The following is a 72,089-nucleotide window of genomic DNA, read 5'->3' on the forward strand; positions in this document are numbered from 1 at the left end:
TAACTTAATAACCCTAGTCTTCTTACTTTCGAACTTCGGAAGAGCGTATAACTCAATACTAAATAAGAAGCTCCCCCCTTCATAACTAAATAAGATTTGTTTGTAGCTTTCCCACTAAGATAGGTTGCTTTTTCCTTCTCAGTACGGGCCTTCTATGTCGAGACTCTCACTCTTCACTCTACTAAGTATGTTCGTTCCTAGGGTGGGATAAGACAGGAAGAAAAGAAGGAAAGATTCTTATTTCGTTCTATGTTTGCTCTTTAGAGGCCTTTGTTATGTTTTATGGCCTTATCTTCTCATCATGTAAGATGCAATATGATGCCACCAAAGCAAAGTAGGTTTTACACTAAAAGATCTCGCCGAAGCAGGACGGGCAGTGTGACATACTTTCTTTACATTGGTAATCAATTCCGGTATTTCTCATTCACAGGATTACTCACTAAAGGAAAGACTACTGATTTACACCTGCCTAAGCCTTGATATTTCTTTACTTCCCGATCTCTAAAGTAAGGCCTTTGAATACCTATACTACTAGCGTTTCCCTCCAACTTTCACTTTAGCCTAGAATTTATACCGCTTCAAGCTAAGCAGAAAGAAAGATTTTCGCCTTTCGTAACTCATGCACACTTCGGGGGGAAAGATAACTACACTAATTCAATCTCTTTACATCTCAGTCAATCGAACTGATAACTAAGTCCTGAAGCAACTAAGACGGAATCTCGGGCTTATCTAAAGAAGACTGGAAAGATCTCACTCTAAACTATGAGAAAGTACGGGGGAAGTTGGAAATCCTTCATTTATAGGGAAACCTGTAACAACTAATCCTACTATACATACTTGACTAGCTTTAGACTTTAGACTCTTTCTACGGGCGGGCTTCCTTCCAACTTCTATAGTTGTCTTAATCTCCGCAACATGCAAAAAGGATCCTAATACTTCTAGCCTTCTCTTTCCGTCAGTCTAGTTTAGTGCCAAATGGTTTTGGTGAGGAAGGCAACAATCTGACTTATGGGTGAAGATCAGGGATGTCGGGCTTTAGCCCTTAAATCTCAATCGAAAAGAGAAACAGATATTCTCACTTTACTTGCTGGGATTCTATCAATCAATATTCTCCTTGCTTATCTTTCTATGGACTCTAACTTCCCAATTGCTTCCTTTGAAGACGAAGTTGGACTTTACTATAGGGCGAGCGAAGTGGTAAGACCCGCAATCATCCTCCAAGAATGCTACCTCATCAATAACTCCCACTGGGATAATGGCTTTGGGAAGTGAATATCTATGGCTTCTATGTCTCAATCTCTTGCAGGGAACAAACAATATATATAGGTTGCTTGCTGCTGCTGACTTCGGAATGCTATGGTCTTCTAACACTACTCTTGTCGTAATGCTCTAGTTCCTTACACTGCTCTTATCACTCAGGCTATAATCTTCCTTTCGAACCTAACTAGCTCTCATGTAAGTCAATCGTAAGTACCTTAAGGCATAGTTTCAAAACTAGCCCATTTACCTGGGGCGGTATGGCTTGTAACAAAAGAATCTAACTTATCCCCACCTGCAAGCGCATCCTCTGGGAATCAAGTGATATCACTATCATTCTTGTTTCAGTCTCGGGTTACGTTTTATACCCCTGAACTTCAAGTAGAGGTCTTAGGGCGCTTTATCAATCTTAGAGCTCTCTATCTATCTTCTTTCGACTGATACAATTCCTTAGCTTATGAGATCCCCGGCTCTTATTGACTGAGAAGTTCACTACTATTTAGAATGACTTATTTCCTGCTCCTCTATATAAGGTCCTTGTGCTTTCCTTTTTTGCAACTCAGGTTCCTCTTAGCTTCCAGACGTGACTACAACCCCTTCTCAACTCTCGAGGAAGAGGATGCTTTCCAGGCTCTCGGGCTTCAGTTCTATGGCTGTTCTTTCCTCAGTAAGTTCCCTTCTGTGGTAACTGACTACTGATCTTGGTGTTGGATGAGATTCTATAGGATAAGGGTTAAGACACTAATTGATGTCTTATTTAAGAGTTCGCTCCATTCATGTTGTATGCATCCCCAATAGAATAGGAAGGAGGTATTTTGCAGTTATTCTCTTGGGTATTTGAAGTGATTAGGAGGGAGAAAGGCCAGATCCGTCTTTTATTCCCTAATGAAAGAGGAAGCTCGGTCAATGCTTTGCAAGCTCAATCTCTTTAGTAGTGCTCAGCCTAAATTCCAATTCCATAGTCACTGACGGAAGTCATTCACCGGAAACTGTCATTCTTAACTCAAAAGGATCTGATTAGATTCTTTCTTCTTTCCTTTCGCCTAGAAGATCTGCTTCAGTCAGGACTTTGAAAAAGCTATAAGACTCATCTGGCCTTCTACCTTTTATTATCAGTCTGAGAATGAGTGGTTTTCTCCAACTTGAGAACTTGCTTTCTACTTCCTTTACTCCTAGATAAGAGACGGGAAGCTCAATAGAAAGATTGATTGATCTTGGAGGCTATAGGCCCTGGGACGACTTTCTTACTGCCTTTCCTAAGTCATAGGATAGAGAAGGGACTAGGAGCAGAGACAGATGGGAAGAGAATCCCTAGCTTGACACTGACTTTCCAACTTCCTTGCTTTAGACTGATAAAGACGGGAATGCAATAGATCGATGATGACTTGCTTCCTTTGATTGAGGAGGAAGCTGGGGGAATAGCCCAGACCTGAAAGTGGTTGGTGAGTTAGGTTTACTTGGAGCTCCGTTGTAACTCGTTAACCTTACTAGACTAGAATGAACTTCCTAACAACCTAGCCTCAAGTATTATTATTAGAATGAGTTCTTCCGGATAATAGAATAGGCTTTCCGAGCAGCCTACTGAGATGTTAGCTTCTAGCTGATCTTCTTCTATATTCTATAGCAGGTTGTGTGTGGTAAATCTGTGCTTTAAGGCCTTTTCTTGTCCTCATGTGGCTTCTTCTTCTAGCTCTAATGCCTGAACCAGGAAAGAGAGCAAAATATAGGTATTGATTCGAACTTCCTCCCGTAAAAGACTTCCTTGCCCATTTCTTATTGATTCCAAGTACGGCCTCTACTAACACTAACTAGATCGAGGTTGCGAATGCCTGGTTCTTATTACAGGATGGGACATGACGATGTAAAGACCGAAAAAAGCTGCATCCTCCGTATGTTACCCAGCCAGATAATAGGGGAAATCCTTTAGCAGATAAGGAGATTTGGCTGGATATAGAAGATCTGGGAAGAAGAAGCTAGATAGGATCCTTAGCCTTTTACTGCTTATCCTTTAGCTAAGAAAGTGGCTTACCTTAGATGGCTTTTCTTTCCCACCGTGGGACTTATAAAGACTAGGTTTTCAACTAATAATCATACTTCCAGCTTCAAACTCTTTCATCAAAGTAAGGGCTTGCTTCACCACCAGGTTTAGTAATGGAATTCCAGGATAAGGGATTTGAAGGGCTTTTGCCTCAGTCTGATTAGTGGCTTTATTCCCGAGTTACCTTCTTGGTATTATGCCTTGCCTACACAGATTCAGCAGGGGCTTTGTATAAGAACACTGAAATACTCACTGAAATGGGAAGTCTGGGCTAACAGAAAGAAAGCTATAGGAATGACTGAAGTCAGGCTCTAACCTTCAGCCTTAAGGCGTCTAAGACAGCTAGCTCGGTCTGTCTTTCTTACTTAGTGATGTTCTTCTATCATACTTCGTAATGCTTTAGCCTTCTAACACTGCTTGCAACTACCAGATCAGATGAAGCAGGGGGAATAGCCGGGAATAGCCAGGAGGATAAGAGAGGAGATGAGCCGAAAGGAAATTCTAAATAAGAGAATAGGAGATGAGCCGAAAGGAAATTCTAAATAAGAGAATCTAAGGCTTTTGCCCCAACTATTTGATTTGAGAAGTTACACTTCTTCGATCTTCTCTTTTCTTTGATTTATGAGTCTTTGTTTACAATTCAAGAATAAATAGGAATCGGAAGAACACGAAGTGAAGGAGAAAGACTACTTACTATTTACCTCGTTCAAGAAGGAAAGGGGCTTCGCCCTGAGACCCGTAGGGCGAAGAGGTGAAGACGGGAGACAAATGAGAGGGTCGAAGACATGAAACCGAGAAAAGAAAAGGGAGGAGAGGGTGTCGGTGTCGAGTCGTCTTCTTCTTTAGGCTTTACAGTGAAGGGAAGGAGAGTCAAACGCGAGGAGTATTTCTTTCTTCTCTTTTACAGTTCAAGAATAAATTCAGGTAAAGAAGGATCAGATCAAGAATGAATAGTCTTTCACTCGTTCAAGAGTTCAATGACCCAAAAAATAGGGTAAAGCATCTCTTTCTTTATTTATGGTCTTTACAGGAGTGTTTGAAGGTTAATCAGTAATAGTCCTGTTCTGTTCTGTTCTGTCTAATTCTTCTTTAGTTTCTTCTTTCCTTTCGTCTTTCAAAGCAGCTAAGGAGTTCAATCAGTAATAGTCTAGCCAGCCAGGAGTTTACAGTTCAATCCCCGGTCAGGTAATATCTATCTCGGTTCAGGAGCTTGAGCTTCTCTTTCTTCTTCGTTTCTTACTGTTCCAGAAGGTGAAGGAATAAGGAGTTTCGGCTTTGTTTACAAGAGAGTGAAAGACTAAAATGAACGAAAAAATAGGGATTTGATCCCAAAAAATAGACAGAAGATAGCTTTTTTTCATTAATGATTCTAACGTCAGAGTGAAATTTGGTTCGTGAAGTAGCTCAGAGAATAGAGGTTCAGGTGTAGGAGAGAAGCTGGTAGTTTACGAGCGGAATGAATGGGTTGTTGCAACCGCTGTTCGTTCCTCCCCTCAAAGAAGCTGATAGTTTACGAGTTCAATCTGGCTGATTCATCTTTTGTATTGACCTTCCTCTTTTCTTACAGCTCCATCAGGGAAAATGGACTAAAATAGCCCAAAAAATAGGGAGAGGATAGACAAAATTCATTAATGGTACTAAAAGGATCATGAATCGGAGAATATCGGTTAAGGTTCAGGTTCAGGATTTCATTAATTTCCTCTCTTGTCAGCTAATTCATCTTTCGTTTCGTCTTTCCTTGATCTTCTCCCTTAAAACACTTTAAACTCGGAGTCGGAGAAGGTTCTTCAGGAGAATGCATCTTGTTGAGTGGAGTCTTTCCTTTCTCTTTTTCTTTCATTTTCTTCTTCTTTTCTTACTGTTCAATCTGTCTCATTAATCTTTCTTCCGTCTCATTCATCTCTCTTCTTACAGTTCAATCTGGTTCAGGAGCAGGTTCATTCATCTTTCTTGTCTTGCTTTCGGCTTTCTTTCTTCTTTCACTGTAAAGTTTCATTCTTCTTTCTTCTCCCTTCTTTCGTTCTCTGTAGAAGAGCACCACCACGGTTCAGGTCCCGACACATGGGGGATTAATTCAGCAGCAAGGATCGTGAATCAAGGGAAGGGAAGAATGTTACCAGAATTTGGAAGTCACCCACGACCGAGACCTAGATGGCAACCTCACCTAGTACCTCATAATTGAGAAAGGGAACACCCCCCTAGGAAAAAAGCGAAATAAGAAAACACAGGCAGAATGTATTGAGAGGCCCACTCTTTGCATTCGGCTTAAAATGGTCATAGTCTAGAATTCTGACTCGGGCTCGGGCTGTTACCATCAGCACCAAAGAAAGAAGCCTTATCCTACAGGGAGACTGCGAAGAACTCCAGGTGGAAGGGAGTTTTCTTAGCTCCCGATACGCCGAATGCCGAATCCCTAACAGCTGACGATGACCATTTCGGTAGACACAGAAGTCCAGTACAAGATGAATAAGGAATCTTAAGAGCCGAGGGGACATACCTTTCAACCAAATCTAGACATACCTGTATGAGATCATTAAATAGATCTTCAGGGACACAGGCCGTCCTCTGAACGAGAGAATCGTACCTTTCTTTCTAAGACTAAGAAGAATCCACTTTCTTAACGAAAACAAAGAGAGTGAACCAGTTGATCCTTTCGCCCCTCCTACTTATTTATTAGGATGAAAAGAAGGAATACACCAAGGAATGCCCGAGTGGTTAAGTGAGGCCGGAAAAGGTAAAGGGAGGTTCATTGTCCTTTCACTAAGAATACCTCTGAAGGACTACACCGCAAGACTGAATATACAAAGCGGTGCCGAGGTTCAGTTGCACCATCTCTGGTTCTTGGTAATGCCGTCTGTCCTTTTGCGCCTCATCCACCGGCTCCAAGAATGTCTTTGATAAAGACTATATACTGGCTGGGGCACGCCTTAAAGTAAAGTGCTCCTCCCCAGGTCCACCGTCGTCAACTATCGATGACCTGCCTTCAGTGTTCTTACAGCTTCATAGTCTTTATATAGTCTTTCTCGTACACCTGTAGAGCTGCTCATCAAAAAGGGTTTCCCAAGTCGTGTTTGTTAGGCTTATGGAGCCTGATACTTATTTATTATAGCTTGGTCAACGGTTATATCCGGTAAAGCTATATTTAGTAAAGCTATATATAGTAAAGCTATATATGGTAAAGCTATATCCGGTAAAGCTATATATGGTAAATAGCTATATATAGTAGATGGCTAAATCTGGTAAAGCTATATATAGTAAACTATACCATATATATATCTGGTCCGATAGAGCTTTGAAAATGTACTTTTCTATTCTCTGTACTCTCTCTTGTTGTACATACCTGAAGTCATCAATACAAAATCCTTTTAGCCAGAGTCCTCCTTGCAACTTTTCTCTATACTTTTCTTTGTGCTCATCTAGATCGAGCGTGTGCGTTGTTGTGCGATCCTAACAATTGGTATCAGAGCTAACGACTGATATCGATCCTAACAACTGGTATCAGAGCATTGTTAGGCTTATGGAGCCTGATACTTATTTATAGCTTCGTCAACGGTTATATCCGGTAAAGCTATATTTAGTAACGCTATATATAGTAAAGCTATATATGGTAAAGCTATATCCGCTAAAGCTATATATGGTAAATAGCTATATATAGTAGATGGCTAAATCTGGTAAAGCTATATATAGTAAACTATACCATATATATATCTGGTCCGGTAGAGCTTTGAAAATGTACTTTTCTATTCTCTGTACTCTCTCTCTTGTTGTACATACCTGAAGTCATCAATACAAAATTCTTTTAGCCAGAGTTCTCCTTGCAACTTTTCTCTATCCTTTTTCTTTGTGTTCATCTAGATCGAGCGTGTGCGTTGTTGTGCGATCCTAACAATTGGTATCGATCCTAACAACTGGTATCGATCCTAACAACTGGTATCAGAGCCAGGCGGAAGTCAGAGCCAGGCAAAATTCACCATGATCTGTGAAGATGTTAAGTTCAAAGATTTGAACTGAGAAGTTCGATGGATCCGATTTCGGTTTCTGGAAGATGCAGATTGAAGATTATCTGTACCAGAAAGATCTTCACGAACCTCTGTTGGGGGTGAAGCCGGATACCATGACCACGAAACAATGGAATCTCAAGGATCGATAAGCCTTGGGGATGATCCGGTTGACGCTATCCAGAAACGTGGTGTTCAACATTATCAAGGAGAAGACAACGTCAGGTCTATTGAAGACGCTGTCGAATATGTACGAAAAATCGTCGGCTATGAACAAGGTGTATTTGATGCGGAGATTGTTATGAGTCCTTGTGAGAACTTCGTTATGAGCAAACATAAACGAGTTAGCTTCACAAAGACTGTTAGAGAATTGAAGAAAAGTACCGGAAGAAGCGCGCTGAAACTCCAGAAGGGGGTTGCGTCGTCCGGAAGCGTCGCTGAAGCTCCAGAGGGGGTTGCGTCGCCCGGAAGCGTCGCTGAAGCTCTAGAGGGGGTTGCGTCGTCCAGAAGCGTCGCTGAAGCTCCAGAGGGGGTTGCGTCGTCCGGAAGCGTCGCTGAAGCTCCAGAGGGGGTTGCGTCGTCCGGAAGCGTCGCTGAAGCTCCAGAGAGGGTTGCGTCGTCCGGAAGCGTCGCTGAAGCTCCAGAGGGGGTTGCGTCGGCCGGAAGCGTCGCTGAAGCTCCAGAGGGGGTTGCGTCGTCCGGAAGTGTCGCTGAAGCTCCAGAGGGGGTTGCGTCGTCCGGAAGCGTCGCTGAAGCTCTAGAGGGGGTTGCATCGTCCGAAAGCATCGCTGAAGCTCCAGAGGGGGTTGCGTCGGCCGGAAGCGTCGCTGAAACTCCAGAGGGGGTTGCGTCGGCCGGAAGCGTCGCTGAAGCTCCAGAGGGGGTTGCGTCGTCCGAAAGTGTCGCTGAAACTCCGGAGGGGGTTGCGTCGCTGAAGCTCCAGAGGGGGTTGCGTCGGCCGGAAGCATCGCTGAAACTCCAGAGGAGGTTGCGTCGGCTGGAAGCGTCGCTGAAACTCCAGAGGAGGTTGCATGGGCCGGAAGACTCTTGCTGAGAAACCAGAGGTGAAGCAAGTGGGAGTTGATGTTGAGTTGCTCAAGGATTCACAGAGTGATGTTGTAGCGGATACTCAAGAAACTCCTGAGACTCTTGCTGAGAAACCAGAGGTGAAGCAAGTGGGAGTTGAGGTTGAGTTGCTCAAAGATTCACAGAGTGATGTTGTAGCGGATACTCATGAAACTCCTGAGACTCTTGCTGAGAAACCAGAGGTGAAGCAAGTGGGAGTTGAGGTTGAGTTGCTCAAAGATTCACAGAGTGATGTTGTAGCGGATACTCATGAAAATCCTGAGACTCTTGCTGAGAAACCAGAGGGAAGGAAGTGGGAGTTGAGGTTGAGTTGCTAAAAGATTCACATAGTGATGTTGTAGCAGATACTCAAGAAACTCCTGAGACTCATGCTGTTGGCGAGGTACTCGGTCTATCATTCAAAACACAGAAGGCGATACCATTTCACTCAGAGGTTAGTTGAAGATGGTGATGTGTTTTGAGAAGATAGAGGGTGCAAAGAATCCAGCAAACATGTTGACAAAATGTGTTGATGTTGGAATATTGAGGTTGTGCAAAACCTCAATTGGTATGGTGCAGTGAAGATGCTCATGGTCGTTTGAGAGTGAAATTCTTGGTTGACTAGATCAGTCTCCAAGTGGGAGAATTGTTAGGCTTATGGAGCCTGATACTTATTTATTATAGCTTGGTCAACGGTTATATCCGGTAAAGCTATATTTAGTAAAGCTATATATAGTAAAGCTATATATGGTAAAGCTATATCCGGTAAAGCTATATATGGTAAATAGCTATATATAGTAGATGGCTAAATCTGGTAAAGCTATATATAGTAAACTATACCATATATATATCTGGTCCGGTAGAGCTTTGAAAATGTACTTTTCTATTCTCTGTACTCTCTCTTGTTGTACATACCTGAAGTCATCAATACAAAATCCTTTTAGCCAGAGTTCTCCTTGCAACTTTTCTCTATACTTTTCTTTGTGCTCATCTAGATCGAGCGTGTGCGTTGTTGTGCGATCCTAACAATTGGTATTAGAGCTAACGACTGATATCGATCCTAACAGTGTTGCAACGACTCCATCTCTCTCTTGTATTGTGTCCTTCATCCTCAAAATCGGTGTCTGATGGTCTGAATCTCCACTGGAATTTGAACTTGGCATCTTGGCTTCCTCCTTCGATCCGTCTTGCAAGTGCAGGGTAACCCTGTCCCCAGATCTACTTTCTCGACTGTGTGCTTGCCGCCTACCTAATCCTTCCCAACTCTGGCCGCCTGTAGCTAATCTTTTCCGAGTAGCGTCTCGTAAGCATCTTCGTGCTGAGCCGTCAAAGCAAAAAAGTAGATGCTAAACTAAAGGTGCATCATCAATGGATACCTTCTGCCTCAAACACTTCTCCAGCGGCTTTACAGTAGGTTTGCCATTCTCAGTGTCTAGAACTAGAAACATCGGCTTACCAATCGCCTACCATGTCTCCTCTATTTTTGGATTTCACTTTCCCTTGCTTCGACACCGTGTTTTGGCTTGACTTCTTTAAAAGGAAAAGTTTCTTTTTCAATCTTTTTTGAATCCACCAATCGGACAGATATTGATTTTGATGAAGAGACAGAGGGAGTGGAGGATATATAGATTTGCGTGCAGAAGAACTCTACCTGAGAAGTTAGCCCGAGAAGCTTGAGCTTGAAAGGGGTATCGTACACATTTTCTATAAATAAGCACTTGGCTACGGGTGGCCATGAGATCGTTCACTCAATCCCGGGGAAAGAACTCCCTCAGCCTTATAGTTGGAAGCTAAACCAAAGCTAAGTAGGCTCGTAGAGAAAGCCATTTTGCAGGTATACCCACGGATCTATGTTCCTGAATAGTAAAGGAGAAGGCCACCAGCACCCGACTTACCAGAATGTCCCGTGGCAGCACCATGAAAGTCTTGGTTCCTCTTGGAAGCACCTAAAGTATTAAATTTTAACCGGAAGTCAATTCCCAAGCAAGAAACTTGCTTACCTTCATACTTGGCTTTTTAGCAGAGACAGCAATTTAAACATCGTTAGCAATCCTACGATTAGAATCATGAGGGGGAATAAATAAGTCTCCATTAAAAACAGCTCGACACCTTCACTCTAAACCAAAATCTTCCATGCTATCGCACATAAGGTCGTACGCCACTGGCAATCAAAACCAAACTGCAGATCCTTACAAGAAGCATTGCAACATAACCCATCCGTGAATGTCAAAGAGTAGAAGGTACTTGCAGCTAAGGCCAAAAGCGCACTTTATATATACTAACGCTTTAGAGTGTGAGGGGGAAGTAGAGGAAAAACCAACCCTTGCGAGTCTTTAGGTTGCACATTCATGCCCAGAATAGAATCCGCTGCTTGAGCGCTGCTGGGTGAATATCCCTTGCTATTGAATCTGCTGCAGTTATCTCATCTATAGAAGGGTATAGAAGAGTAGTAGGCTTTTTTTGATCTTCCTTTAGCCTTTCTTTTCGTGATAGCTTAAGTTGATTATAGAACGTTAGGAAGCCCTACTGGCACATCTCCAATCTTGCTCTTGGCTGCTCCTTGGCTTTATTACACTCGATAGCGGGGTTACGATCACTTTTAGAACTAGTAAGAAAACTAAACAGAACAGGGGTTTCTTTTCCCATAGGTTTCTATCTATCAATTACGAGGGTAGGTACGTCCAGTCAAGTAATCAAACACTTGGACAATACCGCATGCCAAGACTGAACAACAAAAAACTTCCTTCTGGGGGGTCTACCCGTCTCACTTGCTTAGTTGACTAAGGTAAGGTAGCTTAACCTTGAAGAAGGGGCATTTCCCTCTCGTCCTATTGTGGTAAGGTTGTAGTCAAGTCTTGGAAGCAAGCAAGTCTCTTAATGAGTATGGTAATCTGGTCTGTATAGGCAGTCTGGTTGTCTGATTGAGTAGCCCCGCAGTCCGTCCAGCCTAGTTTCCTAAGAGTGGTCGATGTTGACAAAGTTCCTTTTCTTTTGTTTCGGGCCAGCTTTCTCTTGTAAGCATAACTCCCCCTCCTTTCTTTCCCCTATACTGAATCCTACCCAGAAGTAGAGGAAGTAGTCTTTCTTTGACTGAGTCCCCTAGTCTTCCATTCGATTCGGTCCTAAGAGCGGTCAAAGTCGTATCAGGTCCAGTTGCTTCTTTTGTTTGAGTTCTTATCTATTCCTTCAGGAAGTAATTGATTTTGTTGTTGCTCCACCCAGTTAGCGATTTCTCTTTCCAAGCCAATTCTTCGATTGGTCTATTCCTCTAGTCGGCTTTAGATTAAGGTTCATATTTCCTTGAGAATGAAAAAGTCCTCATCCTCACCCGCAGCAAGAGGAAGGACCGAGTTTTCTTTCTTTTTGTTCCCTGAGTTTGAAACTGTATAAACAGCAGCCCTGGACAAATTCCTTATTGTGCAAATCGGAGAAAGGTACTCAGAGGTGTGTGTGATCGAGTCAATGTGCTTTCCTGGTGGATAACCATCTCTGATGCTTTCTTCTGTGTGTGATAGGTATGATTTATTGTGTATTATAGAACTTCTCTGTCTTTTTTGTGTAATGGAGAAAAGAAGCTTGACTTTAGGCCCAGCCCATCTTGGAAAACTCAAGAAGGAGTTCCTACTTGGAGATTAGCTGCTATTCTTTAGTCCTGTCAACTTTTCTTTTGCTGGATCAAAAGAGGTCTATACGCTTGGTTGACCGCTGATTCTATTTTGCATTCTATTTTTGCATCTTGATTCGTGATCAGGGCATTAGTTCTTCTTTGTTAGTTTTTCAAATCTCCAGAAAGATTCTTTCTCTGAGGGCGTCGTGCACCGGCCCGAACTGATCCGGTGAGGGTAACAAGACTGACTCCATCTGTCTCTAAGATCTGAGAATAACCTATGCCATATATATCTGAAAATGTTAATCGATTTACGGATTCCCCCCTCTGGGTTTCCAATGATTTAATCTTCCGGAAAGAGACTCCCCTGGCTATGCTTACGAGTTGACTAGCGGTTTCCGAGTCAAATAGCTGGACTGCCATAAAAGAACCTTGATTGATTCCCATTGTACTCGCCTACTATACTGAAACTCCTGGATCCGAAAACGGAGCCAATCATTCTAACGAATCTATAAGAATATGCTCAAGGGTCCCTCTTTTTGCTGATTGAAGGAGGTATTCCTTTCGCTTGGTAAGCAAGTTGGGTCTATATATATTCTTAGCCGAGCATCCCACACAGAGCCAGAACACAGGGGCCGACCTCCAAGCTTTTCATGAGCACCGACACAAGTGAATAAGAGAGGATCATGTCTCCGAAGGTGGTGGTATCACCGTCTACAGGTTGAGTCACGAAAGAGAAAGAGAAAATACTAGAGCCGTGAATCAAGAAATTCGGGTGATAGACGAAAAGCGTTGGTCCGTGCCTTAGGGGCAATCATCCGCGCCAGTGTATAAAAAGACATTTGAAATTCTTACACAAGAAGAGCTTATGGACAAAAAATGAGGATTCCGGCGGCTTTTGCCACTGATGATCAGTGTTCACAAAGAGCAAGACGGTTCAATGTCTTACAATGTTCAAGTAGCTAGCATTCTTGTTGGAAGGAGTTTTTAGCCCGGACACCTACTGAACCTGAAGGATGGAACAAGATGATGAAGAAGCCACAAAGAAAGAAGAGTCAAGGTATAGAGGAAAATCTGGGAAGAGAACAAGGAGATCTCTGAAAAGGGAAGGCAAGTAAGTAGTAGTCGAAATGTTGAAGAGGAGACAACCCTTCAGACTATGCGCGTCGCGTGCTCGATCTAGCAATCTTGGACAATTATTTTGATTCACTCTCACTAAACTCAAAAAGAAAGAAGAGAAAGAACTTGGAGTTGGGGCCTACATAACAGGTTGCTTGCTTACCAAGCCATCTTGGCTTCGCTCCTCCCCTCGTCAACTCGATAATGCAATTCCATTGCCTCCAGTTCTATTATTATTCTTGACTTGACTGTTTTTTATATATATAAACGACTCACTATCAAAATGAAAGACGATCGATTATCTACCCAAGAAGATAGAGAGTCCCACATACGAGAAAAGGTCACAAATAGAGTTAAACCAAGTAAGATTGCAAAGGCATAATGATAGTAGGGTCGGGATATCCCCGCCCTCCGAACCAGATGTGAAGGTCTCCCCTCATCCGGCTCTCTGCAGGAGAATCTCTACTCACGTCTTCCCCTAATATCCTCCCTTTATCACATCATGGGGGTTTACAGGAGATCCCAGAGGCTCGCTCGGAAAGGCTGCTATACCATACCTTTTGACTCAACCGACTCTAGTAGTCACTAGACTCACTATAGTAGTCCGTCCGGCTGCTCTTGCTGAAATCATTACTCTTCATTCTCCCGTGCTCTAGCAATTGCGCTCCCTAGACCACAACCATGTAGTTAGGTAGGGACAATCAATCCGTAGTGACGGGAATGATGGAATGAATGGGGATCCCTATCAATATCAAAATGAAGAATATTTAAAATTTTCTACCTTTCTCTCACTCAATAGATGTATCTGGTCTGATACGGCTTAGTAAAGCAATACGAGAGGAATGCAATGGGATGGATGGTAGAGGGCTGCCTGCGCCCAAAAGCGATGATTCACTTGTCCCCTTGTCCATAGGAACCTCGTGACATACAACCGAAACGACTCCCACTAGATAGCCGCCCCTTTCTCTCTTTTTACAGCCTCGTGTACGGACGAAAGAAGGTAAGTTACAGAAACCGGGGCTGTGAAGGCTCGCGAAGTAGACAGCAAACAATAGCGCCCCCTAACCTTGTATTGTATATTATTCTAGCGCTAGGCTAGCGCGCCCCTTTCTCTAATAATCAGGTCAGCTTTGAGCAGCTCTGCAATACTATACTAGTTGTAGGGCGGCGGGAGCTTTAAGAATTGAATATCAAATAAAGGGGACTCTATCATAATCTTACGAATCTAAAGATCTCAAAGAAGAACGAGCTTCTTCGCCCCTCTCCCTATCTCTAAAGGGGCGTAAGCACTGAACTTGATAGGGGATGGGATTCATTCACTTGCATTACTGCTAGAACTACAAAAAGCTCCGGTCTTAACGCCCTGACTACTACTGTGCACCCTTTCCTTGGGTTCGTAGAGTCGGGTTTCCCGTTTACCCACAACGGAGGAGCCACCACCACCAGGCAGGCAGCCACGGGTCATGACGCACTCTTCGCACAACAAATCCACTTTGAAGTTGACTGATTCGCTCGGCCAATCGTCAGAATGTGTACGAGATACCATAGGGGCCCAATATCTCAATAGCACCTTTGTCTAAAGCTTCGAATGAGACTGAATATCCGAAACGCAGGAACGATCTGACTAGAAAGTCATTCAAAACTTGATCAAAGAACCAGCGTTTATTGAAGAAGCTATAGAGTCGATTACAAAAAGTACTAGTTTGAAAGGCTCGTTGGAATTGATCCGCTACGAGATTGACATTATACGCAACAGAAGCACCTGAAGTACTAAACAGAATAGGTATTAGTTTGGTAATGGTTGGAGCAGCAAACTCAGATTCGGCAAGAATCTCATTTTTTGGTAGTACGAAGGGGGAATTGGCCCAAAAATTGGATAGGGGTCAAGACACAGTCGGGCACGGCTGACTCAAGTGCCCCCCGAACCGCGCAAAATGGTCGCCTATTACATGGCTCACTAACTCTGCCTGGGGTGGGGTACCTATTATTCGTCGGCGGTCCAGCACACCCCTACTTAAAGGATGCTGCTTAATTACGAAGGAAATTCTTTCTTCATCGTGAGAGTTCCCTTTCGTTAAGTGCATCGAGCCAGGAGTGGACATCATCATCATCTGCAGACAAATCCAGATCCTCTTTCATCATTAGCTTAGCTAAAATGGAATAAATAGTATGACAGGCTTTCCATCCAGAAAATGAAACGAAACCCGCTTGATCGATATGAAAAAGATGCGCTCAAAAAGACCTCCTACACATCGAGTTTAGTCAGAATTTGCTCTATCAGTTGCTCCCGCTCCGGACTGACTTCCTGGAAAGATAGGATTGGGCAATTCCGCCGGTTCTGGAGCTGACCTGATTATTAGAGAAAGGGGAAAGAAAGGGATTTTTATAGAGGTTGAGTAAGGGGGGCGAAGCTTGAGGCTTCTCAGCCACAGGAACAGGGAACAAATCCTACAAAAATGGAATGAGTTCGCAATGACTTCCACAATCAGCCCCCTCATCACCGACCGCTAGTATTTCTTGGTGGGAGTGAACAATGGTTTTTCTAGCGTTCCTTTCTATTGATGAAGAGGTGACCTCGTGCTCTTCAAGAAATTCAGGCAATGGCCCCCCCGAGCCCGAGTTTACTGGGGATCTTAGAGGGGCACCCAATCAAGGCCGCCACCCTCGCCCTATAGAGATAGGAGCGAAGCAGCGAGACCGAGTTTACAGTGAAAGAGGATTGAATGAATTTCCTAGGTTCAAGAAGGATTTCATATGCGAGTTAAGGAGAGAATGAGAAAACACTTTCTCAACCAGAATGCATCAACAAAACAGCCCTTACATATGGATCGTCGTGGCATGAACTTTGTCAAGAAATTACGGGACTTCCTATTGATCTTGATTAGTTCCAGCTTGTTGAGAGTTCTCTTTTCTTTCTAGACTGGACCCTTTTTTAGACGGTCTCCTGAAACACCTTATCTCACATGTGCTTTCGGAGCCCCCCACTCATTCAATGACTTGCTTGTGATTGCAGTCATTCCCCGAAAAGGGAGAGAGGAGGGAATCGCCTGCTCCCGTTTATGTGACGAACCGAACAACCTTAGGTCCCGAATTCATTCTCCATTATGTGGTAGATATATCTATCGATCCGAAGAACTGACTTTCAGTTGTAAGTCATCTATTCTGCTCCTATCTAAAGTGATGCTAGGTTGTTTCACCTCCACCCTGAACAAACAAAGACAGGTGCAGGTGCGCTTCGCTCGGCCACATGATGAACATGTTTTGAGCTAACTGCATGTCGAGTGGCGAAGCTTGTGGTCACTCCTCGCTTGTTCCAATCCTAGTAAAGAGCCTCAGATCCGATTCTACACAAAATATGATATTCAATTCCGACCCTTACTAGCTCTTTGCTGTGTTGTACAAAGAGCATGCCCGAGGGGGCTACTACGCTCACCGCGCACTTGCATCACCACCAGAGCTTGGCTACCGCTTCGCCCAGCTCCTACGCCTACCACGAACGTCGAATCATCACATGGCTGCTACAGCTAGCTAAGCTTCACACGGCGGACAAAAGACTCACGGCCCAAGGATCCGCAACAGGAGAGCTTTTAGACCCTAAAACGCCCATTCTCAACGAGTTACGAAGTTATACTAATTCTCACCGCTTCTTAAGCCGAAAGAAAGCCGGGCAAGAATCTCGGTAGTACGAAGGGTAAGCAGAATCGTATCTGGCAGTGGTTCTTCGGATCGATCACAGATTCTCGGCCCCGTCGTTTGGCTTCCACTATAGTTGAACTCTCTTGTTCTCCTACCCTTTACACAACCGAGGGGAGGACTCATGTAAACTTCTTCCTCTAGGTCCCCGTTCAGGAAGGCATTTGGAACATCTAATTGGAACAGAGGCCAATCTTGATTCGCTGCAATAGAGAGAAGGAGACGAACAGACTGAATCTTGGCTACTGGGGTGGGGTAAATAAATAAGGGCTTCCTCATAATCGAGACCATATGTTTGAGTCAAGCCTTTAGCTACTAGCTGTACCGACCTTTTCCTCCTTTCTCCCATAAAGCTTCCCTGAACCCAGCCAGTCCCATATCCAATTAGTAGAGAGAGAGATGGGGAGACTCAAAAGTCAGACAAATGCGCATTTCCTCTCTGAATCAAGAGGTATCAGATCGAAGTAACATCAGTCATGTATTCTAATTTCAGTGATTTACGGGAGAACAAAGTGGATTGTTGAGCCAATTCTAGCATGAGAGGACCCATGAGAGAGACAGAACACTGTTGGATGCATTCCTTCGATAGCAGGGCTTCCCCCCATCTCAATTGATCAGTCTTCAGGCAGTAATCTCGTACTCTCGATCGACTCGAACCACTACGTTATCCATGTTCCGGTGAAAGAGTGAAAGAAAGGAGAAAGAGAAGTTAAAGAAAGAATAAATAAATAGAGGAAAGAAGGAATCAGAGAATGAATCTTTCCTATTGATCTTTTACAGTGAAGGGGAAGGAAATGAAAGCGAAAACAAGTAGCTCTTTCCTGAACTGAATTATCTGACCGGAACCGAAACCCTTAACCTCGTAAACTCGGTAAAGCAATTCCATTTCCTGCCCCTATTCGAGTTTACAGTGAAAGAAGGAAATGGAATTGTGAGACCATAAAGAAGAGGTGAAGGGGCGAAGCCGTGAGACCGAGTTGTAGAGGTGAAGGGGAAGAGAAAGAATGAATAAGGAGTGTTTACAGGAGAGGAAAAGAGTGAAATCAGTAATAGTTCGTCCTGTTCAGTCTCTCTCTTCTCATCGGAATTACCTCTACTCTAAAATGGCCCTAAAAATAGGGTAAAGCATCGATTTGATCCCAAAAAAAAGGGAGAGGATAGGATGAATCTTGTTTTTTGAGTCTTTACAGTCGAGTTCCTGAGGGAAATCAGGGAAAATTGACTCTTTTATCCCCAAAAATAGGGTAAAGATAGACTTTTTAATCAAAAAAATAAGGGAGAGATAGAATGAATCTTGAGGATTGACTTTCAGTTCACTCTCATGTTGAGTTTCGTTTCGTCTTTCCTTAATAATGAATTAATTACCTTTACTCTCTTTTATCCCAAAAAATAGACAGGGGATAGAATTAGTGCATTAATGGTCCTAACACTCAAAAGGGTTCAATCAGTCCCATTTAGCCGATTTGGAACTCTTTGACCCCAAAAATACCGGGAAATCAGGGAAAATGGACGCTTTTATCCCTCAAAATAGGGGGGAGGATAGAATTTCTTTGATTTCAGCGGCAGCTATTCGGAAAAAACCTCTTTTAATGTTTCGGAGCTTGACCTTTCATCCAGCTTACCTGGTTCGTTCAGTAGTTCAGTCGAATGAATTGAATATGCTTTACCTAGTTCAATCTGGGGAAATTCACTCTTTGACCTCAAAAATACCCCAAAAAATAGACAGAAGATAGAAAAAAGAAGAAAAAGTCTTTAAAGGCGTTTACTGTTCAAGCAAGCAAGAAAGAGGAGCCCTAGGTTCAGGCGTCAAATGGATCGAAGAGGCCTTGAGCGGAATGCGAACTTGCTTCCGTGATTAGCATGAGATCGTTCATAGGTAGTAGAATCCGACCGCTGCTAGTCCTTACTTCAATGCAAGATCCAAGGTCGGGTATGAAGCCGCTTTCTTTGGCTCAGTAGGCTTTGACATTCTACTTTTGGAAATATAATAGTGACTTTGGCATGCCAGAAAGGAAGCATTTCGCTGTGGTTCAAGATCCTTGATTGAGTAGATCCAGAAGGGAGGGAGTTGAAGTGATCCGAGGGGAGAGGGAAAAAGCAGTTACGGGGTTTGAAAAGGAAACTGTACCGGCAGCGCGAACTCTAAGGTTTGGCTTTTTCTTTTATTTACTTTAGTCAATGTTGCATTTCGAGTGCTTGGTTAGATCTCCTAATGTATAAATCTTAATGCCCTAGGATTGGATTCAATAGTAGTCACTAGCTATCAATAAGAATTTTCAGTGTGAATAAGCTAAAGAGGTCCTGAGGACTTGGTAGCTCTGTATCATCCGTATCACAAGATGATTCAATTGCTACTTATAAATGAATCTCTGTCTAGAAAGTGCCCTATTCCTTTAATTCGTTATCCATACGACGCAAACAATAAACAAATTACCGCTTCATTATATTATGTCTTCCTGTAGCTGCCATTTAATTGACTTTACTAACCAGCCCTCGCAACCAACGGCTTCTTTCTTTTTCAGCTCTAGTTCTCACGCATCCTAGCTTAAACTTAAAGATATGACTTTCTCTTTGAGCGCGAAGCGGTTTGCTGAGATCAAATGAGATATCCCAACCTTTGATTGTCCAGCCAGTTCCCATGAACCAATTATTTGACTTTCAACTTGACTTTAAAGGATGCCATCCCGGACTGATAAAGGATCCACTAGGCAGAAAAAGGATTGATTCTTATCCGCAGTAGAATCAGGACATCTATCATATGATTGATTATTGCCATTTTCTTGACTTTATTACTTTACAGGGCATTGACTGAAACTAGACTAATAAAGCTCGAAAAGGATTGAATGGAAAAGAAACCCAAACGAAAGCGCGCGGATATATAAGTTCTATATAGAGAGCTTACGAGACGAAACCAGGCCTTTCTGACTTTCTTCTTTATTAAAGGCTGGAGTAGAAGGGATAGTAGACCCGAGAGCTGCTAGTATTAGAGCACACCAGCCCTCATCGAGACAAGAGACCATACATTAACTATGGCAAGAACATTCAATGGTCTGCCTCATCAAAGAAGCTATCGACCACTGTCTTCTAGAAAGAGTATAAATAACATCGCCAAAAAAAGTCAATCAACGAGAGTAAGAAACAGAATTGACAAAATTAACCAGTGAAAAAGGCAATGGAATTGTTTGTAAAGGAGAAAGAGCAATTCATCCCTTTGCTTTATATATTTCTTGAGTTAGCGCTAGGATTGCGTAGCGAAATGTAGTCGAAATACAGCATTGGACAGAAATCATGAGGCAATGACATGATCGATGAAATCAAGGAGTTTCCCGGTGGGTTTTTATCCCTCAACTGAATGCGCCTTACCAGACATATAAAATGGGGAAGAATGTCTTTTAATCGAAAAGTTTACCGAGTCAAAATGGGTAAAGGAAAGGCATTGGTTCGCTGTTGGACATAAGACTCCAATTCATTCTTTCATCTTTTCTATGATTTCTTACTGATCATGTAAATAGAGACCCTTCTAAAGTTCCAACTCTCTTATCCCACCAAGGTGTTCAGATCCATGTCATCTTACCTGGAGCCGTCGGTTGGTCTTATAGACACGAGACTGAGAGTGACTTTCCTCCCCTCGTGCTCTTTTCTGATTCTGATCAGGGATAGATTCCACCTTCCCGTCCAGATCTAGATGAGCCTGTAAGTTAACTTCCTTCTTTCCATAGAGCGAGAGAATGGATTGATTGGTATACGATCTTTCCCAGAGTGGGCAGTATCCCTAGCAGTAAGGTTTCCATAGGAGGTTTGGCTATTTTTGCTTTTGAGAAATTGTATTGTGGGGGTAGGATTCGTAAGTATAAGTACTAGCCTCTTTTCCAGTAAGTTGTGTTACATCCCCTTGAATTCCTACTATTCGCAGAAGAGTGGATATTGAGACTCTGTAAAGGAGAGGACTAGTGGATAGGGTCAGATTTGATAGGTTCCCCATCCAGACGAGATAAGATAATAGGGTGGAAAGACTTTCCCAAGTCTATAATTCTTTGTCGAATTCCGCCCAGTCTTTACTGCCGAGTTTTCCCTTTTCGCCCTTAAGCAAAGCCAGAGATTACCTTGGGTATGTTGGTGACAACAGAGAAATTTTGTATCATTCTTTGAGAGGAAAGAACTTAGAAAAAACTATGAAAGAATGCTTGTTTGATTTTCAATGCCTTCCACCAATGCCAACATACATATATATAAGTGATTTGGGACATTCCCCATTTCCATCCATTATCCAAGAATACATGTACAAGTGACCCTTCAACAGAAAAACATGCACCTATCTAATTAGGAACTAATGAATCTATTCATGTATCTACTAGTGTCCCTTCCCCCCTTAAACTGAATTCTGCGTAAATCTGTTTAGGACTGAACTTCATCTTCTTGATATACATCTTGGATTCTGCACATCCCCATCTTTCCTTTCTTCTAAGCTTCTCGAACAATGGTTGTTTCAAGGACTTTGTGAATAGGTCTTTCATCACTTCGGCTAAAATTGAGTGAAATAATGCCTTCTTTACACAAAGCAAGAAATGAAATCAAACATGTGCTTACTCCTTCCATGCAACACAGGATTTTTAGACAACTTAATAGTTGACATATTATCACAATATATAACCGTCATACCTGGTTGCTTCTGATTAAGAATTTCAAGCATTTTTCTTAACCAAATTGCTTGGCACGAGCATGCTACTGCTGCCCCAAATTCTGCTTCTGTAGTTGAGATACAATAGGTTGCTTCTTTGAAGACTAGCAAATAGCTCCTTCACTCATCATGAAAATACTTCCTTCAGTACTTTGACGATCATCTATATCACCTGCATAGTCGCTATCTGTATAGCCAACCATCTTCGGATCATCTCCTTTCTTGTAGAATACCCCCAAAGAAAAAGTTCCTCTCACATAACGAAGTATCCTTCTTGCTGCATTGAGATCTTTTTCCGTTGGATGCTCCATGTAAGGACTTATCATACTAACCGCATACATGATGTCTGGTCTTGTTGAAGTTAAGTACATCAAACTTCCCACAATTTGTTTGAAGTACCTATTATCAACCTCTCGCCCTTCAATATCCTTGTGCAACTTCAAACCCAATTCTGATGGAGTTCCAAATGTGCACTCATCCAATTTCAATCTTTCAAGTCATTCTTGAGCATATTTCTTCTGACAGATAAAGTGGCCTGCGGGAGTTTGAGTAACTTCTACTCCAAGAAAATATCTCATCAAACCAAGATCTGTCATTTCTAATTCCTTCATCATGCTCTTTCAAAGATTTCTTCATTATTGCCAGTAAATATTAAATCATCAACATATAAGCAAATAATGAGAATGTTACCTCCCTTTTCAGTTTTCACATACAACCTATGTATGTTCATATGGGCATTTAGTGAATCCCATCTTTTCAAAATGAGAATCAATGCGACTGTACCATGCTCTCAGAGCTTGCTTCAAACCGTACAAAGCTTTCTTCAACTTGTATACTTTTTCTTCCCTCTTTACCTTTTTGATTGAACAAAACCTTCTGTCCACATATACCTCTTCTTGAAGCTCTCCATGTAATCCGATTTCACATCAAGTTGATAAATAGCCCATGATTTCTGTGCTGCAATAGACAAAATTATAAGCCTGATAGTATCTTGACGTGCCACTGGTGCAAATACCTCCTTATAATCAACTCCATACTTTTGCTTGTATCCTTTTGCAATGAGTCGCGCCTTGTACTTATCCACCTCACCGTTTTCATTCAACTTGGTTTTGAAAACCCATTTGACTCCGATTGTTTTATGCCCTCTAGGAAGATCAGTGAGCTCCCAAGTCTTCTTCTTCTCTATGGATTTGATTTAACTGTCCATGGCTTCGTTCCATTTCTTCTCCTTTACCGCTTCTTCATAGACAATTGTTTGTATCACTATCCATAAAGAATGCAAAATAAGCACTATCACTTGAGTCATAGTCCATCTTATAATCAACCACCCAATTTTCTCTCTTTCTTGTTCTTGGATTTCTTTGATTATGATCATGATCTTCTTCTATTGGTTCTTCTTGTTGAGCTTGTGATGAGCTCTCTCTCTCTCTCCATGCTCATAGTGAGGCTGAATAGGGGCTGAAGCTTGTTCTCCTTCAAGATCTACAGGAATCTGCTGATTCACAGTGATCTTTTCTTCCCATGTCCAACCAAGTCTGATTTTCGTCAAAGATCACATCACGACTTACCACCACCTTCTTTGTCAAAGGATCATAGAGCTTGTACGCCTTAGAAGTCTCACTTACTCCAAGGAACACACACTTCAAACTCTTGTCCTCAAGTTTCTTCCTTTTCTCATCAGGAACGTGTGCATATGCTATGCACCCAAAGATTCTAAAGTGGTCTACTGCAGGTTTCCTTCCGCTCCATGCTTCTTGTGGAGTCATATATATATATATATATATATATATATATATATATCTCTAAGAGAAAAAGTAGGGCTCCGGTTGAGAATATGAACAAACCACACGACAGCTTCTGGCCAGAATTCCTTCGGGACTTCTCCTTTCTTTATTTAGTCAACTTCGAACCATGTTCAGAATGGTCCTGTTTTTCCTTTCAGCCACACCATTTTGTTGTGGTGTATATGCTGTTGTTAACTGCCTCCTTATGCCATTCTCTTCACAAAATTGAATAAACTTCTTCTAGCAGAACTCTCCACCTCTGTCAGTTCTTAAAGCCTTGACTCTTCTTCCAGATTCCGTCTTCATAGTAGCACAAAATTTCTTGAAGCAATCAAATCAGATTTGGCGTGCAAGAAATCAGTCCATGTTTTTCGACTAAATGAGGGTCATGAAATATTTCTTGTTACCATTTGATGCTGGAGAGATGGGACCACATATGTCTGAATGAATCAACTCCAAAATTGCTTTTTCTCTTCTTTCTTTTACGGCGGATGGAAAAGGATTTCTTTCATGCTTTGCTACTACACAGCTCTCGCTAATTTCTGTTGGAGGAGTAATGTAATAAATATCAGGCAACCCAGTTACCATCTTCTTTGAAGACAACGTCTTTCATCCTTTTCAATGTAGATGACCATACCTAAAATGCCAAAGCCAGTTGGTATCTTCTTTCTTCACCATCAAACTTTTGGCAACGATATTTAACGTCAACGGATATAGACGGTTGGTGGTCATCTTCATCTTAGCAATCGATCCTCTTTTGGAGTCATAAATCTCACATTCATCATTTTGGAATGTGATCACATACCCCTTTTCTTGTAACTAACCGATACTAAGTAAGTTGGCCTTCAGATCAGGAATGTAGAATACATTTGAAATAGACTCTACAAAGCCATTTCTAGTCTTGATAGGTTCCTTTCCCCATCACTTGGATAGTTGTTGAATTGTTGCCAAGAGAAACCGTAGTATGAAAATTAGCATCTAGAGTTTAGAAGAATTCCTTACAACCTGTCATATGGTTGCTGCATCCAGAGTCTACGACCCATACACCTTGATCTGCAACCTTCATAGCATGGAATGACATTAACAATCTTTCTTCTTCTCTTCTCTCCACAAAATTGGATTGATCTCTTCTCTTCTTTTGGAGCCAGCCTGGTATAGCATTCATTTTTATAATGTCCAAGGCGTCCACATCTGTAGCATTCCACCTTAGACTTGTAAAAGTCTCTCTTGCCTTTGTTGTCATAATCACCTCTGACTAGATCTGTTGACCTGCCAACATTTCCACTTCTTTCTCGACTGCCTCTCCCACGACCTCTGCCTCCTCTTCTTTGCCCTCTACCTCTAGAGCTTGAAGTTTCACCTAGTGTGGATATCGGTTGTCATCTCCTCTATTGCACTTGTACGATTGAGCCTATGCTCATATACTAACAGGGAGCTTTGGAGTTCATCTATTTGCATCTCTTCGATATTGTTTGCTTCTTCGATAGAACATACAATGTAATCTCACTTTGGAGTTAGATAGAGCTAAATCTTTTCTACGACCGCAACATCCGTGATTGAATCACCATGCATCCTCATTTGACTTGCAAGACTCATAACCTTGTCAATATAATCATTCACCATTTCTCCCTTTTGCATTTGGAGAATTTCAAAGTCTCTTCTAACCGCTTGAAGTTGAGCACGCTTTACTCTCGTTGAGCCTTGATACTTCCTCCTCATAGAATCTCAAATTTCCTTGGATGTCTTCTTCAGCATTGTTTCCAAGATAGTCCTATCACATGGACTGAAATAAATAGTTCTTGACCTTCATGTCCTTCAACTTCGATGCTGCCAACCGTTGCTGTTGACCAGCTGAGAGTACCTCGCCTTCATTTGGCTTTGAATAACCCGTCTCCACCATATCAAAAAACTCCTTTGATATGATCATAGTGACCATCGAACGGCGGGCTGAACGTAGCTCTCAACTTGTCTTTCTGCTCCCATTCTTGCTGCTGCAAGATTGCTCTGATACCTGTTGTTGGTGACAAGAAATTTTGTATCATTCTTTGAGAGGAAAGAACTGACTTTGAAAAAACTATGAAAGAAAGAATGCTTGTTTGATTTGAAACCGCAACACCAACTGGAACCACCCATTTCATTGCCTTTCATTCTTAAGCCATCCCGCCAGCTTCAAGTCATTCAGATTTGGGACCTGCACTTAGTGGTTTTCCCTGAAACTCGTCTATGTCATTGTGTGTGTGATCAGCCAGCTCAAGTTGACTAGAGCCTATAGTATTAGTATTTAGTAGAGTCGTGTAGTGACGGTAATCAAATAATTGATTGTTATAAATAGGGCTAGTAAGTTCAAGTTGAAAGTCATTGTGGTTGGTAATTGCTATCCTTTGGACCGGAAAAGCAAGTTCTCACGCTTTCGAGTGGGGCTCATGCTTCCACTTCTAATTCATATACTCTTTATTTCGGCCATTTAAATCAAACTAACTCTCAACTGTTCTAACTTACCGTTTAGGAGGAGCAAAAATGAGTTAGAATGCCGGAGATAGACGAGGGCCAACATATTGAAAGCTTTTTTAGAGTTGATAGATAAATCAAATAACGGGACAAAAAGATCTTTAGTTTGACTTTTCCGGGTTATGTTATTAGGTAACAAGCCAACAAGCAGAGGTTGAGAAAGATCAGTCTCAGTCCCCCCCTTGTGCCCTAGCCTCACCTTGTGCCGTCGAGTTCTTTCGATCCAATGGCGCTACAAAGGCCGAATAGTATGATTCACGCATCCAATCTCATTTCTCTTTTTACATCAATCAAAGCCTTCCTTCTCATCCCTTATCATCTTGGTTATTTCATTGAGGTTTTTAGCTCTTTTAGTTTCAGTGTACCCGTCTGATAAGATAAGGCCAGTAAACGTTCGCTCGTTTATAGATATATAAGTTTGAGCATATCAGGTTCAAGTCATATCAGGTTATAGTGTACCCCTCATCCTCTAGTAGAGCAGAAGTCCGATAGCCAGTTAAGCAATTCAGTAAAAAGCCTGGCCTGGTTGGATGTCATTTTTCTCTTTCAAAGCGTAAGTAGAAAGAAAGAAAGCAAATGTCCCGGCGGAAGACAGTGCGTGCAGACTTTCTATCATCAAAACCTCTTAGTCAATTATGGCTTTTCCCGAGATTCAAAATCAAGAGAAATCCTCTTTTTGAAAAGAAAAGAATGATGATATATATAAATAAGTAAGCTGAAGCTGACCTTCAAAGCAATTGAGCCTGTGCAGGCTTCTTTCTTGCTTACACGGAATCGTCAGTCTTGCTGCCATGCCAATTTGCTAGCATTAAGGCAAGGAAAAACATGCCAATTTGCTGCCATGACGATTACCGGGATCCGTCAGGCTATTGGGCCTGGCATGGCCTTTCCATTCCAATATATCTTGACATGGGGTACCGAAAAACCCTAGCTCCTGTAACAGGGCCACTAAAGGGTCATTATTCTTCCTTGTCCTTTCTTTCCGCTTTCCTTTCTAAAGCTGTTGAGTAATAAGCTAGCTGCTGCAAGAATTGGTTGTTTGCAAGGTTGGTGTCAAGGTCTTTACTATAACTATATAACGATGGTGGGATTTAGTTAGGCAAGCATCAGTCTCTTGGTTGATGAGTCGTAGCATGTGGCAAGGCTGTTAAAGTTAGTGAAATTCCATTATTCATTATTAATGCGGATAATAAGGGAGTGCTCCATCAACGTTCAAATTGTCATGATTGCGAACAAGTTGCCGCCTTGTATCCTGGGTGGCCCTTTCCAGGATTTCCTCAAGTCAGCTTCCCTTCCTGAGCTCGAGGAGGAGCGTATTATTTCGACATTTTGAGGCTCCATAGACGGAGAAGTAATAACGAACTGCAAAATGCTCTTCCCTTCTAACCCGAAAATCTCAAAAAAGGGGCGGGGGGACACCAATGTCTGCTATTTGAGGAGCTTAGAGGACAAGCGTTGGCTAAATACCAAAAACTCCGTATCACAACGGATAAGGAAATCGGCATCATTTCCCAATGGGAACTCAGAAGAGTAGGCACACAAAAAATCTTCTATTTTTTCGCGGGTAGATGAGGACTCCCTTCTAGCTCGTTTTGAAGACAGATAAGTCTGGACCTCTCTTTCTTGAATTACGCGACCCTCTTGCGAAAGGTAAGAGGCCTCTCTCTTGGCATTGGCATTTTCTTTCTTTCATGAGGGCTATAGCTTCGTCAACTTTGGTTGGCTTCAACAAAAGAAGCGGTTCTCCCCATGTTCTGGTTTATTTCTCTTGGCCAGCCAGTGCTGATGACAAAGTCCGCAGAGTCAAAAGTTATTGGAAGTGAGGCTTTATTAAAGGGCTTTGGTGGGTGAGGCTTTTTAGAGTGCAGTCTATGATTATGATGTGTTATTCAGTCTCAATGAAATTTGCCAAAAGAAGTCCAATTCGAGCCATCTTTTGTTGGATGGATTTGGCACCGAGGATCTTCAAAAAGTGGGAATTTATACTGGGCGGGACGGAAGGGCACTGAAAGAGAAAATCGAACATCTTTACGATTGCCTCCTTTAATTAATCTTAATAAAGCCCAAAGGGCCGTGAAAGAATAGAATAGAATAGAATAGGCTGTTAGGGAGATGGAAGCAAGTCAAGGAATGAATAGCTGTATCCGTATTAATGAATTAACTAACTGCGACAATAAAGCCACTTTTTAGACTCCTTGCATCGGGTAACAAGAGTAGAGTCATAGAAGAGGGCCCTATCAAGGGTAGCTGCTTACTGGAGGTTACGAGACGGCAAAGGAAAAAGGAAGCAGTGAAAGCGTAGAAACTAGAACGAAATAGGCAAAGAATCAAGTCTGCCCCCCGTCTAGTTAATGGGGCTGAATCCCGAACCTTACACAAGAAACTAGATTGAGAAAAAGACATTTCTTTCAATTGAAAAAAGAGTTAGTCGGATAAGATTTAGAATAGACGAAAGAAAATGACTATTATAGTATGAAGCCACTTCCTTTCTCGAGCTAGCTACGTCTCCTTACTGTAAGGTTTCGTTCCCCAGTTCATGAATCAGGCTAGTTCCCTAATCGAGTTATTTGATTGAGGAAAGCCCGTCTTTAGAGTCAGTATGAGCCTCTATCTATCTGTTCATCTCTTTTACAGAGTCAACCTAGTCCTTTCCTTCCCTTCCTTCTAGGAGTCATCATTCCCCATTCCTTAAAACTGAAAATGAGTGTCCGCTTGCACTTGTAAGAGTAGGGTAGGCTAAAAGTTGAATGCCCCAACTGTTCAGGTGATGAGTATAACCTTTTTCTAGAGAAGGCTTGAGTCCTTGTAGTCAATGTTCCGCTTGACCAACCAAACCTCACCCCCTCGGAATTTGAGTTTTCATTTTCTGCAAAAAAGAATCCACTTTGACCTCTTATCTTGACTGCTACTATCAGCAATTGCCCCGATTAGATTTGCCGATGTTACCAATCCTCTCTCTACCCTATAATGAATTTACCATGGTTTCCGGTTGTAACTCAACCACCCCTCTCCTTTCCTTTCCAGTCGAGCTTCTTCGCCCTCTCACCTCGTAACCTCGGTTTTCCAATTTCATTGCCTTAACCTCGTAAACTCGGTTTCATGTTTTCGACCCTCTCCTCCCTTTTCTTTTCTCGTCTAGCTTCTTCGCCCCTTGACATCCCCTCACCAGATAAAAGAGGTTGAACTGGATAGAAAGGATTAGATAGAAAGGCTAAAAAGAGAGTTATGAAAATAGCCTGTAAACTAGCAAGGGAACACCTGAGATGCCTGGTCAGAGACCTAAAATGCCTGTAGTGTAGTAGGAATGGCGAAGTCAAACTGGATAAACTGAGCGTCTCACTCAAACTAGAAGGCCAAGCCAGATAAATAATAGCATATCCTGATCCTGAGCTCCATTCTCTTGTCTATCCATATTCTATATTCTATTCCTAAAGACCGCTTGCTAGAAGAACAAAAGGTGGCCCTCAAAATCGCAAGAGAAGAATCAACACACCTAGATGGGATCCTCGTACCGGAGTGTGACATCAGCTTACATTAGTCTTTCTTCCTTAGGCTCCAATTGAAGATGAATCGTTGTCGAGAGTCAGAATCTCTCTTTCTTATTTAGTATCTACTCCGACCTCTTGAAGTTCAAGAATCAGAGGTAAGCCGGAGGAATCCCCTTTCCGAAGAGACTGAATGTCAGAACAAACAAGAGAAGGAGAATGCAGAGAGAGTGAAGACGAAACGAAGATCCTTTACAGTGAATAAATAAGGACAAGTGATTGAGTGAAGGAGAATGAATTCATGAATGAATAAGGAAAGAGTATTTCTCTTTTACAGTTAAAGAAGGTGAAGGAGAAAGATCAGTTAAAGAATGAAGAGAGAGTTTCGGAGAAGAGAAAGAGAAAGAAGGAATCTTTCGTCTTTCCTTATAGTTAAGTCGAATTGATTCTTCGATAGGATTGACTTCTTAATTACCTTTACTGGATTTGATCCCTAAAAATAAGGGAAGGGTAGACTTTGATCCCTAAAAATAGGGTAAAGATACACTTTTCTCCCTGAAAATAGGGAAAATGAACTCTTTTATCCCTCAAAATACGGGGGGGGGGGGGGGGGGGGGGGGGGGATAGTTCTTTTCTTTCAGCTGCTTTCCTTAGGGATAGAATTTATTTGATTGAAGCTTCAGCTGTTAGGGAAAAAGCTCTTTTAAGGTTTGACAGTTATATGGGGATAGAATTTTAGAATTCTTGGTCCTTAAGAGTTCCAGAAGTAGGATCAGAGACCGGCCGGCTTCGCTCATTCACTGATATGACCTTGCCTGACCCTATTTACCTTATTCATTCAATCCTTCAAACACAGTAAACAAAGCCGAAAGCAAGACAAGATTCATGAGACTTAACTCCTCTCCGTCTTAGCTTAGCCGAGCTAGCTTTCTTTTATTCCTTGATTTCACTCTTTGACTATATTCCCTTATTGTTCCTTATTCTTGAAGGAACTGTAAACAAAGACTCAAGATTCATTCTCCTTTAAAGACTATTTATTAATTAATTCTATCCTCTCCCTATTTTTTGGGATCAAATCCCTATTTTTGAGTGTAAAGGTAATGGCGTATTAAGTCAATCCTCTCCCTTACGGTCTCGCACTTCGTCCCTCTCCCTTCCGGTCTCGCACTTCGTCCCTCAACATTCTTGATCTTCTCCTTCTTTCACTCGGTAAACTCATTAGCTACTTCACCTTAGCAGCTTTTCAATCCTCAACTCTCGATTCAACCTCAAACCGTCACCTATTTATTTTTGAACTTCTCTTTCTCCTTCCCCTTATACGATATTACCTGACCTATACCTATTTCCTATTTCTTCTCTTTCTCCTTAATGAGAGTTGACTCCTACACCCATGGATTCTTTCACTCAGTAAATAGGTGTTTTGTTTGCATCTTCTCTTCTGTCCTTTACTTTACGGTCTCGCAGCTTCTCTCTCTCCTCGCTTTTGTTCAATTATAAATAAATAACTATTTTGATGGAGATTTGTAGCATCATTCAAGTAAATACAGATTGAGATCGTAGAAACATGAGCTTGTGATATAGCTACACCTAATTCCAAACCGGTTAATGCAAGAACTATAAATAAAGGACCAGGATCCCCTATGAAATAGAAAAGATTATTCATACATAGCATAGTCCAAGCGGACCCACTTAAAATCTTTACTGAACTATGACCGGCCAGCATATTAGCAAATAACCATATTCCTGAGTTTAATGCGTGAAAACAATGAGGGATTAGCTCAAGGAGTACTAAAAAAGGTGCTAATGGCAGTGGGACTCCAGCGGGTAATGAGAAACTTAAAAAATGAAGCCCATTTCTTTGAAATCCCACTATAGTAATACCAATAAAAAGAGAAAATGAGAGACCCAAAGTAATGAGAAAATGACTTGTAACTGTGAAGCTATAAGGTATCATACCCTGGGGATTACGAAATAACAAAAAGGTCAAAGTGACCGAGATGCGAGGGAAAAACTTTTGTTTCACATTTCCGGATTCGGAAAGACCGCCTATTTGTTCGTTTACCAGGTTCGACACGAAATCATAAATAAGCTCTACCAAGGATTGCCACGCATTTGGTACTGAGTTTCCTCCTCCGTTTTTAGTAACAAAATAAACCAGAAGTAGGACCAAACTGAGAGTTAGCAGCATAAAGAAAGAGGGATTTGTGAATGAGAAATAAAAGTTTCCTATATTCATAGGAATCAATGGGAGAATGGCAAATTGCTCAAGTGGGCTGTTGGGCGTAATCGTAAGAAACACTTTTCATTTCTTCCCTGTAGTTCCGCTTCTTGCTCGCAAAATGAAGAAAGACTTGTCGGAAATCGCCGGTTGGGTTGGTCCAACCAAGAAAGGCATGGGATGGGAGAGGCAAGCTAAGTGAAATCAAATAAGATACTAGTGCTACTATAGAATCTTATGAAGAAAGCACGGCACACTTTTATCTCCTCCGTCTACAAGGGGAACAACTTAGCTTACAGCACAGCGTGTTCGCCACCACACCGGCTGGCTGGTGCATTGGCCTTACCGTAATAGGGCCGAGAAGTATGACCCTTTGATTAGAACGCCCCATATCTCATGACACCCGGAGCGTGGCATTTCCTTTTAGTTAGTCCGTCTAACTTCTTCTAACCCCAAAATGCATTCTTTATCAATCAAGTCCCATTCAAATCTTTGAGTGCATTGCCTGTGAAGAAGAGAAGGGCTTTGTATAGACACCCTTGAACCATGTTCGTCGCCCTAGGCTCACAATTATTTCATTTCATTCTATTTATGGGTTCGAGCTCCAAAGAACATATACATGGTCGGCTTACGTACGTATCGTTGACCAAACGATAAGGTATACCCCGCTCCCTCCCCTCTTTCTATAGAGGAGAGATAAAGAAAAAAGAAAAGAGATATAGTGATCGTGCCATAAGACCGTGTTCGTTTCTACTTGAGGTTCGTGATTTTCCTTGGTTTTTTTTACATTACATAAGATTGCTTGCTTACTTAGCGCTTGCGCATCGGATCTAATTAGAGTCAACCTTGGATTAGAAAAACCCCTTTCCCTTATTATCCGGAGTACACTTGTACTCCTTGATCTTTAGTGCGGATTAAGCCCAACAGATTTCTTTTTTCAAAGTCTCAACGTCCTTGTTGAGAGTCGCTCTGCGAGACGTCTAGTAGTCTCTTTGTCTTCGAATCGTCAGTTTCAGCCGCAGCTTGCCTCGCTCTCAGGTTGGCCCTTCTACTTGACGAAGTAGTATTCTACTCGTGTAGTGGGTGTATGGTCCCGTCCCGCCCATGGTGGGGTCAGCTATGATATAGTAAACTGATTCTTGGGGAAGTTCATCTACAAGATCTGGCAGCTCGTGGGCCCGTTCCTCTCAGGGTCGGTCTGGTCTAATCGAAGTCAACTAACTCACATAGAATACGGGGTGAGTTTTCACCGAGCTGATCGCTTGAGTCTATAGGCTACCTCTCCTATCCGCTTCTCTACAAGGTCGACTTTCTTCTTCCTTCAAACTGGGCCAAGCCTTTAGGTTGTTTAAGTAGGTTGGGCTAGGTTAGGTTTCTCTCTCTTTTGGAGTGATCTTCAATCAGGGTCCTCGCTCCCTTCATACACCTTTCAACTTCATCTAAGTGGGTTTGGGCTAGGTCATTGCCCTCCTGCCCCACCTCTTGGCACACTAAGATCTCTTTTTCCTATCAATTAGACATTTGCTTTTTTTCTCTTTGGCGACGAAGTCCTAAGGCAAGTAGAGCTATTTAGCTACTTTATCAATTTCTAAATCCATATAGGATACTGACTCATTCGTAATTGATACTTGGAATCAATCCTGACTGAAAGAAAGAAATCCTCGTTCCCAGGTAATAAATAGTCAGAGAAGAAATTTGTATAGGAAGAGCTGACCTCCTTATGGTCTGCCCGTCAGCCGACTTCTTGTGGATCACTCCCTCCCCTTCTTTCTAGTAGTCATTTATTTTGAGACGAGATATAGAACCTATCACATAATCTACCATTGAATCGCAACCAATATGTGAAGCTTTGAAAATAATGGGTTTGGGCAGAGAGGGGAAGAAAGGCTTTCCTAGAAGAAAGTTAGAAAATCAAGTCCTGCTATATCTTCTATCACTCTATTCAGTAACATAGGCAGCTGCCTTTCTCTTGCCCGAGAATCTAATCTAGTCTGAGTTGACCGATAGAACGAAGCCCTTCAAACAAAGCAGGCATGGAAGGTCAAACTAAACCTGAAGGAACGAGATTTAGCCGATCTGATTCGATAGTCTCTTATTACAGCTGAGCTCTAAGAGAAGATGTTGTCTACATCCGGAGGAAAATAATATATAGGCTAGTCCCATTCCTTCTTTCATTTGACATCCTACACGTAACCTTTTTCGATTGAAGGGCAGCCGCTCGAATCACTTTCTGCTATACACAGAAAAAAGTCTTTTCTTGCACCAATTTCTGAGGGACAACCCGTGCATGGGGAAACTTGATTCAAGACAGACTTTCTTTCCAGCCCCTTAACCGAAGCCCTGACTCAGACACCTCATCTCATTCGTCTTTTATATTCCTTTACACTTCCTTACCAGGGTTAGACTATCATAGGCCTCTCTTTCCTCTTGTCAGAAAGAACCGCTTGGCTTTGTCTAACAAAGGGAGTCTTTTGGCATTGCATCAAATTCTTTTGATAACGTTTCCATCCATTGACTTCTGCCCTATTCCAACATTAAACTATGATTTTTGGCAAGCAGGTTTTAGGGCACTAAATAAGGTAAGGCAAATCTATGGAATACCAAACATCAGAGCTAACAGGCCTAGAAGAGAATATTATTAATGGCAGGCTAAGGCTAGGCTAATTCCCTTCGATGTTAGTACATAGTCCATTTCTGTCCATAGGAGCATTCCAGACTAAGAAAGAGGATCCAGGTAAGTTCCAGGACCATGTTGCTTCAGTTCTCTTGAATGTGATTTTCTTGCTCCCTCACCTACTTTGAGTTGTCTTTGTGCCCTTTGTTCTAGGACTGATGTTCTTGCCTCTTTTTAGCCACCCAGAAAAAACAATCAGTGATAAAGATAAAGATAAAGTGCTTTGGTGAATCTCTTATGTACACCAATCCTAATCTACTTCTTTTTTTCCAGCCAGCTAAAGCATTATTGAAAAAGTCAAAGGCGTACGTAGAAGCTCTCTTATCTCTTTTCTCGCAAGCTATTTTCTAATTCAAAAGCAGTAAATACCTCAGGTTTGAGGCCTATAATAGAGAAGGCTTAGCCTATTGAAGCGGGGTCGGGTTAACTGCAATAAAATGTTCCACTGTCTGTATGTAGGGGAACTCTCTTTACATTTTTATGACTTGAGTAGTGAGATAGCTAAGTGTAACAAAATTTGTATTGATCCCTAGTTCAAGTCCATGGCTTCATTTCTGACTTAGGTTAGCTAGTAAGTTTCAAAGGCTTGCACTTTTCATACCAGGTCAGTCTCCCAGTTAAGATGGAAGGATTTACTAAAACTTTAACTGAGAAAGAAGCTGCTGCTGCAGCCTGCCTTGATTGGTCGCTGTCTAACTTGATTCCGATAGTCATTCCTTTGTAACTTGAGGACTTCTGATTGATTGGTTTTTCAATGCCTAATTTCTTTAGCAATTCCTTTTTTTCTTGTAAGCTTAGCTAACAAATACGAAACCACCAGAACATAAAGAAAGTTACGGGGCATCTCCTGGCTCAATGCACCACATCTAAATAGAGTTAATATAGTCACAAGTGCTTCCTCCCCGAAAGAGAGGTTATCCCTATAAAATGGAAGAGCTACAAACAAAACCCTCATGGATATACCGACATTAAGGTAGATCGGGCTATATAGTTAGAAATTCCCGATCGCTTTTGATTATAGAAAAGATTAAGCAAGACGGTGGCAAGAAGCCCTACAGGTGCTACCCACCAATCTTAAGTCAGACCTATCTTATCCCCCACTTCATGGTCACACTGAAAACAGCCTTTTTGAGTTCCTTCAATTTACACGAAGCCGTTCCCCTCTCCTTTCCAGTCGAGCAGCTTCTCCCCTCTCATTTCCAGTCGAGTAGCTTCTCCCCTCTACTCTTCGAGCTACTTAACTTACTCCCTCTTCGAGTAACCCTGCATTGGACTTCATGTTGAGTTATGGAGTCTGCTCCCTGTATTTATAGCTTGGTCAACGGCTATATCCGGTAAAGCTATATTTGGTAAAGCCATATATGGTAAAGCTATATCCGGTAAAGCTATATATGGTAAATAGCTATATATAGTAGATGGTTAAATCTGGTAAAGCTATATTTAGTAGACTGAACCATATATATATCCCGTCCAGTAAAGCTTTGAAATGTACTTTCTATTCTCTATACTCTCTCTTGTTGTACATACCTGAAGTCATCAATACAAAAATCCTTTTAGCCAGAGTTCTCCTTGCAATTTTCTCTATCCTTTTCTTTGTGTTCATCTAGATCGAGCGTGTGTGTTGTTGTGCGATCCTAACAACTGGTATCAGAGCCAGGCGGTGTCAAAACAAGGCGGAAGTCAGAGCAAGGCAAAATTCACCACGATCTGTGAAGATGGAAAGTTCAAAGATTTGAATTGAGAAGTTCGATGGATCCGATTTTGGTTTCTTGAAGATACAGATTGAAGATTATCTGTACTAGAAAGATCTTCACGAACCTCTGTTGGGGGTGAAGCTGGATACCATGACCACGGAACAGTGGAAGCTCAAGGATCGACAAGCCTTAGGGATGATCCGGTTGACGCTATCCAGAAACGTGGCGTTTAACATCATTAAGGAGAAGACAACGTCAGATCTGATGAAGGCGCTGTCAAATATGTATGAAAAAACCGTCGGCTATGAACAAGGTGTATTTGATGCGTAGATTGTTCAATCTACAGATGTCTGAAGGTGGACGTGTTGCGGATCATATAAATGAATTCAATATGATCATAAGTCAACTGGGTTCGGTGGAAATTAATTTCGAAGATGAAATTAAAGTGTTGATTTTGATGTCATCCTTACTCGAGTGATGGGATACTGTTGTTGCCGCAATCAGCAGTTCCCGAGGATCTGATAAACTAAAGTTTGATGAAATTCGAGATGTAGTTCTCAGCGAAAGTATTTGCAAACGGGAAACTGGAGATTCATCAGGCAATGCTCTCAGTGTTGATCGAAGGGGAAGAAGCAAATCAAAGAGCTCAAACAAACATGGGCGTTCAAAATCAAAGAACCGGGGAAAATCTCCAAACAAACCCAACGTAACGTGTTGGAGCTGTGGGGGAAAAGAACACTTTCGGACAGATTGTACAAAGCTAAAGAAGAAGCAGAATCATAAATCTGAAGATGATGATGATTTTATATACACAACAGAAGATGCTGAGGATGTTTTAATCCTTAGTGTGGATAGCCCAGCTGAATCCTGGATTTTGGATTCAGGTGCATCGTTCCATTCGTCTCCAAGTAAGAAATTGTTTCAAAATTTCAAATCAGGAAATTTCGGGAAGGTGTATCTTGCCGACAACAAAACCTTGGAGATTGAAGGAAAGCGAGATGTCTCCATACAAACTCCAGCAGAAAATCAATAGACATTACAAGATGTCAGATACATTCCTGGTCTCAAGAAGAACCTGATCTCTATTGGTCAGTTGGATAGCACAGGCTATGCAGCAGAGTTTGGAAAGAGTTCTTGGAAGATTGTGAAGGGCGCCATGGTTGTTGCGCGTGGCACAAAATCTGGAACCTTATACACTACTGCAGAGTGTATAAACATGACTGCTGCTGCTGAGAGTGCTTCCAATTCAAGTCTATGGCACAATAGACTTGGACATAGGAGCGTCAAAGGAATGAAGATGCTGACTGCAAAAGGAGCTTTAGAAGGCTTAAAATCTGTTGATATGGGTCTTTGTGAGAGCTGCGTTATGGGCAAACAGAAACGAGTTAGTTTCACAAAGGCTGCCAGAGAACCGAAGAAAGTGCGGTTGGAAATGGTCCATACAGACGTCTGGGGACCATCTCCAATTTCATCACTTGGTGGATCAAGGTACTACGTCACCTTCATCGATGACTTCAGTAGGAAGGTATGGGTTTACTTTCTGAAACACAAGTCAGATGTGTTTACCACCTTCAAGAAGTGGAAAGCTGAAGTTGAAAATCAGACCGGCTTGAAGATCAAATGTCTGAGGTCTGACAATGGAGGAGAGTACAACAAATCAGAGTTTATAACATTTTGTGCAGCTGAGGGAATTAGATTAATAAGAACAATTCCCGGTAAGGCAAGATAAAATGGTATTGCAGAAAGGATGAACAGAACATTGAATGAGCGAGCAAGAAGCATGAGGATTCATTCTGGATTTCCAAAGACATTCTGGGCCGATGCTGTGAACACAGCAGCATATTTGATTAATAGAGGGCCGTCAGTACCCTTGAAGTTCAAATTGCCCGAAGAAGTATGGACAGTTAAAGAACTCAAGTACTCTCACTTGAGAACCTTTGGTTGTACTGCGTATGTTCATGTTGATCCAGAGAAGAGAGATAAGCTTGATGCTAAGGCTGTGACATGCTACTTCATAGGCTATGGCTCTGACATGTTCGGGTACAGGTTTTGGGATGAGAAAAATATGAAGATCCTAAGACACTGTGATGTGACCTTTGATGAAAATGTCATGTACAAGAACTGAGAGAAGATAAACTCTAAGACTACGAAGCAAGTGGGAGTTGAACTTGAGTGGCAAGAAAATTCACATAGTGATGGTACAACAGAAGCTCAAGAAACTCCTGATCCTATTGCTGAAGAACCAGACGTGGAGCAAGTTGCACCTGAGCAGGTGTTGAGAAGATCATCTAGAACTACCAGAGCACCAGATAGATATTCAACCTCATTACATTATCTGTTGCTGACTTACGAAGGAGAACCAGAGTCCTTTGATGAGGCCCTACAAGTGGAAGATTCAACCAAGTGGGAGCAAGCCATGGATGATGAGATGAGCTCACTTGAAAGGAATAATATGTGGGTGCTGACTGAGTTGCCTACAGGAAAGAGAGCTCTGTTGAACAAATGGGTGTTCAAAATCAAGGTTGAACCAGATGGCAGAAGGAGGTTTAAGGCTCGGTTAGTAGTTAAAGGATATTCACAAAGAAAAGGCATTGATTATGCTGAGATCTTTTCTTCAGTTGTGAAATTAACTACTATCCGAATTCTACTGAGTATTGTTGCATCGGAGAATTTTCACCTTGAGCAAATGGATGTAAAAACGGCATTTTTACATGGAGATCTAGATGAGGAGATCTATATGCAACAACCCGAAGGATTTGCAGCTCCAGGCAAGGAGCACATGGTGTGTAAGCTCAATAAGAGCTTGTATGGACTGAAAAAAGCACCGAGACAATGGTACAAGAAGTTGGACTCCTTCATGAGCAAGAGTGGTTTCCACAGAAGTGAAAAGGATCAGTGTTGCTACCTCAAGAAATACACTGATTCTTATGTGTTTCTACTCCTGTATGTGGATGATATACTAATTGCTGGATCAAGTATGAGGGAGATAAACCACCTGAAGGCAAGCTTGTCTTCAGTATTTGAGATGAATGATTTAGGTGCAGCGAAGCAGATCCTTGGGATGAGGATTTCTCGAGATAGATCTGCTGGCACATTAAATCTATCCCAAGAGCAGTACATTGAGAAGGTGTTGTCCAAATTCAAGATGAATAACGCTAAACCCAGGACTACCCCTTTGGCAAATCATATTAAATTGTCAAAGGGGCAATCTCCCAAGACAATTGAGGAACGTGAGCACATGGCATCAGTTCCGTACGCTTCTACAGTTGGGAGTTTGATGTATGCTATGGCCTGCACTAGACCTGACATAACACATGCAGTGGGAGTTGTTAGCAAGTACATGGCAAATCCAGGGAAGGAACATTGGGAAGCTGTGAAGTGGCTTCTGAGATATCTGAGAGGTACATCAAATACTACACTTTGTTATTGCAATGGCAAAGTAGTTCTGCAAGGTTTTGTGGATGCTGATCTGAGTGGAGATGTAGACTCCAGCAAGAGCTCATCTGCGTATATCTACACTATAGATGGAACAGCAGTGAGTTGGATGTCCAAGCTTCAGAAATGCGTTGCTCTTTCATCTACTGAAGCTGAGTACATGGCCATAGCTGAAGCTGGAAAGGAGATGATATGGATGACAGACTATCTAGAAGAATTAGGCCGGAAGCAGTGCAAGAAGATCCTTTATACAGATAGTCAGAGTGCCATACAGTTGGTGAAAAACCCAGTCTATCATTCAAGGACAAAACACATTAGAAGACGGTACCATTTCACTCGCAGGTTAGTGGAAGAAGGCGATATGTGTTTGGAGAAGATAGAGGGTGCAAAGAAACCAGCAGACATGTTGACAAAATGTGTTGATGTTGGAAAATTAAGGCTATGCAAAGCCCTAATTGGTATGGTGTAGAATCAGTCTCCAAGTGGGAGAATTGTTGAGTTATGGAGTCTGCTCCCTGTATTTATAGCTTGGTCAACGACTATATCCGGTAAAGCTATATTTGGTAAAGCCATATATGGTAAAGCTATATCCGGTAAAGCTATATATGGTAAATAGCTATATATAGTAGATGGTTAAATCTGGTAAAGCCATATTTAGTAGACTGAACCATATATATATCCCGTCCAGTAAAGCTTTGAAATGTACTTTCTATTCTCTATACTCTCTCTTGTTGTACATACCTGAAGTCATCAATACAAAAATCCTTTTAGCCAGAGTTCTCCTTGCAATTTTCTCTATCCTTTTCTTTGTGTTCATCTAGATCGAGCGTGTGTGTTGTTGTGCGATCCTAACACTTCAAACACTCACTCTCCCTGAACTGTAAAAGAGAAAGACTCCTTATGACTGAGACAGAACAGGACATATGGCCGGTCTCTCATCTGTTCTTTCCTGAACCTGACGAAAAGAGAGAGATGAATGAGAGTTTACGAACTGAACTACTTCCTTCACAAATCTTCTTTCACTCAATTGGTAATTGACGATATTCCCTTCGCTACTGAACGAACTCGGTAAATAGGCAGGATGATCAGCTAGCTCCTTTTCACCTATTTATGAAGGAACTGATCTTTCTCCTTGGTCCTATTCAATCTTTCACCTTTACAGTCGTAAAGCATAAACTCTCATTAATTGAACCTATTGAAAGAGCTAAAAAGCTCAAATGAAACTTTAACCGTCGTAAAGCATCCATTAAATAATCAATGGGCCTTACACGAAAAAAAAAGAAAGAAGGGAATCAAACTAAAAGCTAAAGCGAGCTCGGCAAGGCAAGGTAATAAATATTATATAAGGAGAGTGAAGGCGAAGGTTCAGGATTGAATTAAGTTACTCCACTCTATAAGGAATAGAATATCTGATTCTTCTTCTTTGACTCTATGTTATTACCTAACTAACTAACCAGATTCAACTGTAAAGGGGCGAAGCCACGAGAATGAGTTGGATAGGAAAAAGAGCTTTACCTTGTAGTTAAATAAATGAAATAATAAATAGGCATAAGAGTTTAATCGAATTAATATCCCTCTTATCTTATAGAGGAGGGAGAAAGAGTAAAAGAAAGGAGAAGATAGGACAGAGAGAGAGGAGGTAACCAACTAGCGAAGGATTTCATTCATTCTTTGAATAGGTTACGGGTCAGAAGGGAATACAGAGTAGTTCAGGAGTAAGTGGGCAGCAGAGAGAGGAGAAAGAACAGAAAGAAAAGAGACCGTAAGGCAGAGGAAGCAATGAGACAAGACATAGTTACGGTTCCGTAGAGAAGCTGATAGTTGGAGAGGAAAAGGAGTTCAAGAAGGTAAAGGGTAAAGGGGCTTCGCCCTGAGACCCATAGGGCGAAGAGGCGAAGACGCGAGACAAAGGAGAGGGTCGAAGACGCGAGACCAAAGGGAGAGGGGCGAAGACCTGAGACCCGTAGGGCGAAGAGGTTCAGACGCCCGACGAGAAAAGAAAAGGGCGAGACCGAAGGGAGAGGGTTGACCTTTCTTCTTTTACAGTTACATCATTGAGAGTACATTAGCGGCTTTATTACCGAGTGCAAGCAAGGTTCGGTTCGGTCAGTAAGGATAAATAATCTGGTGGAGTTTCGTCTGTGTTTACTGGTCAAGAATCAGAATCAAAGAAAAGAGACCGTAAGGGATAGGTTCCGGTTCCGCAGTGAAAGAAAGGAGAAGATCAACATTTATCTAGCATCCCTATGGGATTAAATGAAGCATTGACTTGATTTGCCACTGGCTGGGATGTTTCAAATCAAAGAAACGAAACGAAAGGAACAAGCATCTCCTCGGGCTATTCTAAAACATCCTCCCTTCTATAATTTACATTTGATGAGATTTGATCTCGTAATTGAATGAGCCTCGCCCAGATAAAACATCAGAAACTAAGAAAAGGAAGGGAGATGACCCTATACAGAACAAAGAACCTTTGACTCGACAGAAGGAAGAAGCGAAACTCTATTTGCATATTGCTCTCTATTTAGACGGTGCTCCTGAACTTATTTACTTACCGAGTGAAAGCTGAAATCTGTCTCATTCTTCTTTCGGCTTGACTTCTACATTACCTTGTGAAATCAGGGAGAATCTATTCATTAGCTACTGAACCACTTACAGTTCAATCAAGTTCAAGATCAAGAACCAATACAAACTGATAGTTGTAGAGGTGAAGTAGTTCTGTCGAATTCTGGCTGAGTCTTTCTTTCCTTCCTGGTCCGGAGAAGTAATCTTTCTTAAAGGAGAGTCTTTGAGTTAAATAGCCCTCAAAATAGGGAGAAGATAGAATTTCTTGATTAATGGTCTGTAAAGGAGAATGAATCTTCAGTCTTTGGTTACAGTTGTTAGGCTATGGAGCCTGATACTTATTTATAGCTTGGTCAACGGTTATATCCGGTAAAGCTATATTTGGTAAAGCTATATATAGTAAAGCTATATATGGTAAAGCTAAATCCGGTAAAGCTATATATGGTAAATAGCTATATATAGTAGATGGCTAAATCTGGTAAAGCTATATATAGTAAACTATACCATATATATATCTGGTCTGGTAGAGCTTTGAAAATGTACTTTTCTATTCTCTGTACTCTCTCTTGTTGTACATACCTGAAGTCATCAATACAAAATTCTTTTAGCCAGAGTTCTCCTTGCAACTTTTCTCTATCCTTTTTCTTTGTGATCATCTAGATCGAGCGTGTGCGTTGTTGTGCGATCCTAACAACTGGTATCGATCCTAACAACTGGTATCAGAGCTAGGCAGTCAGAGCCAGGCGGAAGTCAGAGCCAGGCGGCAGTTAGAGCTAGGCAGTCAGAGCCAGGCGGCAGTCAGAGCTAGGCAGTCAGAGCCAGGCGGAAGTCAGAGCAAGGCGGCAGTCAGAGCCAGGCGGAAGTCAGAGCCAGGCGGAAGGCAGAGCCAGGCGGAAGGCAGTGCTAGGCAAAATTCACCACGATCTGTGAAGATGTTAAGTTCAAAGATTGGAACTGAGAAGTTCGATGGATCCGATTTCGGTTTCTGGAAGATGCAAATTGAAGATTATCTGTACCAGAAAGATCTTCACGAACCTCCGTTGGGGGTGAAGCTGGATACCATGACCACAAAACAGTGGAAGCTCAAGGATCGATAAGCCTTGGGGCTGATCCGGTTCACGCTATCCAGAAACGTGGTGTTCAACATTATCAAGGAGAAGACAACGTCAGGTCTGTTGAAGACGCTGTCGAATATGTACGAAAAATCGTCGGCTATGAACAAGGTGTATTTGATGCGGAGATTGTTATGAGTCCTTCTGAGAAATTCGTTATGAGCAAACATAAACGAGTTAGCTTCACAAAGACTGCTAGAGAATTGAAGAAAAGTACCGGAAGAAGCGTCGCTGAAGCTCCAGAGGGGGTTGCGTCGCCCAGAAGCGTCGCTGAAGCACCAGAGGGGGTTGCGTCGTCCGGAAGCGTCGCTGAAGCTCTAGAGGGGGTTGCGTCGTCCGGAAGCGTCGCTGAAGCTCCAGAGGGGGTTGCATCGTCCGGAAGCGTCGCTGAAGCTCCAGAGGGGGTTGCGTCGTCTGGAAGCGTCGCTGAAGCTCCAGAGGGGGTTGCGTCGTCTGGAAGCGTCGTTGAAGCTCCAGAGGGGGTTGCGTCGCCCGGAAGCGTCGCTGAAGCTCCAGAGGGGGTTGCGTCGCCCGGAAGCATCGCTGAAGCTCTAGAGGGGGTTGCGTCGTCCGGAAGCGTCGCTGAAGCTCCAGAGGGGGTTGCGTCGTCCGGAAGCGTCGCTGAAGCTCCAGAGGGGGTTGCGTCGGCCGGAAGCATCGCTGAAGCTCCAGAGGGGATTGCATCGTCCAGAATCGTCGCTGTAGCTCCAGAGGGAGTTGCGTCGTCTGGAAGCATCGCTGAAGCTTTAGAGGGGGTTGCGTCGGCCAGAAGCGTCGCTGAAACTCCAGAGGAGGTTGCGTCGGCTGGAAGCGTCGCTGAAACTCTAGAGGAGGTGGCATGGGCCTGAGACTCTTGCTGAAACACCAGAGGTGAAGCAAGTGGGAGTTGAGGTTGAGTTGCTCAAAGATTCACAGAGTGATGTCGTAGCGGATACTCAAGAAACTCCTGAGACTCTTGCTGAGAAACCAGAGGTGAAGCAAGTGGGAGTTGAGGTTGAGTTGCTCAAAGATTCATAGAGTGATGTTGTAGCGGATACTCAAGAAACTCCTGAGACTCTTGCTGAGAAACCAGAGGTGAAGCAAGTAGGAGTTGAGGTTGAGTTGCTAAAAGATTCACATAGTGATGTTGTAGCGGATACTCAAGAAACTCCTGAGACTCTTGCTGAGAAACCAGAGGTGAAGCAAGTGGGAGTTGAGGTTGAGTTGCTAAAAGATTCACATAGTGATGTTGTAGCAGATACTCAAGAAACTCCTGAGACTCATGATGTTGGCGAGGAACCGGTCTATCATTCAAAACACAGAAGGCGATACCATTTCACTCGGAGGTTAGTTGAAGATGGTGATGTGTTTTGAGAAGATAGAGGGTGCAAAAAATCCAGCAAACATGTTGACAAAATGTGTTGATGTTGGAATATTGAGGTTGTGCAAAACCTCAATTGGTATGGTGCAGTGGATGCTCATGGTCATTTGAGAGTGAAATTCTTGGTTGACTAGATCAGTCTCCAAGTGGGAGAATTGTTAGGCTATGGAGCCTGATACTTATTTATAGCTTGGTCAACGGTTATATCCGGTAAAGCTATATTTGGTAAAGCTATATATAGTAAAGCTATATATGGTAAAGCTAAATCCGGTAAAGCTATATATGGTAAATAGCTATATATAGTAGATGGCTAAATCTGGTAAAGCTATATATAGTAAACTATACCATATATATATCTGGTCCGGTAGAGCTTTGAAAATGTACTTTTCTATTCTCTGTACTCTCTCTTGTTGTACATACCTGAAGTCATCAATACAAAATTCTTTTAGCCAGAGTTCTCCTTGCAACTTTTCTCTATCCTTTTTCTTTGTGATCATCTAGATCGAGCGTGTGCATTGTTGTGCGATCCTAACAACTGGTATCGATCCTAACAACAGTTCCATCATGGAAAGAAAAGAGAACCGACCGAGTGTTTGAGTTCAATCTGGTGGAGGAGAAAGAAGAAATCAATAGGTGAATGAGCTTTCCCTTGTAAAAGAGTGAAATGGCCTCAAAAATAGGGGGAGGCTCAGGGTTGAGGTTTCATCTTCAGTTCAGTCTCTTTCCTTTAACATTACCTAAAAAATAGCCAAAAAAAGAGACAGAGGGGCGGAGCTCTGAGACCCATAGGGCGAAGGGGCGGAGCCACTCGAACGCTAGGGAGAGGATAGACTTTGAAAAGAAATGGTCCTGTCAAGTCTCATTCATCTTTCTTCTCCCTTCTTTCAAACACTTACAAGTCGAATTAATCTTTCGTTTCGGCTTTCCGTCCTGTTCCGTCGAATGAATCGGGAGTCTTTCTCTTTGTCTTGTCTCCCTTTAAACAAACACAGTAAAGGAGAAGAGAATTCATCTTTCGGCTTTCCTTTAACATTACCTAAAAAACCAAAAAGGGAAAACGTCAATTTCTTAATCAATGGTCCTATAGAGTCAAAGAAAGAGAATGCATCTTTCTTGTCTAGCTTTTGTCTCCCTTCAAACAAAGACTGTCAAGTTTCATTCTTCGATAGTCTTTCCAAACTCTTTGACCTCAAAAATAGCCCTCAAAATAGACAGAAGATAGACAAAATTCATTCTAGGTCCTAACAGGTAAAATAGTGAAATCTAGTGTAGGAGCTTGACCTGATGATAGTTGTAGAGGGGCAGGGTCAGGAGCTTGACCTGATGATAGTTGTAGAGGTTCAATAGTGATTGAGTTCATGGACTCGACTCGTCAGGTTCGTTCCGGTTCAGGTTCAGTCTCATGAATCTTGAGGATTTACTGACAGTTCACTCTCATGAATAAAGAGTCTCCCTTCTCTTTCCCTTCTTTCTTTCTATCACTGTAAAGGAGAATGAATCTTGCATTTGAGAATCCATAGAATAGGAACAGGAGAAGGAATCTTTCTTACTTACAGGAGGGAGTGAAAGAAGGTTACCTTGTTTACTGTTCAAGAATAGAGGAAAAGGAGCGAAGCGACCTTGTTTATCGTTCAAGAATCAATAGGGACAATCAGGGAGAATGCATCGATAGTCTTGACTTACTCTTCTGGAGCTGTTAAGAAGGAATCGGAAAGAAGCCAGGAGTGAGACAAGGAACCGGGGACAGACAAGTGATTGAGTTCCGGAGCTGATCTTTCTTTCATTCATTTCCTCCCCTATAAAGGAATAGAATAACTGATTCTTCTTCTTTCTCGTCAGAAAGGGTTTCGGGTTTAGTAGCTAATGAATTGTCTCTTTCTTTCACTTGTCAGGATAGGAAAAGGTTTGTTTGTTTCTTGCTTGAGTCTAGAAAAGCAGTTAAGCTAATGAATTTCTTCTTGTTTCCTCTTTCCTTCAGACAATGAATAGGTGAATCAATAGGTGAGAAAGAATATGCTAGGTGGGTGAGAAAGAGTATGCTTTCCCGAGTTTACATCCGGTAATAAAGTAGAGGAAAAGGGAATACATATCGGTTCAGGATTGAATGACTAATACTAATGAATAAGATAAATAGGTATAAGGAGCGAAGCAACGAGAGCGTAGTTCCAGCTAATGAGCGAAGCAACGAGACTCGAAGAGGGTTGGTTTTCCGAGTTTACAGTGAAAGAAGGGAATGAGACCAATAGATAGAATAGGTTAGGTGAATGAGCTCAGACGCTCGAACATCCTTTCATTCATTTTCTTTTACCACCTCGTCTTTGAAGGAATAAATAGGAGCCCGAGGAGAAGGCAATGAAATTGTGAGCCCGAGGTTACGAGGTCAAGGCAAGGAGTCAAGCAACGAAGACTCGGAGAGGAGCGAAGCCATGAAACCGAGTTGTAGAGGTGAAGGAGCTAGGTGACGGGAAGTATAAGGGGAAGTCGCTTCTCTGCCTTTCCTTCCTATTCACAATCACTGACAGGAATATCGAAATCGGAGAATTCCTCGTTTCGTCTTGACCACAATGAATAGGTTTAGGACAGAAGATGCTTTCACCTATTTCCCTTGTGAAAGAAGAATAGTCAGTCCGGGTTTGAGGTTGAGTCTTGACTTCCCTTCCGGTTCAGTAGCTTAGGGCTAGAAAGGCAGGCAAGGTCAGGGAATATCATATAAGTAGCTCGACAGTAAAGGATTTCTCATTCATTTACTCGACAGGAATATCCTCTTCTTCTTCTTTCATTCTATACTCGTCAGGTGTCTGATTTAGATTCTTTCATTCTCGTCAGGTTCCGGTTCAGGTTCTTCAATTCAAATAGTTTTACCTCGGGAAATGACCTACCTCTTTAATAGGGAGAGGTTCAGTAGTGATTGAGCTGATCTTTCTTTCCTCTCTTTGTCTTTTACCTATTTCCCTTGTTCAAGAGTTCCGGAAGGGAAGTAGTTTAGTCAGGAGTTTACCAAGTTCAAGAATACTGACTGTAAATGAACAAGAACTGAAGTTCAGGTCATATCGGTTCAGCGGCAGGTTCTTATCATCCAGCCTATGTGAAAGAGTGAAAGAATTGTCTTCTTCTTTCATGAAATTACCGGAGCAAATCCTTGGGAAAGAAAGGACAAGCGAAGGAGAAAAAGAAGGTGTAGGTTCAGTAGTGCAGTCTCATTAATAAGTAGCTCGACAGTAAAAGTTCAGGTGATTATCATAGCTTTATCTCGTTCAAGAATAAATCAAATAGGTTACGGAGTGAGGGATCATTCTTCTTTCGTCTTGACTGACTGTTCCGGTTTCACTATCTCTTTTCTTTCACTCGCTAAATAAATAGGGTTTTGATTGAATGAATTTACGAGACTGTAAAGTGAAGGTAATAGCGTCTTTGGTTCCGGAGAAGGAATTGAAAGTCTTGATTGACTTCTACATTACCGAGTTCAATCAGTAGTTTAATTTAAGGTTGAGTCTTTCAAAGCTGCTAATGAATTTAATATCCCTTCCGGTCGAGCACTTCCACTTCGTTCCTCTCCCTTCTTTCTTTGTAAATAGGTTCCCGTTTCGGTCAGGTAATTGAGTATAAGGGGTTAGGATCATTCTTGTTTCATCTTGACTTTCCCTTCTTTCACTGTATAAGGATAGGTTCATGAGCTGCAAGGAATTTACTCTCATGTTTAGGTTCAGGCTTTTGGTTTCGTCGTGACTTCCAAAAAAGAAGAAGAATCAATAGGTGTAGGATTGAATGAATAAGGTCATATCGGCTCAGGTTCAGGAGATTGCTAAAGGAAGGTTCCGGTTGCGGTTTCACTATCTCTAAACACTGTAAACTCGTTCAAGAAGGTTCCTTCAGTAAGTAATTAAGGATCATGAATTGAATATGCTTTACCTTGTTCAATCAATCAGGGACAGGCAATGCAATTGTGAGACCAATAGGTTCATGGGAAGGAAGGGAGGTAATTGAGTATAAGGGTTTGGTTTCTTCTTCTTGCATTCTCTTCTGATTCTGATTCATTCTCTACTCGTCAGGTTACGGAGTTCAGGATAAGGTTCATGAGCAGCAAATCTTTCTTTCATTTGTTTTCCCTTCCTGTAATTCATCTTCTATTTCATTTTCTTGTTTACAAGATTGAATGAATAATCAGGTTCAGGTTCAGGCAATGGAATTGTGAAACCCATAGGGATCAGAGACCAATAAATAGGTTCAAGAAGAAGACGCTTTACCTTACTGTGAAAGAATAATAGTTCAACCCTACCTAGTTCAAGCAAGATGAATCGTACAGTATAGAAGATGCAGCCAATAGCCTGATTTTCTTACTATTACAATTCCTGTAACAGCTATATAAAATGCTGAACCTATACAGTGTTTGAAGGAGTGAAGGAGAAAGAAAGAACAAAGTAGTGAGACCGACCGACAGGTGAAGGAGCGAAGCAACCTTGTTTACTGTTCTTCAAGTGATTGAGTTCCAATTAATCTTTCGTCTTGACTGACTCACTCGAATAAGGAGAAAGAGAAGAGAAAGAGTTTACAGTTCTCGAATAAATAGGTGAGGTGATTGAGCCGTTAAGTTTGATTCTAAACACTATGAAGCAGTGACGAGAAGAGGATTTAATCATTTACTCGACTGAAAAGGTGAAGGAGCGAAGCAATGAAACCGACAGGGGAAGGATAACTCATAAGGAGTCTTGAAACACTTTCTCATCCAGCCAGCCTATTTACCGAGTTCGTTCAGTAGTTCTGTCTCATTCTTCTTTCTTCTCATCCAGCCTATCCTATTTACTTACCGAGTGGTTGAATAACGAACCATAACTGACAGGAATAGAGGTTCAGTAGTTCAGTCTAATTCTTCTTTCCTTAAATCTGACTTAAAGAAACAAACAAACACCTATTCTATCTATTTACCGAGGGAAAGAATACAGAAAGAGGAGCCCGAGGGGAAGGAGCGAGGTTCAGGAAAAAGAACATAGAGTCAAAGGTGTAGGATCAAGAACCAAGCAAGTTGTTTAGAGCTGAAGGAGAGAAATAGTTTACGAGTTCAATCAGTCAAAGGATCATGAATCTTGTTGAGTCGAATGAATGAATAAGGAGTTTAGTCTTTCAAAACAGCTCATTGATTCAAACACAGTAAAGGAGAATGGAATGAATCTTCAGTCTCCCTTCTTTCATTCTCTTTCTGTAAACTCTTTTTTTCTTGTCTTGCTTTCGGATTGACTTCCTGTTCTGGTTTTGTTTGGTTGATTCTTCTTTACCTCATTAACCTCGTTCTCTTCTCTTTTCTTTCCACTCTACTTTTCTAAGGAAATCTGCCTCTATACGGTTTCTATTCCTAAATCTGCTTCTTCATGTGGTAGAGCTAGATAAAAGGAGCTCACTCAACTCAACCTATACCACCCCCCTTTCTTTCCTTAGACTCTTTTACTGGTTTTATGGCTTGGGGGGAATTTCTAGCTTGGCAAAGGTGTATGCGCTTTCCTTGCTACCGGAGATCTGCTTGTCTTGTGTCTATGCCTCAGCTTTAGAAGATGGGCGTAGGGATCCGTTTTTATATCTCAAACAGCTGCGTAGTAAGATGAGAGAGAAATGGGTAGTGTGTGTGTGGGGGCTTTGATTCAGTACTCTTTTTTATGCTGAAAAGACCACCGGAGGCAAGGGTAGGCAGAAGACCAGGGGTTTGTAGGGAACTACTAAAGGAATGTGCATAAAAAGGTCCGTATTTTCCCTTTCCCGCGAAAACTCAACTTGCAAGTGCCGGAGGTAGCTGCATTAGAGACTCAGCGGGTGTCATTGTTTAGCATGATAAAGAAGTAGGTGTCCACGGTAGACTCTTCTTTCTTTAACCCCTTTATCAATAAGCGGCATAGTCAGGAGAAAATAGAGGCAGAGGCTAAACCCTGACTCCAAGGGATGGATTCTCTTAGCTAATCAGTTTGGCATTACAATGACTTAATTACATAGGGGCGAAGCAGTGAGACTGTAAGAGAGGAAAATAGCTGTGAGACCGTTCAGGTGAAGGAGAGGATTTCATTGACTCGATTGCAAAGGATTAGAAAGAAAAGAGACCTTTTAACCCTATGAAGTAAGAAGAAAGGTAATGTAATAGAGGTTCAGGAGTTGAGTCTGACAGTTAACTCTCTCTCATTCATCAATAGGTTCAATCAGGTTACCTCGTTCTCGAGTAGTTCAACCCTTCCTTCTTGTTGGAGAGGTTCAGTAGTTCAGTCGAATGAATCTTTCGGCTTTCCTCTCCCTTCTTTCTTTCTTGCACTGTAAAGGCTATTAGGATAGGTTCCCCGGAGTTCAGGATCATGAATTTCATATGCTTTGATAAAGGTTCCGGATCAAGAAGAAATAGGGACAAGTTCAGTAGTTCATGAGTTTACCTCGTTCTCGAATAGTGAAAGAATCATCCTCCCTGAATATGCTTTACCGACTGTAAAGGAAAAAGAGTGAAAGAAATAGGATTAGTAGCGACGAAGCCACGAGACCGAGTGGAGAGGAGAAGGGGGCAGCTTTACCGACAGGGGCAGGCAATGGGTGAAACCGACAGACAGGTGAGGGTTCAGTAGTTCAGTCGAATTCTTGCTTGAGTTCAGTGTTTACAGGTAAGGGAATCTCATATAAGTAGCTCGACAGTAAAGCAGCTAATGTTGAGTCTTTCCTCTCCTGTTCCGGAGTAAGTAAGTAGCTCGACCGATAGGGACAGTCAAAGGCAAAGGTTCATAAGTAGGGAGAGGTTAATCAGTTTACAGTTCAAGCAAAGAGAAGAGACCGACAAACACCTATTCCATTTACCTCGTAAAAGAGTGAAAATAATCATCCTCCTGTTTACCTCAATAAATAAGGGAAGGGAATCGAGTCAAAGGCTCTAGAGGGAGCGAAGCGAACATTCTTTCATTTTCTTTGACCTTGTCTTTGAAGGAATAAATAGGAAGAGGTTAATGAGTTTACAGTGAAAGAACAGAGAAGAGACCGTACCGTAAGGGATAGGTTCAGGTTCCGGGAAGGGTTTCATTCAGTAGTTCCGCTTCCGGTCATATCAGGGCAGGGTGAAATAGCTAATTAATGAATTTACTCGACTATAAAGGTTCAGTAGTTCAATCATTAGGTTCACTCTCAGTCATAAGGAGTTGATTGAGTGTTTACAGTTCATGAATAACGGAACAATAAGTCTCATGAGTGAAATCAGTAGGAGAAGGAGGTTTAGTCTGAACTCTCATTCATCTTTCTTACGGGGACTATCGGAAAAGGCGAATGCATAGGAGTAAGTAGCTCTCCTGTCCTGTTCCGGATTGAACTGTAAATAAAGGATAGTCTTTGGGTCGAAGATGCTCGACGAGAAAAGAAAAGGGAGGAGAGGGTTGAGGTTGATTCTCTCTCCTGTAAAGGTTCAGTGATTGAGCGAAGTAGCTTTACCGAGTGGGACAGGTTACGGAGCGAAGCAATGAGTTGAATAGGTGTAGGAGCAGTTAAGAAGGAATCGGAGTTTACCTCGTGAGTGAAAGAAGGAAATGGGTGTCGGTTGCTTTCGGCTTGACTTCCTGTTTTGGATCATAATATAATTGCTTTAGAGTTCCATCAGTCTAATTCCTCTTGAGTATTGATCTTTTACAGTTCAGGGAGAATGAGTAAATTCATTAGTATAGTGAATGGGGGGTAGTCAATGAATTGAATATGCTTTCCCGAGTTTATTGTGATGTGAAAGAAGGAATCGGAGAAAGAGCTGGTCAAGAAGGTTCTCATCCAGCTGCTTTACCTTGTTCAAGAAGTAGAAAGAATCTTGAGTTTCGGCTTTCTTTCCCAAGTTCGAGAAAAGAGAACAGACTATAAGTTAAGTAAAGGACAGGACAGGACGGAAGATGAATGAACCTATTTACCTCCTTCAAGAATAAATAGGGAGAGTCCATCTTCTCATCCAGCTTACCTAGTTCAACCCAAGTTCAAGAATCATCCTTCTGTTTACCTTGTTCAAGAAGTAATAGTCCAGGACTTTACTGTGCCAAAATCCATAGGTTCCAGAGTGAAGGAGCGAAGCAATGAAATCGATAGGTGAAGGAGCTGGGGACATAGTGATTGAGCTTGACCTTCTTCTTTCCTTCCGTCATTCATAAGGGAAATAGGTTCCAGGGAAGGTTCCTTCTTTCTTTTCTTTGAGAAAGGTAAACTCTAACTCTAAGCTGCTTTCTTTCCTTTGATTCAAGAACTGTAAGGAAAAGGGTTGGTTTCGGTTGATTCTTCTTTTCTTTACTTGACTGGAAAGTGAAGGGAAAGGGTTTCGGGTCTCATTCATCTCTTTTCTTTGATTTGACTCCCCCGTAAAGCTGCTAAGCTAATTCATTGATTCTAAAACTCGTCAGGTTCAGTAGCGAAGGGCATATCATATCGGTTCCGGAGTTCCATCAGTAGGAGAAGGAGGATCAGGAGTCTTTGTCTTGTCTCCCTTCTTTCTTTGTTCCTTTTCCGGAGTGCAAGGATCATTCTTGTTGAGTCTTGCCTTCCTGTTCAGTCTCATTAAAGGTGAAGGTAGAGTCCATTCATTTCATATGCTTAGTTTACAGTGAAGGGACAGGTGTAGGAGTTCAGGAAGTAGCTCAGGGCGGCATATATAGAGTATAAGGAGCGAAGCGAATTGTTCATTCGCAGCTCTTTCTTCTCTTCGTTTACTGTTCCGGAAGGGAAGGGAATGCAAAGGAAATGGAATTGCAAGATGAGAGGAGGCGCGAAGCGGCAGAAGCCTGTAAAGGAGAGGATCAGTTCAGGTTTCTTGCTTTCGGCTTGACTGACTTCCTGTTCCAGATTGAACTGTAAGGGATAGGTTCCGAAGAAAGAAGAAATAGGTAGGTGTAGGAGTGAAGGAGCCAGGAGAGAAGTTCGTTCATTCGCTTCTCTTTCTTTCGTTCCGGGGAGGGTTTTCTCTTTTCGGATTTCATTCCTGTTCCGGAGCTCGACTGTAAAGCAGCTAATGTTGAGTCTTTCCTGTCCCTGAATTTATTCAATGTAAAGGGGTTACAGTTCAGGATTGAATTCATTGTTTGAATAGGGTCCGATTCAGTCAGTAGCTCTCGGGGAAGGAAATGGAATTGTGAGACTGTAATAAAGGATCATCAATGGAATGCTTTACCTCCTTTCGGTAATACTGTATAAGGTTCTGGTTCTGGTTCAGGGGAAGTAGCTCGACGAGACTGTAAAGGAGAAGATCGGAAAAGGGTCTCAGACATGAAACCGAGTTTACGAGGTGAGAGGTCTCAGACGCGAGACGAGAAAAGAAAAGGGAGGAGAGGGTTTCTCTTGCTTTCTTCTTTCCTTCCGGTGAACAACTCTCATTCATCAGGAGTAGAGTCAAAGGTGTAGGAGTAAGTAGCTCGACAGTAAAGCGGCTAGGCTAATTCATAAGGAGTTGATTGAGTGTTTACTGTTCCAGAATAAATAGGTTACGGAGCTCAGCCGCTCGACCAATAGTTGTAGAAGTTCTGGAGCCGGAGTTCAGCCTAGTTCAATCAATCAGTAGGATCAGTCTAATTCAGAAAGAGTCTTTGTCTTGACTCCCTTCTTTCTATCTCTTATCTTTGATTTACTCCCCAGCAGCTAATTCATTGATTCTGTTTCTGTAAAGGTGATTTGATTGAGCTCAGGGCGGCGGGCATATCGGTTCCAGAGCTCAGGGAATGGAATTGTGTGAAGCTTTGATTCGTTTGCAGTCTTTTCAGGTTCAGGCAATGGAATTGTTAAACCGACAGGTGAAGGGGAAGTAGTTCAACCCTTGTTTACAGTTTGGGAAAGAAAAGCAAAGAGACCAGCCATATGCCCTATTCCGGAGAGAAGCCGAGGAATCGGATCAAGAACAAAAGAAAGACCTATTCATTCTATTTACCTTGTTCAATAAGGGAAGGGAAAGAAAAGAGACCGTAACGGATAGGAAAAGGTGTAGGAGTGAACTTGAATGACTCTTTTGTCTCGTCTTTCAAAGCAGTTAAGGAGCGAAGCGAACATCCTTTCATTGATTCTCGAACTGTGCTTTAGTCTTTCCTTGAAACACTTTCAGGTTCAGTAGCTAGCTCTTTTTCAGTTTCGTCTTGAGTTCTACATTACCGAGTTCAAGAAGGTTCAGGAGAAGAGAATGAATCGAGAGTATTGATCTTTGACAGTGAAGGAATAGGAAAAGGAGTTACATTTGGTTCCCTTGTTTACTGTTCAAGAATCAACCAAGCAATGAGACTCTCAGGAAGAGGATTTCATTGACTCAACTGTAAAGGAACGAAGCTGTGAGACATAGAATATAGGAGTTCACTCTCATTCATAAGGAGTCCGTTCGTCCTTACAGTTAAAGAAAGAAAGAAGGTTTAGGAGCGAAGCAATGAAACCGATAGGTGAAGGAGCCCATGAGACCAGACAGACCGATAGCGAGAGGAGCAAAGCAGACTGATAGTTTACGAGCGGGGTTCAGGAGTGAAAGAAGCCAAAGTTCTCGTTCAACTCGAGTGAAAGAAGGGAGCGAAGCTGCTTTAACTTTACCTTCACCTTCTGAAAGAAGAATAGTCTAGGTTTGAGCTTGAGTCTTTCCTTTCCTGTCAGCTAACTCCTGAATTTCCTATTGTTTCGTCTCGCGCATAAGAGGGCATGTTCTGAATGAGAAGGGTTTGTTTCAATTTCGTCTTTACTTCCTGTTCCTCTTACGTCATTCATTGATGACTCTCCCTTCATATGCTGCTACCCTGTAAAGAAGGATAGGTTCAATCCGGTTCAGGATCAAGATCAGAGAAAGAGTTGGTTGGATAGGACAGAAGTAAGTAACCTATTTACAGAGTGAAAGAAGCTCGGCTCGAGACAAATACATTCTGACTCTCATCTTCTTTGTATAGGGAAGTTTACCGAGTTCAAGAATAGTGAATGAGCCCGGCCGAGGTTACGGCAATGGAATTGTTCAATTAGGATCTCGTTCAGTAGTGATTGAGTTTATCAGTTCTTTTCGTCTTCACTCTCATTCATCTCTTTTTGTTTACTCCCCCTCCTGTAAAGGTTCCGGAGAATGACTCTTTCATCTTTCATTCATTTCCTCTCAGGTTCAGTCAGTCGCTTCACTTAATCTCTTTTCTTTTCTCGACTATAAAGGACAGGACAGAAGATTCAAACACCTATTTATTTACCTCGTTCAGGGACAAGTGAAGGAGAGAAAGAAGGTTCAGGTTCCGGAGAAAGAATCTTGTCTTCAGTCTTTCCTTGAAACACTTTCGAGAATTGTTACGGATTGAATGAATTGAAAGAAGAAATAGGGAATATCGTCAAAGGCGTAAGTAGCTTCTCTTTCATTTTCTTAGTTTACAGTTAAAGATGAATAAAGGGAGAATCAGAAAGAATATGCTTTCCCTTGGTTACTGTTCAAGAATAGAGGGGAATAGGAAGGAGAAAGAATCCATCAATAGGGAGTTCACTCTGAATATGCTTTGTTTACAGTCTAGTAAGAACATCAAGTAATAGGATAGGAGCAGGGTTCCGTCCGGAGCTCTTCTCTCAAGCAGCTAATCTTTCGTCTTCACTCTCATTCATAAGGAGTTTAGTCAAAGGTTCGTTCATCAGTAGTTCAGGAGAAGGAATCATTCTTCTTTACTGTCGAGTAAACGAGTGAAAGAATAGTTCACCCCGAGTTCAAGAAGTAGGATCAGGAGGAGAAGGATAAATCATCAGGAGTCTCCCGGATTGAATGAATTGAAAGAATAGGTTCCGGAGCTCTCCTCTCAAGCAACTAATCTTTCGTCTTTCAAAGCAGCTAATTAATTCAGTTCCTCGACTGTAAATAAATGATACAGTCTCACGTTCTTCTCTTGACTCGCCACTCTCCCTTAATTTCTTCTTGAACAGACAGTAAAGGAGAATTTCTTAATCTTTCTTTCTTCAACACTTGATGAATAAGGAGAAGGCAATCGGTGAGACCGAGTTGTAGAGGTTCTAGAGCCGATCTTTCTTTCAGTTGTTGAGTCTTAGTTAGTTTACTGTTCAAGAATCCATAGGTGAAGTAGCGAAGGTCATAGAATCAATTACCTTGTGAGTTCAATGCCCTAAAAAATAGGGTCGTATAAGGGGAAGGAGCTTCTCTGTCTTTCCTTCCTGTTCCGGAGTTCAGGAGTTTACAGTTCCTCTCCGGTTCAGTAGTGATTGTGGACAGAGTTTACAATTCAATCAGTCCAATGAATGCAGGGTCAGGAGCAAAGAGAAGAGACCGAGTTCAAGAAGGTTACGGTTTGAGGTTTCATCTTTCGTTTCGTCGTGACTGACTATTCCTGAGTAAGTAGCTCGACTCGAAAAGGGAGGATTTCAATTTACTCTACTGTAAAGGAATAGAATAGAATAATTGAATGAATTGACGACTCTCCTGTCAAGTTCAGGGAAAGAAGGGAATATCAGAAAAGGGGCAGGCTCATGAGCTTCTCTTTCTCTTTCAGTTTCGTCTTTCAAGCAGAATCAAAGAAAAGAGACCGTATAGGTTTAGGAGAATGAATCTTTCATTTTCTTCTTCAATCAACAAAGACTGTAAACTCGCTCGCAGAAGGTTCAGGTTCAGGTTTGAGGTTTCCTCTTCTTTTCTTACATTCTCTAAATAAAGGTTCTAGTTGAACTATCTCTTTGCTTTTCCGTACTCTCCTGGAATATCTGGTTAAGATTCTTTCATTCTCGTCAGGTAATATCGGTGAAGGAAGAAGACGAGTTTGAGAGGTTTAGTCTCATTCATCTCTTTTCTTTACTATCCTATAAAGGTTCAGGGGCAAGGTTCCGGAGTTCTGTCTTTTCTTATTCTTTGTTTATTCTTTGCTGCTTTACCAAGTGAGTGAAAGAAAGGAGTTAAGTCGAATGAATAAAGTAATCAGGGAAGGTTTTCAGGTTAAGTAGTGATTGAGTTTACGGAATAGGTGAAAGAAGAATCAGCCAGGAGAATTCTTGTTGAGTCTTGACTGACGAAAAAGAAGAAGAAGAAGAAGAAGAATCCATCAATAGGTGAAGGAGAGAATGAATAAGGGAAATAGGCGAAGTAGCTCAGGTCATATTGGTTCAGTCTCATTAATCTCTTTTCTTTTACCGTACCGACTGTAAAGGTTCAGGATAATTAAGTAAGTAAGGGTTTCGTCTTTCCTTCCCCGATTGAACTGTAAAGGAGAATGAGAATGAATCTTTCATTTTCTTCAGCCCCCTGAATTTCTTCTTTCACTGTAAAGTCGCATTCCTCTTGAGTTGAGTCTTTGTTTACTGTCTTTGAATAAATAGGTTCAGGTCAGGTTAATAAATAAGGGAAAAAGGGAATATCGGTGAAGGATTTCATGACTAAAGTAATCAGGGAAGGTGTTCAGGTTAAGTAGTTATTTCGTTTACCTCGTGAAAGAAAGGAGAAAGATCTGTTCAATCAGGTTCTTCTTCAAATAGCTTGACCTCCGAGTCAAAGAGTGTTTGTTCAACCCTCGGAAAATGAAAGAATCAAGAGGTGAAAGAGTGAAGGATAATTCTTGTTTCGTCTTTACTTCCTGTATAGGATTGAATGAATGAATTTCCTCTCCTGTAATGGTGAAGTAGCTCAGCGAATACGGGTTCAGGTTCCTTCGCTTCTCTCTTTCTTTCCTTCCGGTTCAGTAGCTAATGAATTGACTCCCCTCTCATGCTGCTCCTTTTCCTATTCCTATTGATTCCAACACTGTTTACTCTGATAGTCAAAGGGTCGAAGACATGAAACCGAGTTGGAGAGGTGAAGGGTCGAAGACGCTCGACGAGAAAAGGGAGGAGAGGGTCGAAGACGCGAGACGAGAAAAGGGAAGAGAGGGGTGAAACCGCTCGACCAAAGGGAGAGAGTTGAGGGTCTCATTCATCTCTTTTCTTCCTGCCCGATTAGTCTTTTCTTTGAGAAAGGTAAACGCTAACTCTCGAATTAAGCTTTCTTTCCTTTTATTCTAGAACAGTAAAGGAAAAGGAGGTTCAGGTTTAGGATAGGTTCGGGTTACGGAGCGAAGCAACGAAGACGAGAAGAGGAGTGAAACAACTCGACCAAAGGGAGAGGAGTGAAGGAGAATTCATCGATAGTGTTTACAGTTCATTCATAAATAGGATCAGTGTTTGAATAGTTCAACCCTACAGCTACAGAAAGAAGGGAATGAGGGAATCTCAGCCAGCCAGCCTATCCTATCTATTTACTTACCGAGTTTTTGAAGCGAGAGGAAAGAAAAGAGCTACTTCAACAGCATATGCTTTACAGAGTGAAATCAGTAGGAGAAGGATAAGTAGTAGTAGTCATCATCTTGTCTTGCTTCTTTCTTTGTTCCGGTTCTTCCTTCAAATAGCTTTACCTCAGGAATATGTTCTTCTTCTTCTTCTTCTTCTTTTAGTATAGGATTGAATGAATAAAGGTAAATAGGTTCACAGGTCAGGTAATACTGGTGAACGAGAGAAAGAGAATAGGAAGAGGGGCAGGTTCTTCAAATAGCAGAGCTTTACAAAAGAGTGAAATCAGTCTAGTCTAATTCATCGAGAGTTGAGTCTTTGTTTACAATTCTTTTAATAGTTTCAGTTCAAGAAAGAAGGATTTCATATGCTCTCATTCATAAGTAAGGAGTTGAGACTTTCTTTTTCAGGTTCCGGAGCTGATCTTTCTTTCCTTCTCGTCAGGTTTCCCGATTCCAGGAGAATGAATCTTGTTGAGTTGAGTCTTGAGTTGAGCTGCTAATTCATTCTATCACAGTAAAGGAGAGAGGAGAGAAGGGAAGTCTCAAGAGTGAAAGCAAGAAAGGAGCTCGACGAGAAGAGGTTTCTGAGTAAGTAGCTCGACTGTAAGGTGATTGAGCTCAGCTGCTTTACCTTGTTCAATCAGTCAAAGTAGAGTGAAGTTCGTAAACTCGAATGAATCGAGAGCCTTTACCTGACTCAAAAGAAGAAGAAATTGATGATTCATAGATTATTCAATCAATTCGACTATTAAATACTTCAATCTTATTCTTTTTTCTTCTTTGCTCCTTTGTTCAAGAAGAATCGGCCAGTTTACTCTAACGGTTTCAGGAGATTGAGAAAATCAAGGTAAAGAAGGATAGATAGGTGATTGAGCTCCAAGGAATTGAGTCGAATTAATAAGGAGTCTTTCAACACGAATAAGGATCTTGATCAGTGAAAGAATAGGTGATTGAGCGAAGCAACTTTACCAACGGGGGAAGGAATGAATGAATCTTTACTCTACCTACCTACCTTCAATCAAACAAACAAAGACAGAGAGTATAAGTTCGGTTACCGTTACGGCATTTACTTACTCTACTGTAAAGAAAGCAACAAATTAATCTTTTTTAGTTGTTACAATCTAAACTTAATTAATAAGCAGCAGAAAGAGAAGGAAGTAGTTGTTCATCAGTTTACTAAGAAGGGGATGGAAGGAGTTGTTCTGTCTCATTCAGCTTTAGTCTACCTTCTTTCCTTTTAGTCTCTACTGTAAAGAAAGCATAAAGTATTTCATATGCGAGTTAATTAAGGAGAATGATGAAGATAGATAGCTAGCTTGTAACCCTCTTTCCTTTTATTCAAAGACAGTAAACTCTACTTGTTCTTCAGGTTTAAGATTCAGGTTCAGATAATTAATCTTTCTTGAGTTTTTGCCTTGTTGTTCAATATACTCTCACTCAGGTAATAGAATAGACAGAGTCTTAAGGTTTCGGGAAAGAAGTAGGTTAGGTAAGAGCTTGAGGATTGAATGAAGTAGCTCAGGTAATACGGGTGAGGGCGTTCAACCCTTGTTGTAGTTACCCTTGTTGTAGTTGTAGAGGGGCGAAGCGACTCGACGGCAAAGGAGAGGGGCGAAGCGACTCGACTGTAAAGGAGAGAGGAGGGGCAGGCAGGAGGAGCAGATCAAGAATAAGTAAGTAAGTAGTCTTTCTTTATTTACCTTTTCAATCAGGTAAGAGAGTAAGTAGCTGCTCTCCTATCAAGTTTGATTAATCCTTCTTTCTTTTCGTCCCTACTGTAAAGGAATAAGAATAAGCAAAAGATAGGTATAGGAGTGAAGTAGCTAACTAGGAATCCGAGCGAAGACACTTGTTGTGGTTCCAGGTCAGGTTTAGTAGTTAAGGAGAATGAATCAAGGAGTCTAATGTTTACTTGTTTGTTCAAGGATAGGTGGGTGAATGAATGAGCTTAGCTTGACTGACTTCCTCTTCAGTGTAAGTTGAAAGAACGAATGAGAGCTTGTGGTGGAGGTGCCGGATTGAAAACAGAAATACGGGGCTGAAAACGGCTTTCTCTTGTTCTCGAATAGCTAAACCCTTGTTTACGAGGTAAAGGTCATAGAGGTTCAGTAGTTCATTCCGACAATCCTAATATCCTCTTTCGTTTCGGCAGGAGAGCAAGCAAATGAAGACGCTGCTTTACCAATAGAATAGATGAAAGAAGGAATAGGTTCAGTCTCATTCATCTTGCTTCTTCTCTTACTGTGAAAGAAGGGACAAAGGAAAGAGTTCTTCAGTCTAATTCATCTTTAGTTCAGTCTTAGTTTACGCTTACTCTTAAGTCTTTCAAGCAGAAGTCAAGAAGCCACATTTTCTCTATCAATCCTTTTCTTTGGCTTTTACCCCCAAGTGATTGAAAAGAGACCAATAAGGAGAGAGAGTAGTTCATTCAGTCGTCAGAGAGTAGTTAGTTAAGTCCTATCTATGAAGAAATAGGTTCGGAGTTCACTTGAATGATTGATCTTACAGTGAGTGAAAGAATAAGGGAGAGGTTCCGGTCGTAGAGGAAAGAAGGTGAAGGAAGTAGTTAAGGAGACAAAACCAAAGCTAAGCCGCCCGCGAAGCAGCCAGACCGAGAAGAAAGAATAACGAGGAAAATAGCAAGCAGCTTTTTCTTTAAGGAATCCTTTGTCAGTTAAAGAAAGAATATCAATTCAATCAGGTTACGGGGCAGGGGAAAGAGGGAGTGAACACATCTTGTCTTGCTTAAGCCGTTCTCTTGAAGATTGAAACAAACACTATTTTAGGTTCCTTTTATGCAGTTACTTTTATTCAAAGACTGTAACAGGAGCTTGAGGTTGAGTCTGATAGTTCACTCTCATTCATCAATATTTAGTCATCTTAGTCATCAATATTTAGTCTTTTTTCAATCAAGAAATAGAGTGTCCGGCCGATAAAGAAATAGTGTTTTATTGTATTTCTTATGGGAATAAAGGTTAGCTTGACCTTCTTGCTTGTAATTCATCTTCTTGTTGTTTGTTTGTCTTGCTTTATAGGTGAATGAGTTTACCTTTCTGTAATGAAGAATGTTCTTGTTGTTGTTCTTGTTGTCTTGGTTGCTTGCTCGTCAGGTTCATGTGCTTACCTTTCTTTCCTGTAATTCATCTTGTCTTGTTGTTTGTCTTTCTCGTCAGGTTAGCTTTACCTTTCTGTAATGAAGAATGTTCTTGTTGTTGTTCTTGTTGTCTTGCTCGTCACGGCAGGTTAGCTTTACCCCTTCCTGTATGTAATGAATAACTTGAATGATTCTTGTTGATCAAATATCTCAAAGCAAGAACACTTGTTTGAGATTCGAATCACTCCACAAGCAAGATTGATCATGTCGAGCTTGAATGATTCTACATGCAACCTAAACTACATAGAATTGCAAAGAAACTTAGCCATAATTAGGCATTATGTAAATGTAACCGAAATTAAATAAAAAGTCTTAAAATACAATAACTCTAAATTACTCTAAATTGTAACTCACCCAAAATTTACAACAATCAAACTTCATTCTTCTTCAATGTAGCATGAATTGAAACATCTTTTAATAATTTTGACAACCTTTTCTTCACATCTTCATTGAAGTATATTGTATAATTGATGTCTCTTGGTTCATATCAGTTGTTGTCTTGCTTGCTCGTCAGGTTACTTAGAGGATTGAAGGAAGGTAAGTCAAGTAGTAAATAGGTTCTCGTTAGGGAATGAATAGAGCTTAATGAGTAGGCAGTAGTAAGTGTAAGAGTTGGAAGTGAAGTTCAGTAGCTAGCTAGCTTTCTCTTTCGTCTTTACTGGAGAGTCCGTCAAAGAGTTCGTTCAGTAGTGAAGGATCGTGTAGGCTGACGAATCGTAAAGGGAAGAAGTTGCTTTACACCTCCTGAAATCAGTCAGTAGAATGAATCTTGTATCGAATCCGTTCTTTAGTCTAACTAAGGAAGTAGTTGAGGATTGCCTTGTGAAAGAAGAGTTGGACAGGTTACGGAGCTCAGACTCAGACAGAGTTGGAAGTGAAAGAGTGAATTAATTCATTAGCTGTAGCTTTATCAATAGAATAGGTGAATGAGCTTGACCTTCCGCTCAGCTTAGTTACATACAAAGAAGGTGAAGTGAAAGAGTTCCTTCCATTAGTCTCATTATAAAATGCCGGTAAAGTAAGGAGAAAGACTAACTCTCAACAATACACTGAATTTACCTATGAAGGAATATAACGAACAATAAACAGAGACCGTAAAATAGCTTTCCCTTCTCCAAGAATGAGTTTCTGTTCAGGAGCGAAGCAGTGAAACCGACAGGTGATTGAGCGAAGCTGCTTTACCCACAGGTGATTGAGTGCGAAGCCGAGGTAGGTTCCTTCTTTCCATTCATTTCCTCTCCCTAGAAGTAAGGAATCATTAATCTTGTCTTGCTTCAGTCGTCTTGACTTACTACCGGATTATTCTTTGATTTACTCGACTGTAAAGGATGCATAAGGAACGAATTGAATATGCTTGATTTACTTACTACCTCTTTCAAAGACTGTAACAGGATAAGAATGAGCTTCATCTTGTCTTGCTTTAGTCTTCTAGCTTTAACGAGTTCAACAATAAATAGGGGGTAGAACCATAGGGAGAGTAAGTAGTTCAGCAAACAGACTGATAGTTTACGGGGTGAAGGATTGAGTAAGTAAACAGTAAAGGGTCCCGGATCAAGAGTTATACATCATCAGGAAAAGATTCAGAGAATAAGCAGAAAGAGAAGAAGAGCTAAGCTAAGATTCCCTACAGTTAAACAAAGAAGAGAAGAAGCGCGAATAAATAAAGCAATAGAGGGTTTTAGTCTTGATTGACTTCCCGGTCTCAGTAGTAGGTAGTTCAGTAGGTTACGGAGGGAAGAGTAGAATCCGTGTGTTTCATTTGGAGGAGAATAAGTCTTTCATTTGGAGGAGAAGAAGTAGTTGAGGCTTTCCCTTTATTCAAAGACTGTAAAAACTCTTATTCACCGAGCCGAGCAAAAGCTGCTAATTCATTGACTTAAGAAAAGAGCTACACTTTACTCTTCAATCCGGCTAAAGAAAAAAGACAACGAGAATAAGGTCCCAGTCAGGAGTAAGTAGCAAGTTGGGTTACGAAGGAGAATGAAGTAAGCAGCCCATTTACCTACAGAGATAAAGCAAGGGAATAAAGAGGTGAAGCAAAGAAGCAAGCAATGAGCGAGACCGATAGCAGCTTAAGGGCAAGGAGAAAGAAAGAAAGAAAGAATTCTGCCTAGTTACTACCTTACCTTGGGATTAAGTAAAGGAAGTAGGAGAGACTTGTCTTACAGTTCAGGATCTAGAATAAATAGGATCAGGATAATTCACAACAAGGAGTTCCATCAGTCTAACGAAGAACATAGTCAAAGTAGTTAAGTTAAGGAGGATCAGTTAAGTAAAGAAAGTAATAAGGCTCAATGATAAGATAAGGAATCAACTACAAGGAGAGTAAGATTCGGATTACCTTGTTGATCGAATATCTCAAGACAAGAACATTGTTTGAGATTCGAATCACTCCACAAGCAAGATCGATCATGTCTAGCTTGAATGATTCTTGTTGATCAAATATCTCAAGACAAGAACACTTGATTGAGATTCGAATCACTCCACAAGCAAGATTGATCATGTCGAGCTTGAATGATTCTACATGCAATCTAAACTACATAGAATTGCAAAGAAACTTAGCCATTGGCTAAAGAAAAGCACAAATGCTTCTTTTACTATATTTTCCAAGTCTGCTTACAAATCCAACATACATGGCTTTATATAGCCTCAAAAATGAAACTATTTAAGGCATTCCAAGAGTTGTAACATTCATACTTAATGACCATAATTAGCCATGATGTAAATGTAATCGAAATTAAATAAAAAGTCTTAAAATACAATAATTCTAAATTGTAACCCACCCAACATTTACAACAATCAAACTTCATTCTTCTTCAATGTAGAATGAATTGAAACGTCTTTTGATAATTTTGACAATCTTTTCTTCACATCTTCATTGAAGTATATTGTATGATTGATGTCTCTTGGTTCATATCATTCTCCACTTCTTCAAGAGGATTCGTCCTCGAATCTATTTGTGTAACTTTGCTGCAAAAAATAAGTTATGGAAATACAACGGACCTCACAACACTCTCTCAATAGTATATGCTCAAGGAATTTTAGGCCACTCTATTTGCACTCATTTACACAAATGAAGCTCTCATTCTCACCTCTCAAAATTTTAAATAGAGCAAAGATTGAATTTTGAACTCTGGGTTGATTAAAAACTAAAAAGATGAAAATAAATAAAAATCAAATTAAGAAACGGAAAGGAAACATATATCCGATCTTGAGCCTGAAGCTCTGATACTAAATGATAAGATAAGGAATCAACTACAAGGAGAGTAAGATTCGGATTACCTTGTTGATCGAATATCTCAAGACAAGAACATTGTTTGAGATTCGAATCACTCCACAAGCAAGATCGATCATGTCTAGCTTGAATGATTCTTGTTGATCAAATATCTCAAAGCAAGAACACTTGTTTGAGATTCGAATCACTCCACAAGCAAGATTGATCATGTCGAGCTTGAATGATTCTACATGCAATCTAAACTACATAGAATTGCAAAGAAACTTAGCCATTGGCTAAAGAAAAGCACAAATGCTTCTTTTACTATATTTTCCAAGTCTGCTTACAAATCCAACATACATGGCTTTATATAGCCTCAAAAATGAAACTATTTAAGGCATTCCAAGAGTTGTAACATTCATACTTAATGACCATAATTAGCCATGATGTAAATGTAACCGAAATTAAATAAAAAGTCTTAAAATACAATAACTCTAAATTGTAACCCACCCAAAATTTACAACAATCAAACTTCATTCTTCTTCAATGTAGCATGAATTGAAACATCTTTTGATAATTTTGACAACCTTTTCTTCACATCTTCATTGAAGTATATTGTATGATTGATGTCTCTTGGTTCATATCAACTCGAGGAGAACAGACAGAGACTGTAAGTAAAGGGGAGGAGATAATGAATCTTCTTTTTTACCGACTGTCTAGTATAGGAAAAGGGCGTCGGGAGAGGAACAAAGTGCGAGACCGGAAGGGAGAGGAAAGCTGCTAACTCTTTCTTTCAAACAAAGACTGTAACACCTCGGGTCAGGTTCAATAGAATAGTTCAAGAATGAAGTAGAAGTAGAATAAATAGGAGAGAGGGGAATAGCGGTTACTAGGGGGAATAGCAGTTACTAGGAGAGAGCAGAATAACGGTTACAGATAAAGAGTTCGATAGGGTTTACGGATAAAGAGTAAAATAGGAGCTTTACCTGAATTCGGATTATACAGCTTACCTAGTTCCCTTAAGAGTTCTTCAATAGGAGCTTTACCTGATTCTTCTCATCCTGCCTAGAAGGTTCAAGAGTTAGTTCAATCAAGTAATAGAATAGTCGAAGACACTTTACCGAGTTGTAGAGGTTCAGGGGAAGGTTCTTCAAATAGCGTTTTACCTTGTGTTTGAGTGAAATCAGGGACAAGTGAAGAAGTTCAGGAGAATGCATCTTTCTTCTTTCCTTCCTGTTCACTCTCATTCATCTTTCCTTTCGTCTTTGTTTACAGTTCCATCTGGTCAGGGAATCGGTCAGGTCATATCGGTGAAGGTTAAGTTTAGGTTCAGTCTCATTCATTCTCGTCAGGTAAAGGAGAGAGAGGGAAAGGATTGAATCTGAATTGCCTCTCCCTTCTTTGTGATAGGTGATTGAGCTGCAAGGAATTGACTCTCATGGCAAGGTTCCGGTTTCACTATCTCTTTGATTTGATTGACTCCCCTGTCAAGCTGCTAATTCATTGATTCAAAGACTGTAAAGGTGAAGGAGCTCTGCAAGGAGACCTAAAGGATAGATAGGTTCAAGGTTAGGAGCGAAGCAGCTTTACCTTAAGGGGAGGGGAAAGAGCTGATCAGCCTATTTACCCAGCAGTGAAAGAATAGAATAGTGAAAAGGCGCCAAGCCGAGGTTCCGGTTTTCGCTTTTGAGTTTTCGATATTGGGTGTTGTAAGATACTATCAATCGAAGAGATAGAGCCAATCCAAGATTTAGTATTGTTTTGGCGGCATGGTCGAGCGGTAAGGTAAGGCGTGGGCCTGCGAATCCCTCCCTATTTACCCAATTCAAATCTGCTGGGTGTCATCTCATCAACAAACAAAAGAATGGTAAAGACTTTGATTTAGAGCTGATATAACTTTATCATTGATTTTCCAGGAGAAGACAAGCAAGCCTCTTTTCTTTCTTTCTCTTTCTCTTTAGATTTGCTTGATTCTAAGCATCGTTGGGGTTCTGTAAAATGCTATACATCCTTTCGTCTAGGTTTCAGGTTTCAAGAGAATTTAGTAGAGTAATGCAAATCGTTAAATCTTGCTGCTATGATAACCCTTTGACTTTGGGTGTCTACTGATTGAGTCTTGAATTAAGGAATCTCATTTGATTTTGAGTTACGGATAGGGAAGAAGATACTTTATATATGGACTCATGCATGAAAGTATCCGAGTGCTCGAGCAGTCAATCACTATTATATTGAATGACTAATTTCCTTTTGAATCTGCCAAGGAACTTCTTTTCAATAAGCTCTAGCATGTAATAGGTCATCCCATCTCCTGATTGTCTAAATAGGGGGAGATTAGATCAAATGAGAAAGGAATAATAGTATGGTTGGGTATGCGATAGCTAGTGGTTGATTGACTCTTTTTATACTCTTTGTAATGTAATGAAATGCAGGAGAACAAAAGACTAGGTCTGATTATTCCTACATGGTACTAATTTCAGACTTCCAAGAGTTTCCCCGCCTCTTTCTTTCATTTGTACTTAATTTGATTATACTAGCATATAAGAACTTGTTATAATTCTATATTTGTGGATTGTTTCATCAATGGTGTTGTGCCCGAATCTCTTTTTGACTATGCGCTTTCCACTCTTATTAGTTCATAATAATAATGAGTGAGCAATTATAGAATAATAATTCTTTTCTTTCTATCCATAGAGATAGGGGACATAATTCACATGTGGTAAGTCGTCTCGCTTGGGCTGCTTTAATGGTAGTCTTTATTCTCTTTCACTCGGAGTATGGGGAAGAAGTAAGTGGACTCTCTCTAGAAGTACTACTAATTGAAGAATGAAACTATCTCGTATGGATTGTTTTTGGCTTATTTGATAGATCCTTCTGCAACACTTTTGATCTTTGTGACAGTAAAAAAGTGGATTATCCCTTTAAAAGTAGATCATACTTTCGACGCGCAAAGAAGATAGACATAGTGGTTGTCCAATGAGATACTCTTCCATAAGAATCTACTACTTCATAATAAGATAGTACCTCGGCCCCATCCATATTACGGTGCTTCCCACTTCTTTGATTTATTATTCTTAGTCTTTTAGTTCTTTTCTTTACTAAATAGTAGGATTTCTGCTTCTTTTATCGAACTCATTTCATATGATGGCTCAAACGTGAAAGATGGGATTGACTAATTCTTTTATAAATCCGAAGAGAAAAAGTGCCTACGGAACCGAACCCCAGGATTATCTGTCAATTGCTCAATCAATTACTTCTTTATCATGCTAGAACAAGGAAGGATTAGTGGGCGGCGCGGGGGGCTTTCGATTATTTCATTTCTGATTCATTGGAACCAAGGTGAATGTATGAAGCAAAGAATATAGAATTGGGCCACGATGGATATTGTATTAACTAACTAGACATATATGTAATTGAGATGATATCTCTAATAGAAAGATATATATTGTAGATTCATCTATATTCAACCTCTAGTTTTATAGAGTACAATTTGATACACTTCAATAACAATAAGAGTATGGTAGAAGGATTAATATATTTCTTTACTAACATACTCTCGGATCTCATAGAAGACTTCTCTCGTAGAATACTGATAATTCTAGTCCGCCAATTTCATTTAAGACGCGAAATGGGAATCCTTGTCATTTTGCTTATCTTCAATCATTGATAAGAACAAAGAAAGTCAAGATTAATTCAAATTAATCACTTTGACTCTCTTTACGTCTATTATTAAGTAAGCGGTAGGAACTATAATGAACGAACAGTGCAGTAGCAATATAAATGCTAGAATAGAGACGACTTCAATAATCTCTTTGTTTTCGTTTTGATAGGAAGATCTTTTATCCATACCGAATTCAAACAAAAGTAGGTAGGTTCGAAACTCCTTCCTTTTTGTGTATCGTCCAAATAAATTTCCTTTGTGTATGTGCTTCCCGGAAACGTATAGTACTCGATTCCATTAAATGTGGTGTAATCAACTAGACCCAGTACGGTATTCTTTCTTTTCCGGAATATGATGCTACCCATAATTGTGTGGTAATTAACATATGGCACATATGGCTTTCTCCCATCACTACTCGTTGAAGAAATGGAAATTTCCATATTAGTTCTTATTGGATTTGGATCCATCGGAACTGACGGGGCTCGAACCCGCAACTTCCGCCTTGACAGGGCGGTGCTCTGACCAATTGAACTACAATCCCGGGGAAATCAAGTGTACAACATATGTTGGTGATTTCATTTCCTTCAAACCTTTCTATGTAGATTTGTGATTCGAAGAATTGGCTTTACCAGACAGAGACGCGAGGAATAGATTGATATGCGCAGAGACATTGACTTTAGTGAGAGGAGCATGGATTAAGAGTGTTTTTTATTCATTCTTTCATATCAAGCATTTCCAAGGACAAATGGGTTATCTCATTTTATGGTGGGATACGTGAATTAGTGTATTGGGCTGAGCTTTATTTGAACCAGCCAGCGTAGACATATTGCCAACGAATTTACAGTCCGTCCCCATTAACCGCTCTCGCATCAACCCGGGAAGAATCCATTCCAAGCTTATTCATAATCCATGATCCACTTCCTTTCGTAGTACCCTACCCACAGACAGGGGAAGGCGAATCCCCGCTGCCTCCTGAGAGATGTCCTGAACCACTAGACGATGGGGGCATACTTGCCCGACTGCCATCATACTATCCATGAGAAGAAAGAGTATGAATAGTTTTTAGAAATTGTCAATATAAATAGAATCGACTAATATGATGCAATTCGAAGGAGTTTTCTGTCTTGCATTATTCCATAGAATTCTATATATCAATTCTTTGATTTAAATCATACGAAGGCTAGTACCCTTCGGGAAGTTATTGGTTTGCCATATGCTATAAACGAACGGGATGAAACTCTCTCATACTTAATCTCATTGGTAAGATTAGGTTAGGTAGGTGTATATTTCGATCTCACACTAAGCCAAGAAATTCATTCAAGGAAAAGGGAAGGTAGGAAATTTGGGGAAGAGAGGGATAGGGATCCACAAGTTCTTGTTAGAATTCTTTTTCTCGCCAAGTCGAATTGCTGCTTTATCAATGATTCGGTGAATGGATCTATATTCAAGGGTGTACATGTCTCCATCAAATGAATTAGGGTGGGGCTCATCCATTTAATTAGGATCAAATCCAATAAACAAACCATTTTACCTAGACTCAGTAGAGTAATCAATCCTCTTTTTCGTTCCTAAATCAGCGAGTGGATAAGACCCATTTATGTACATTCTTCTCATTTCTAATAATTATAGAGACGCAACTCATCGTGGCTAGTGGCTTATTCAGTCAGAAATTGAATAAAACAAATACGCCTTTTTCACTAAGTGGTAGAGTAACGAACGCCATGGTAAGGCATAAGTCAGCGGTTACAATCCGATAAGCATGAAATTAGAACAGTAGATCTTTTTTCTTTCATTTTCATATTGATTTGGTACACACACAGGAATCCGGCGATATTGACGATTCAATCTTGTTTGTAGACGTTCTATAGGCAAAAATGACTATCTATTTCCCTTTCGCGCCACAGAGAAACGAACGGTTATTCCAAGTCACTATGAGCCCTTTCGAAATCTCTTTCTTTGATTCCAAACACAGTAAAAGATAGATAGGTGTAGGACTGAATGAATGAATTGACTCTCATGTAAAGGAAAGGAGTGAAGCCACCTTGTTTACTGTCTTTGAAGGTTCAGGGGAAGTAGTTCAGGGAATATCAGTTCACTCTCATTCATCTTGAGTTTCGTCTTTCAAGCTGAATCAAAGGAAAGCAAAGAGCTACTTCATTACCAAGTGTTTGAAGGAAGAAATAGGGGAAGGGGAGAGAAGCCGAGGTTCATGCTTCTTTCGTTTCGTTTTTCACCCAAAAAATAGACAGAGGATAGGAAAATCTCCCAAAAAATAGACAGGGGATAGGAGCAGAAGATTCAGTGGAAAATACAATCTGGAGCAGGTTGATAAACCACTTTTGTAATCTCTTACCAGGCCAGCAGAATCCCTCTAAGTTCCAGTGTAGTCCTTCTCCATTTTGTCAGTCAGTTGTAGTAAGATAAGCCCCTCCAGCGGTAATGCCTTCCTAAGCCCATCTTATCTTGACTTGAAAGCTCTCTCTGTGCACTTCTCATCGCCCTTAGCTTGGCGCTAGATTGATTCTTTCTTATTCTATTTTCTCTCTATAAATGGGGATCAGGTCCTCAAGGGTATGGGTTCAAGGTTGCTCTACTTACTTGATTAATGATATATTTCCTGAGAATGAAGCATACTTCTGACTATTGCAGTACTTATGGCAAGTACTAAAGGATATATTCTATTTTGATCTATCTTTTCTATACTCTTCTTCGTTGCCAATTCCTGTTTTTGCTAAAATTCCTCCGCTAGTATTCTATGAATAGGATAGGATTCTCTCCACATGTACATTGTGTAATATCAGAGACAACTAGATCACTTATTTATTTATAAGGACATCCTTCACGGACAGAAAATGCAGTCAGTTTGATTTTGATAATGATCGAGTTACATTGCTTCTTCGGCCCGAACCTAGGAATCCCGTAAATATGATGAAAAATAGATCATTGAACATTCCCCGTATGAAAATCAAATATGAAACAAGAGAGAGAATAAAGAAGGAGAAAGTGAAGAGAAAGAAGAAATAGAGGAAAAGCTGAAGAAGAAGAAATAGTCTTTATAGGAGAGTACGTCAGTGAAAGAAGTAAGATCAGGATAATGAATCTTGAGTCTGACAGTGAACGATGACGAATAAGGAGTGTTTACAGGATAACGAATGTGTAGTTGAGTCTTTCCTTTCAACACTTGAAGGGGAAGAGAAAGAGAAAGAAGGAATCTTTCGGATTTACTTACAGTTAAGTCGAATTGATTCTTCGATAGTCTTTCCTGACAGTGAACGATCATTCATAAGGAGTGTTTACAGGATAACGAATGTTTAGTTGAGTCTTTCCTTTCAACACTTGAAGGGGAAGAGAAAGAGAAAGAAGGAATCTTTCGGATTTACTTACAGTTAAGTCGAATTGATTCTTCGATAGTCTTGACTGACAGTTCACTCTCATTTCTTCTTCGATAGTCTTTCCTTCCAGTTCACGATCATGAATCTTGAGTCTTTCGTCTTTCAAAGCAGCTAAGGAGCGAAGCGAACATCCTTTCAGTAGTTCAGGAGCGAAGCAGCTTTACC

This window comes from Cucurbita pepo, chromosome 14, assembly GCF_057944985.1.
Source record: "Cucurbita pepo subsp. pepo isolate OVF chromosome 14, ASM5794498v1, whole genome shotgun sequence".
Classification (NCBI taxonomy): domain Eukaryota; kingdom Viridiplantae; phylum Streptophyta; class Magnoliopsida; order Cucurbitales; family Cucurbitaceae; genus Cucurbita; species Cucurbita pepo.